This window comes from Carcharhinus amblyrhynchos, chromosome 13, assembly GCF_965287045.1.
Source record: "Carcharhinus amblyrhynchos chromosome 13, sCarAmb.v2.hapA, whole genome shotgun sequence".
In the NCBI taxonomy this organism is placed as follows: Eukaryota; Metazoa; Chordata; class Chondrichthyes; order Carcharhiniformes; family Carcharhinidae; genus Carcharhinus; species Carcharhinus amblyrhynchos.
Window position 1 is genome coordinate 48,127,215 of NC_137336.1, and position 71,884 is coordinate 48,199,098.

The 71,884-nt window shown below is 42.9% G+C and overlaps 1 protein-coding gene across 1 annotated transcript; it reads left to right on the forward strand.

Annotated features, from left to right (window-relative positions):
* Positions 1–7,233: 7,233 nt before the first annotated feature.
* pcyox1l (prenylcysteine oxidase 1 like) lies at positions 7,234–53,903 on the forward strand. Its single transcript, XM_080201656.1, has 6 exons — positions 7,234–7,439; positions 9,361–9,567; positions 16,984–17,158; positions 20,225–20,436; positions 45,073–45,213; positions 50,238–53,903. Exons 1-6 carry the CDS (start codon positions 7,352–7,354, stop codon positions 50,894–50,896), a joined length of 1,482 nt encoding a protein of 493 aa, XP_080057782.1. The 5' UTR covers positions 7,234–7,351; the 3' UTR covers positions 50,897–53,903.
* The last annotated feature ends 17,981 nt before the right edge of the window (positions 53,904–71,884 follow it).

Here is a 71,884-nt window from a genome sequence, read left to right on the forward strand (position 1 = left end):
GGCCCTGTTCGTGAAAAAAATCTCCCACTCACCTGACGAAGGAGCAGCACTCTGAAAGTTACTGGATTTTGCTACCAAATAAACCTGTTGGACTTTAACCTGGTGTTGTAAGACTCCTTACTGTGTTTACCCCAGTCCAACGCATCTCCACATCATGACTCCGCAGTATTTCAGGATTTGATTTTATTCTCGGGTTTATATGGCAAGCTACACTGCAATCAAGCGGCAGTTGTATCATACCACTTTACACATCATAACCGTGATATCCAAACTTTTAAATCAAGCTGTTTTTATTCTTAAACTGAGTTCCAGATTAAAACCCCTGCATTTTAGAAAAATAACAGGCACCAAATCAAAATCAGAGTAAGTACAATACATACTAGTTAATTGATTAGAAATGTTTTGGTTTGATTTTTTTAACTGGCTAGATTTTAAGCTTTGCAGTGTTTTTATATTTGGCAAACCTTGAACAATAAATGGCACATGAAATTCCAACAGCAGTACATAATTTTAACCAATTACAGAATACTAAACTATCAGATGTTTGTAAATCACTATATTCTGTGGACCTTAATATTGCATTTCACTGACTTAATATACTTTAAACTGACTCATAGACAATATATTTACCTCGTCCTTTTGTTCCTGCTTTTCTACCCTTCCACAAAATTACTTATTTTCTTCTCCTAACTTCTCAACTAACCCTCTCATAATTTCTACTTCAAGACAATGCTGGGAAAGAGTTTGATTTTCGCTCAGCAAATTGTGGCTTTTGGCAATTACCCGTAGATGAGTAATCCCAAGGATTTATAACTTTTATTACACCATTTGGAAGATATTGCTTTCAGTATCACGTCAAAACTGAGGTTTTTTGGCGAACGATGAATCATATCCTGGAAGGAGTGAAGGGAATAATTTGCCACATGGATGACATCCTAATCCATGGTTCTACAACAACTGATATCAGAATGAGAGCTGTGCTACAATACCAACAAGAACATAGAACATTACAGCGCAGAACAGGCACTTCGGCCCACGATGTTGCGCCGACCAGTTAAAAAAGCAATGACCCTCTAACCTAAACCAAACCCTTACCATCCATAAACCTATCCACGGATCTCTTAAACGCCCCCAAACTAGGCGCATTTACAACTGCAGCAGGCAGGGCATTCCAATCCCTCACCACCCTCTGGGTAAAGAACCTACCCCTGACATCCGTCCTATAACTACCACCCCTTAATTTAAAGCTATGCCCCCTCGTGCTAGCTTTCTCCATCCGAGGAAAAAGGCTATCACTGTCCACCCTATCTAAACCTCTAATCATCTTATATGTTTCAATAAGGTCCCCTCGTAGCCGCCTTCTTTCTAACGAAAACAACCTCAAATCCCTCAGTCTCTCCTCATAGGACCTCCCCTCCATACCAGGCAACATCCTGGTAAACCTCCTCTGCACCCTCTCCAAAGCCTCCACATCCTTCCTATAATGTGGGGACCAGAACTGCACACAATACTCCAAGTGCGGCCGCAAGAAGAAGGATTTACCCTCAATAGCAAACACAAGAGGTAATAACTGGCGAGTAAATTGCCAGGGCATATTGTACATGCAGCAGTGGTGTTAGAATCGTAGAATCATAGATCCCCTACAGTGCAGAAGGAGGCCATTCGGCCCATCAAGTCTGCACCAACCACAATGCCACCCAGGCCCTATTCCTATAACCTCACACATTTACCCCGCTAATCCTCCCAGCGTGAGTTTAGAGTGGCCAATCAACCTAACCTGCACATCTTTGGACTGTGGGAGGAAACTGGAGCACCTGGAGGAAACCGCACACACATGGGGAGAATGTGCAAACTCCACACAGACAGTGACCCGTGGCTGGAATTGAACCAAGGTCCCTGGCGCTGTGCAGCTCCTCAGAAAACTGGAACAATCAAAGCACTTCCACCTCCTTGAGATGTCATGGAGTCCAACGATGGGGATGGTAAATCAAGTGGGGAAGTTCTCACCCAATTTAGCAAATGTGAATGAACCATTAGGTCTGCTGCTAAAAAGAGACCAGGCTTGATCAGGGAAGACGTTGAACAGATATTGTTTGAAAGCATCAAGGAAATGTTAACAACACCTGCTATATTGGCCCATTATGATCCAGAACTGCCTATGATTGTTGCCGCAAAAGCATCATTGACTGGTTTGGAGTCCAAGACTCAGAGGGATGATAAAAGTAGAATGGTTTCCTACACAGCTCATTCTTTGACTGAAACAGACTAAAGATATGCATGGAAATGAAACCATTGAAGATCAGAAGGATCTTGGGGTCAGAGTTCATAGAACGCTCAAAGCAGCAGCACAGGTTGAAGCTGGATTAAGAAGGCATATGGTGTACTGGCCTTCATCAATCAAGGAATTAGTTTAGGAGTTGAGAGATAATGTTGCAGCTATATAGGACCCTGGTCAGACCCACTTGGAGTACTGTGCTCAGTTCTGGTCGCCTCATTACAGGAAGGATGTGGAAGCCATAGAAAGGATGCAGAGGAGATTTACAAGGATGTTGCCTGGATTGGGGACATACCTTATGAGGATAGGCTGAATGAGCTTGGTCTTTTCTCCTTGGAAAGACAAAGGACGAGAGGTGACCTGATAGAGGTGTATAAGATGTTGAGAGGTATTGATTGAGTGGATAGTCAGAAGCTTTTTCCCAGGACCGAAATGGTTGCCACAAGAGGACACACATTTAAGGTGCTGGGGAGTAGGTACAGAGGAGATTCGGGGCAAGTTTTTCACTCAGAGGGTGGTGGGTGTGTGGAATCGGCTGCCAGCAACGATGGTGGAGGCAGATTAGATAGGGTCTTGTTAACTTTTAGATAAGTACATGGAACTTAGTAAGATAGAGGGTTATCGGTAAGTCTAATAATCTCGAAGGTAGGGACATGTTCAGCACAACTTTGTGGGCTGAAGGGCCTGTATTGTGCTGCAGTTTTTCTATGTTTCTATGTTTCATATTCATATATGCTGCTATTTGGACTTGTAAGAAGTTTGCAGAATGAGTCCGATGTCTTCATATCATAATTGAGGCTGACCACACATCGTTGGCTACTCTATTGAACGCAAAATAATTAGCAAAGTTGCCACCAAGTGCGCAAAGATTTTGTTTGAGGTTGATTAAAATTTGATGCTACAACTGAGTGAATGCAAGGGAAGAAACAAACTTCAATGGATGTTTGTCACGCAGCAAGGCCAGAACAAGGTGTGGCTGGATGGCCAATGGTGACGTCAAAGAATCGCAGAATCCCTACAATGCAGAAGGAGGCCGTTCAGCCCATCAAGTCTGTAGTGACAACAATCACACCCACGTCCTATCCTCTTAATCTCACAAATCCCCCTGGCACTAAGGGACAATTTAGCATGGCCAATCCACATATCCTACACAACAGCAACAACAAGAATGGTTTGAGAGCATGCTGGAAATTTTTGTCAAATTGTCTTAAGCTCAGCTGCAGGTCAGAGAAGGCTGAAAGAAGTTGTGAACTGACGTGGGAGATGTGACCTGAAATTTCCTGTGTTGATCAAATAGGGATGGTTGTTTGGGCAGGTGCCAGATAGACCAGCACCACCATTTATTCCCAACTTATTTCTTATATGGTGAGATTACATCACTCACATGCAATTTGGTATAAACATTTGGGACTTGCTTATGAGTAACTCCATTGCATATAATTGAACATTGCGATCAGTTTCCAGTGATGTCATTGACTGAATGTCAGAGAATATTCTGGAACAATATGCAAAGTTTAGGATAAAAGAAGTACATTGAGTCTTTGTCCTTAACAGAAGGACAAAGACTCAATCACAAGGTGTGCCCTGAAGACAGCTTCAGAGAAGGACAAAGGACCATGAGGAGGATTCATACCCAAGGGCAGAGCAGCCAGTTCACTCAAACAGGTAATATTTGTTTTCAGTCAGGAAGTTTAAAGTTAAATGAGTTATAGTTAAGGTTGAAGTTAAACTAATTGGGTAAGTTTAAGTAAGTGTTTCAACTAATGTTGCGTATTTGTACCTGAAATGTTAAATAAAGAGAAGGCAGCCCAATGTACTGCTCGATGACAGACCAGGTGGCAGTATGGGCCTCATTGTAGTGGGTTTCGACATTGGTCTCGGGCCTCTGCACTGGCGTCATGAGCCATGACCGCAGCCAGTAGCCCTTGTCCCCCATGCACCATCCCGGCAGCTCTGCCTCGTCCTCAAAGAGCTTGGGGATATCCGAGCTGTGCAGGAAATAGCTATCATGCTCCCCAGCTGCAGTGCACACCTGCATGATATTTATCTGGTGGTCACACACAATCTGAATGTTAAGGGAGTGGAAGTTCCTCCTGTAGATGAGTGGCACCCTTCGATCGTATGGGGGCTGACGTACATGTCATCTACAGCCCCCTGCACGTGGGGTGGTGAAGCCTGCAGCCCTGGCTTCCTCTTGGGCCTGGCCCACGTCAAAGTTGATGTATTTGCCTGCCTGGATGTGTAGGGCATCCGTTATCTCCTAGTTGCATTTGTGCACAGAGGACTGGGACATGCCACAGAGACTTCTGCTGGAGATCTGGAAAAACCCAGTGGCACAGAGGTTGAAGGCCGCCATGACCTTAATAGTGACTGGGAGTGGGTATCCTCTTGTCTCACAAGGTTCTGGATCCGCAAAAAGCTGGCACAGGTGCAGCACTGTCTCCTTGTTGAGACACAGTCTGTGGCTGCAATCCATCGAAGGACATTTAGAGCCTGTAGAGGTGGCGTCTCTGTCTCCAATGTCCTCTGGCCCTTCCATCGACCCAACCTCTGTCCACCTGCTGTAGCCTAAAGCCTGGCTTGTCCTTGCCACAGGCTAACATCTCATTTCTCCGTCATAGCAGCTATGAAGATAATTGCCAGCTCTACTGGCTCCAATGCAAAATCTGGGGAGGGGGAGAGAGAGAGAGAGAGAAAGGGACAGTGCGTTAGGACAGTGCATCCGAGCCTCTCTCTCCCTCTCAGCAACCTGTGCTTTCATAAGTCTGGATGTTGGCATCCTGACACCATCCCTGGTGTCATGCACCACCTCAGTGGACTGCCAACTGTTGCCACAACATTGCCATGGTGGGCACAGAGAGCATTTGGGTAGCTGTGATGGGGTCCCCATTGGGAACTCCTGAAGCATAGATATCAGAGCACCCACCTGGACATCTAGTGCACTGGTTTCCAGGAATGGCTTGCAGTTCAGACAGACAGTGGGGAAGCACTCTTGTGACTAGCATGAGATGGGTTCCCATCAAAGGCCGCACCGCAGAGTCCATGCAGAGTGAGGAGCTGTGGTGACAGCTGCCAAGCTCCCTTGACTGGGGCAATAGTTGCCAGACCTGGTTCTTGTCACTGTTAGTGGGGCCTAGGATGGAATGTTAGCAGTCAGCCACAGAGCCTGTACAACTGACTGACAGCAGGGTAACAAGAGTGACATTGGTGGGGTAGGGACTCAACCTCATATTCAACCCCTTGGCATGCAACACAGGCTCCAAGCCAGCAGTGGCTCCTGACAGGAGGATCTCCATACCTGCACTAGTGCCGCCCCCCCCACCCCATGTCACAACAGTGGCTTAGACCTCCCCTCCCCATCCCCCAGGCACCCCAGGGGTTGGCGTTCAGTGGTTCTCACCTCCTCACTCTCCTTTCGAACTGCTGTGCCCGAACCACACTTTTATAGAGCAGTGGTGATTTGGGCTGGCATGATGTCACAACAGAGAGATAGGAAACATCTGGGAGGAGGGGGACAATTGCTTGTCGAACTCACTAATGATATTGAAATCCAGTCAAATTCAGGCTAATGAGTTTCACAGCCATTTATGGGAATAAATCATAGAATCTATAGAAACCCAACAGTGCAGAAGGAGGCCATTTGGCCTATCGAGTCTGCATTGACCACAATCCCACCCAAGTCCTATCTCAATAACTCCATACCCCTATGCATTTGCCCTAGTGAATCCCCCTGACATCAAAGGGCAATTTAGCATGGCCAAACCACCTAACCAGCACATCTTTGGAGTGTGGGAGGAAACCGGAGCACCCGGAGGAAACCCACATAGACACGGAGAGAACGTGCAAACTCTGCACATCACCCAAGCTGGGAATCAAACCCGGGTCCCTGGCGCTGTGAGGCAGCAGTGCTAACTGCTGTGCCACCATGCCAGCCCAAATGCGTACATGCCATTAAGCAGGGGCTGGGATGATAGCAAATTGTTTTGCACAGGGCTCAATTCAGATTTTCAGCCTCTCACACTATTTCCCCAGCGTGCTGCACTGATCGCCAGGCACATAGTGCGTGTGGTCTTACCACCTCAATCTTTCTCCTCTTCAGTTTGCCACAGTTAAAATTGCTTTCCCTGTGCTTTTTGTTAATTTTTGAAATGTAAGAGTTCTTTAAATGTTTGCATTGCTTATTCTGACATATTTCAAAACCTAATTTCCTGATTTTCCTCATGGTTATGCTTTTCAGATTTAAATTCTTGTCTCAGACTTATATTTGTTGATAGGGACTCGAGCCCCTGTTTGAGGCCCATTGTGCAAATTTGGTTTGGCCTGAAGTCAAACCCTTCCTTGTCTTCATCGAGAGGGAGAGCACACTCAGCTGCAGCTATCATGAAGGAAGTCCTCTAACCTTGTGATCTGCAATTGAAGGGTTTTCAAGGGAGAGTTGTCCCATGGACGTTGTATTTAGTCTTGTTGTGCGAATGTGTAAATAAATGCATGAGGGATTCCCTAAGACCTGAACCTATTAAAAATGTTTTCTTGGTTTATTTGTGGCAGATCCCCAAAACTGAAAGTGGGCGACGGTTACCATGTGAAAGTTATTGAGTGTTGTAAGTGCAAATGGCTGAGTACCTTTGCAATGCATTGGAAAATGAATGACTCAGGACGACCAAGCCTGGATTTCCTGCCCAGGCCTCTCTCAGCGAGTCCCGTGTCTTTTGTCAATGGTGCGGGGTTCTGCAAATCCTGGCGAAGGCAGCCAGTGAGCCGGCGGACCGGACCGGGTACGCCCGAGCTAAAGGAACACCGATAAATTCTGGTGCAACCCGGCGAGGTGATTCCCTTCGCCTTTTCTGGGTGAAGCGGAGGGGTGACCGGCGGGAGCCCCAGCCCAATGGGAGTTTGTTGTTGGGAGTTTGCGATCCGGTTACCAGGCTTTGCGATCCCGGTTCCAGGTTTTGCGAGGGGCCGCCTGCAGAGGCTGATACTGTATCAATGTCAGTTTCGCAGCCTGAGCGATCTCTGCACTGCCGCCACCGACTTCGGACACTTCACATCGGCCACTGAATTTGGACTTTGTGCGCGATGGCCGGTGCTGTCCTGGTCTTCGCGTTATTAATCAGCTTTGCTGTCACCCAATGCCACCAGGAAGAAGCGCCCCCGAAAAAAATAGGTGAGGTTTGCCTTTGGGAAGCGCTGTTCCTGCCTTTGGGAAGCTGGAACATGTTTCAGGCTGCAAATTGTTCCAGCTTAGATTGGTGATATTTTAACGTTCAGCTACACTGAGAGCGATAACTGATACGAGACCTGATCTCTACATAATGTCCAACTAATGTCCCACTGGCAAGAAATATGCATTTTCATTGATCCTAGAAAGAAAACAGGGTCCTATTATTTGCAAAATCGATATATTACAGATGTGGAAAATGGATAGATAGACTGATTCACTGCACCTAAATTGGATTGGCTTGACATACCATATCGTCATATTTTTAAGAATAAAACTGGCAAATATGTTATTTCAAAGTTTTTGATTTACTGCTGTTTTGAAAGCTTGATGTAATTTGAATGAGCTTGTGAATCTCAAGACCTGACTTGCGACTGTGACACTGTTGGGGTTTTATGTTTTGATTCCTGCTACAGTCAGACGATTATTAAAATTGCGTTATTGTCTTTGCCTCATACAGAAGAACAATCAAAGATTCGCAGAGAAATTTCTAAGTGAGATTTTGAGACTAAACAAAAGGTTTGAAAGACTTTTTAAGATAATAAGTTGCATCGGAGGCGAGTTTATTTGGATTTGGCTGATGCTGGCCTGGTAATTGTTCAAATGTTTTTTTTTCGTTTTTTTTCACTCTGACTTTGTCACTTTTAAGAATAATGCTCAGAGTGGACCAGGCAGACCTGAATCCATCTCCGTGCTTGCTTCTAATAACAACTTCAAATCCCAGTTGAATCCAATTCGTAGTCCCCCCACAAGGAAGACAAACAAGATCCAAGCTAAGCGTTACACCCCATCCTGGGCTCGATCTGACACTTGATCCAAGCCAAAAGACCGAGAAGTGATTGTACAGATGTTGGATAAATTCCTGGTTGGGTTTTGATTTTAGATTTACTTTGACTCATCCAAGTGCAGTGTGAAGCCAATTCTGTTTGCAACCTTAAGTTCACTGGAAGTGTGTAAATTTGGTGCATCTCCAAGTCTTTCTTTCTCTCTCCCTGCCCTTATTTTGGGTTTCTTCAGTGTTCTGGTGATCAACTACAATTGTTGAAGAGTTGGTAAAATAGTGTTATGCATTTGTATTTATTCTTAGTGACTTCACTAAGTTGTATTAAGGTATCTACTGGAAGTGACTGTCTTGAGGGTGGCATGCTGGCATAGCAGCTAGCACTGCTGTCTACACCACCAGAAACCCTGGTTCAATTTCAGCCTGGGTAACTGTGGAGTTTGCACATTCTTCCCGTGTCTATGTGGGTTTCTTCCAGTTGCTCCGGTTTCCTCCCACAGTCCAATGATGTGCAGGTTAGATGGATTGGCCATGCTAAAGTGGCCCTTAGTGTCCCAGATGGATTAGCTATGCTAAATATATGGGGTTATGGGGAAAGAATGGAGGAAAGGGCGTGGGTAGGGTCAGAGAGAGTCAGTACAGACTCAATGAGCTGAATGGCCTCCTTCTCCACTGTAGGAATGCTATGATCCCATAAGTTACTAGCACAGGGAAAGAGGCAGAGCAGAAGCTGCCATTTGATTAAAGCTCTGTTGTTTTTAACTCTCCATGCTTCCCAGCAACATTCTCCAATGTACAACATTTTAGTAATGCTAAAATGTCAAATGAGTTTTAGGTAATCCTGTGAGTATATAAACAGAAAACCCAAAATGTGTAAAGGCCACTCCTTGCTGAATATGCTGTGACACTTTGCAACGTTTAATTATCAAACTACTTCTTTATGAGGATTGTTGTTATTTTGATGCTGGTCTGATGTGCTAATGATTTGGATTCAGTACATTTCTAAATGTACTGCCAAAACCAAAGTGAGTATTTTGGTACAGTGCACTGGAATCTCTTTTATTGACTTTTTTTAATCTTCCACAGCTATAATAGGTGCAGGAATTGGAGGATCTTCGGCTGCCTATTTCCTCAGACGGGAGTTTGGTCACAATGTTAAAATTGATGTCTATGAGAAGGGCACAGTTGGAGGTCGGCTAGCTACGGTTACTGTAAATGGTCAGCAGTATGAGATTGGTGGCTCAGTCATTCACCCACTCAACCTTCACATGCAAGACTTTGTCAAACATTTAGGTAACATTATGTTTAATCATTCAATTTCCAAAGTTTTCAGTAAGTTTTTTTTAAAAAATGTTTTAATAATAAGTGGCAAAACTGAGAACTGCACAAACCTGAATTCAGTATGAAATAGTTTTCTTTCGGAGGTATGATAATACTGTAACATGATAATGAAATACGTAGCCACTCACCTCACTGTGTTGTCAATACTTCCAGGTTAGGTTTAGTTAGATTATGTTCCGAGAGTTTTTTTCCAGGAATGCTGTTTTGCCAAGCCCAGGGGAGTATTCACTACTTATGTGCAGTAGGCTGACACAGACTGCTTCATTATTAAAAGGGGGTGAATAGTATGTAGTTATCAGTAGGCAGTCCCACCGCTAAATTTATGATGGAGGGAAAGTTTATGATGAAGCAGCTGAAGAGGGTTAGCTGGAGCAAACTGTCTTAAGGATTCTTGAGGTGATGTCTTGAGCTTGCAATAGATGGTTTCTGATGAGCATAAGAATCTTTCTGGGTGTCAGGTATGACACTCAGTGACTTTTATTGTGAGGCTCCTTATTAGCTGCTTAACAAGTGCTGGTGCAATGTTGAGGTTCATTGATGTGTTATTCTCTCCTCTCTCCTGAGATGACCTTCCCCATAAGAACATAAGTAATAGGAGCAGGAGTAGATTATTGGCCTATCAAGCCTTTTCTGCCATTTGATAAGGTCATAGCTGATCTGATTGTGGCCTCAAGTCTACTTCCCTGCCTTATTCCTATAACCTTGATGAAAAATCTGTCTAATTCACCCTTGATATTCAATAACCCACCTTCCACTGTCCTCTGGGGTGGAGATTTCTAAAGATCTCTGAGGGAAAAATTTCTCCTAATCTTAAATGAGGTTTGCTTTATTTTGAAACCGTGCCCCTAAGTTTTAGATTTCATCACAGCGTGGGGGAGAGAATGACATCTTCTAAGCAACCATCCTGTCAAGCCCCATCAGAATCTTTCATATGTTTCAATAAGACTATCTTTCTAATAAACTTCAATGAGTCAAAATCTAACCTGCTCAATCTTTCCTCATACGATAGCCTGTTCCTGCCAGAAATCAAGCTTGTGAAGCTTTTTTGAACTGTTTCCAATGCAAGCATATCCCTTCTTTAAATAAAGAAATCAAAATAGTACCCAGTACTCCAGATGTGGTCAGAGGGGTGCCCTGAACAGTTGTGGGTAAGACTTCCCTACTTTTGTACTTCATCCCCCTGCAATAAAGGCCAGTATTTCAATTGTGTTCCTGGACACTTGCATGCTAATATTTATTGATTCATGGGAAGAAGTCTTACAACACCAGGTTAAAGTCCAATAGGTTTATTTGGAATCACAAGCTTTTGGAGCGCTGCTCCTTTGTCAGGTGAGCAGAGGTTCACCTAGGACAGCACAGTGGTTAGCACTGCTATGTCACAGCGCCAGGGACCCAGGTTCAGTTCCCAGCTTGGGTCACTGTCTGCGAGGAGTTTGCATATTCTCCACGTGTCTGCGTGGGTTTCCTCCGGGTGCTCTGGTTTCCTCCCATAGTCTGAAAGATGTGCTGGTTCAGTGCGTTGACCTGAACAGGCGCCGGAGGATTTCACAGTAACTTCATTGCATTGTTAATGTATGTCTTTCTTGTGACTAATAGATAAACTTTAAACACTTGATGAAGGAGCAGTTCTCTGAAATCTCATGGTTCCAAATCTCTGAAATCTCATGGTTTGTGTTGGACTTTAACCTGATGTTGTGAGAATTCTTTCTGTGCCCACCCCAGTCCAACGCCGGTATCTCCACACCTTGAGATTCATGTACAAGGACACCTGTCTGAAATGTAGAATTCTGCAATCAGTCTCAATTTAAATAACCTGCTTCTCTGTTTTTCTTATCAAAGTGGGAAGACTTATGTTTTCCTACATTATACTCCACCTGCCAAATTTTTGCCATTTCATTTAACATGTCTGCATCCCTTTACAGGCCTCTTATGTCCTCCTCACAACTTGCTTTCCAGCCTACCTTAATATTGTCAGCAAATTTGGCTTCAGTACACTAGATCCCTTTATCCATTGCGGCCCCAGCATTGAACCTGATTATGGTTTTCCAAGTTGAAAATGATCAGTTTATCCCTGCTCTTTGCTTCTTGTTAGCCAGCTAATCCATTATGCACACTGCAAACCGTGAGCTTTTGTATAGTAACTTTTTATGTGACACCTTATTCAATATATTGGAAATCAAATCCATTACATCTACTGGTTCCCCTTTTCCGCACCATTGGTAGTATTCTCAAAAAATTCAAATAATTTGTCAAACACTATTTCCCTTTCAGAAATCCATGATTTTCCAAATGCCCTGCAAGTACCTCCTTAGTTACAGATTTTAACATTTCCAAATGACAGCTGTTCGGCTAACTGGCCCATAGTCTCCTACTTACAGTCATCGTCTTATCTTGAATTGAGGTATTATATTTGTTGTTTTCCAGTCTTTTGGGACTCTTCCTGAATCCAGGGAATTCTGGAAAACAACCAATGCAATCACTATCTCTACAGTCACTTCTTTTAAGACCTCAGGATGCAGGTCATTGGTTCCTGGAGGATTGTCAGCCTTTAATCCCATTAGTTTCCTCAGTACTTTGGGGCAGCACAGTGGCACAGCAGTGCTCCATTCCCGGGTCTGGGCTCAATTCCTGGCTTGGCTTACTGTCTGTGTGGAGTTGGCACGTGTCTGCGTGGGTTTCCCCTGATGCTCCGGTTTCTTCCCACGGTCCAAAAGACATACTGGTTAGGTGCATTGGCCATGCTACATTCTCCCTCAGTGTACCTGAATAGGCACCGGAGTATGGCGACCAGGGGATTTTTACAATAACTTCCCTGCAGTGTTAATGTAAACCTATGTGTGATACTTACAAATAAACATTTCCCCCTTGTGTGGTGATTGTTTTAAGTTCCTCTCTTAATTTTTCCCCTTGATTTTTCTGCTATTATTAGGATGCTTTTTATGTCTTCTACTCTGAATATAGATACAAAATACTTGTTCAAAGCCTCTGCCATGTTATTCCCCATTACTAATTCCCCAGGTCCATCCTGGAAGGGACCAATGTTTCCATGAGCTACTCTTTTTCTTTTTATATTCTTGTAGAAGTTTGTACAGATTTGTTTTTATATTTCTTGCTAGATTACTCTTGGATTCCAATTTCTTCCTTTCTTTTGATCACCCTTTACTGCTTGGGAAAACATTCCCAATCTTCTGACCTACCACTACTCTTTTCTGTCAATTTCATATGATCCTTAACTTCATTGGCCTTGGATAGTGCATCTTTCTTTCTCAGTGAGATATATCATTTTTGAGAGCTATGAAATTCTCCTTCAATATCTGCCATTACTTATCTACCGTCTTACCTTTTTTCTGTTGTCTACTGTAGTCCGCTCTGTCTCCATACCTTTTGTAATTGCCTGTTTTTAAATTTTAAGACATCAGCTTCAGAACTTCCAACTTTTTCATATTTAAACTGAATGTGAAGTTCAATGATGTTATAGTCCCCAAATAATTTATTTTCAAACTTATTCAGACGTCAGAGTCTTCTAAGTACTAAACTGAATGAAAATACAAATTCTATTGGTAAGAGTGTTTTAACCCACCCTGCCAACCAGAGTGCCCACAGGCCTCAGAGGATAATCATTTTGCAACAGAGATCTTCAAAGCATCTTTTCTTATTGTGTCAGTTTCACAAGCATTTCAAGACTTGCAGATGGCTCATTGGTTCCAAACATGGTGGGATACTGGGAGACTGAGTGTTGGAAATGCATGGGCATAATGGATGATTTAACAGAATGGGCATAGGAGGGGATATCAGAGGGCACGGGAGTAAGAGGGGACATGAAGTTTGAGCAGAGGGATGAAGGCTAGGGGAACTGACAACCATGGAGATGGCATCCGATAACCCAGAGAACCAAGGTGGTCCTTCCTGGCAGCCTACCTTGCCATCCATGTGCTTCTGTGGTACCTCAGGCCTGACCAGGGAGGTGGCAGACCAAAACATTCCCGCCCACATCTCGCAGAGAGAAAAATACCATAGGAGTGGGAGGATATGACAGATCAGTGACTCCCATGCTGAGCTTGTTTGCAAAAGGAAGTAATGCACTGGAGATAAATGTGCAGTTCATTCCCGGTCACTCTTGTATAACTGATTTTCTTACCCATATCACAGCTGCACTTCCCCCTTCCAAAATACTCCCTTTGTTTTTTTCTATAGTTCGCCCAGCTCCTCCTGACTTCGCTGCTGGTGGTCCTCCAGCTTTGTTCTGTTATATCAGTTCTCTTTAACTTATGGATGAAGTAGCACATTGGATTCATATATATCTGCAACCCCATACCACTTCTGATTTTCTGATTTTAACTATATGGCTGCAAAGAGGACAAGTGAAATCCAGATGTTTACTGGGAGAGGGGGATGGAAGACAGACCAGATGTTTGCTACTGTGTTACCAACTGGTTTAGAATGGCACTGATGAAGCAATTAACTGGAGAGAAAATTGAGAACAAACTTTGAGAGAAAGGGTAAAGAAGAGGAAAAAAAAGCATGTAGTCAGCGGTAAGCTACTACCTGCAGAGAGAGAAAGTGAGTTTTATTTCAGATCGATGATCTTTTGTCAGAACTGGGAAAGCTTCCTAGTTGTTTTTGGGCAAGTGCAGTGGGGGGGGAAAGGGGGCAGAGTTTCCAATCATTTACATTTTCATTTTTTGTTGTATTGTTACTCTGATCTTTTTGTTCTCGGTTTCATAGGGCAGCATGGTGGCAGAGTGATTAGCACTGCTGCCTCACAGTGCCAGGGACCCGTGTTCAATTCCTGGTTCGAGTCCTGTCTGTGTGGAATCTGCACATACTCCCCGTGTCTGTGTGGGTTTCCTCCAGGTGCTCCGGTTTCCTCCCACAGTCCGAAAGATGTGCATTGGCCATGCTGAATTCTCTTTCAGTATACCAGAGCGGGCGCTGGACTGTGACAACTAAGGGACTTTCACAATAACTTCATTGCAGTGTTAATGTAAGACTACTTGTGACACTAATAAATAAACTCATATGCTAATCCAATGTAGTTTGAGGAACAGCACCAGGAACTGTGCAGATTGTAATAATTTCAGTCGACAGCCACCACTCTCATTTGTTTCATATAGCAATGGTTCTGCTGCTAATGTTCCTTTTGACCTCTAAAGAAACAAAAGGACAACTCCATTACCAGTCCTTCTCATTTTACACCTTTTAATCTCACTTGCCTCCCATCCTCATTCCTGCCTGCCAGCAGATGACACATCTTCACTTGTGTTCAATCCTTCACTCCCCACTTTCCCATGCCTCTGCATTTGATTAAAAACTAGTACATCTTTAATATTTTCTGGTTCAAATGAATGGGCCCTGACCTGAAACCTTAACAATACAACCAAAGAACGTGTGTGCTGCAGAACAATGGTGAACTGTCTTATGTTAGTCTCTGGGAGAAACAATTATGATTAGCATATGAGCCCCCTTTGCTTTTTACACTTGTTCATAGAACGAAATCCTACAGTGCAGTAAGAGGCCATTCAGCCCATTGAGCCTACACCAACAACAATCCCACTCAAGCCCTTGTCCCACGTACTAACTCTGCTAATTGCCCTGACACTAAGGGGCAACGTGACTTGGCCTATCAACCTAATTTGTACTTTTTTTTGAGTGTGGGAGGAAGCTAGAGCACCCAGAAGAAATTCACGCAGACATGGAGAGGACATACAAACTCCAACACAGACAGCTACCTGAGGCTGGAATCAAACCCAGGTCCCTGGTGCTGCGAGGCAGCAGTTCTAACCATTGTGCCACAATGCCATGTGACTACAAATTGCTTCTAAATGCCTAGCATTGTAACTTACTTTTCTTGCTTTGTAAGAAAAATTAAATTAAAATATCTGAAAACATACAGCAATTGGCTTTAAAGACAAGTTAAAGCCTTCACGTTTGCAACAGACTAATAGCCTGTGTTTTATATGGTAAAAAGCACTTGTCCTTATAATTACAAATATGTATATTTATAAATGCAATTTTCAGCCTTATCTTTCCAATTTTAATTGATGCTTTAACTGAGTAAAGAAGTAGGAGAGTTGTTGCTATTCGCTCCCCACTTTCCCAAGTTGATAGAACTGGGATTAGGTTTGGAATTGTCTCTGTTAATTACTCTGTGGTTAACTTGGGTGAAAGAGCTCAATGTCATCTCTCTAAATGTCTACTAAACACAGCCAGTGGTAAAAAAGCTGGTATAAAAAGACTTCCTGACATGTTCATTTGTCTCTATTTAAGGCTTAAAATAGTGAGCTATGAACCTTGTATTCCAAATCTATATCAAAGTCAGAATAAAATATGTTGGGCTACATGAAACTGCACTATTTATATTTGCATATTTAATGCAACGATTAAAACTTGCAACAGGGGTATAAGAACTCGGGAACTACATCTGAACAAATGATTTGTCTATATAGTGATGTGTGTGTGTGTATATAAAGGACAATGTACTAGACGAGCAATTTGCATTCGCATAGGAAGTGGGTTTTTTATTGGTAACAATGGGACAAAGAAACTCATTTGAAATTTAGATTTCAGTTCTGTATGGTGCTGTTTTACATCCACTGAATAGCAAAGTCCTTCATTTGTAAGTGTTTTTAAGATAAAGCTGCAATATTAGTTTGTTGTATAAATTGTTCTTTATAATATTCAAATGACACAGTACGCTTTTTAGATCCTTACAGAAGATACTTTGTTGAGATCAAGTGATAACCCTGGAAGATATCTTTAAGGATTTTAGGTGATGGAGACACTACTTTTCTTTGACTAACCAATAAAAGTTGTCAGCAAAGTTAGTTAAATGCATTTTACTCCTCCTCCTCCCCCCCTAAAAGTGCAACAATTACTTTGGTTTTTTTCCTCCATTAATTTCTCACCCTCTCATTATTTCTTCTGGAAACTTTAACTCCTTGTCTGTATTTGATTTTTTTTATAGGTGCCAGGTCCTATCAATTTATTACAAAAGCGGCCTAGACATTGAGCCTTTCACCAGGCCCCATCCTGCCTTAATTGGATTTCCTGCACTTAAATTCCAACAGGGCACTGAATAGACACCAGATATCCTAGCTGATCCACCCCTACTCCCAACCCTAATCTATGATGCTGAAGCCAATAATAAAACCTCTGCCATTTGTCTTAGATTAAACTTTGAGCCTCGTGATTCAGTTACTCATTATCTTAATCATCTGAGCCATTAGGAAACCCTTTTATCATGAGATGTATATTGCCGGAAATCCACATGTATCTTCTTAGGAGGTTGATTTTTAAAAAACATTGAAGTTGCTATCACTTGAATGATTCGTTGTTTCTTAGACTTTCCCCTCTCTCCATCTCTCCCAGGTCTGAAGCACAGAAAAGGTGTTCCAGAGAAAATTGCCCTCTTCAATGGGGAACAGTTTGTATTTGAAGAGACGGACTGGTACCTTCAAGATCTCTTTAAAGTGTGGTGGCGGTATGGCTTTAGTTTGCTGCGTCTGCAGATGTGGGTGGAGGAGATAGTAGAGAAATTCATGAGGTACTGCCCACTGCAATTCATATATTGTTGTTTGTGTGACGTTATTCAGAAGCCTACACAGATCATGAGTGAAGGGACAACCTGAAAACTCCAATTCATTAGTTGAGGGGCACTCTGAAATATAATGCTCCAATTGTTACTGTAAAATTTATCCAGTTATATTTATTGCTTCTTTCATGATTTCAGGATATCCCAAACTTTTGCAACCTAGAGGTTATTGTAATGTGGGAAACTCAGTGGCCACTTGTTGTACAACAATACTCTACAAACAATAGTGAAATAAATGTCCCTATCATTTGTTTCAGGTATTCGTTGAGAAATACATGTTAACAAACATATCAGATCCTTTTTGGATCTTTCATATCCATCTTGGCGGGGTGGGTGGGTGGTTAGTGGCTGATGGCAGCTCAGATAGTGAAAGATTCCGTAAATACTGCATTAAAGTGCAACCAGGATTATGTGCCCAAAGCTCTGGAAAAGCACTTTCACTTCATATCCTTTTGAGTTTAGGCTAAGGCTGTAGGTGACAGCCCAAACTACTTTAAATGCAGGGATGTGGTCAAACCATATTTACAGCAGAATATTGCTCTGGATCAGTGTGGAATCTGTTATATAAAATGTTTCTGTTTTGGAATATAACTTCATTCTGTTTCCTTGTCTGATTCGCAATGTTTGTTCCAGAGCCTTGGAGTCTATAGTAAGTGAGAACATGGTTCACGCATTTGACCCCCAATAGGCACAGGCTCTGACAGCAAGTACAACCCCAATGGTATTTTGTTCGTTGTAGCTCATGGAATCTAAAGTTAATTATATAATGCTGTCCGTCAGATCAGCTGGCTTCCACCAGTGTTCATACTTGTAAACCTGTTGGTATGATACCTTAGCAGCACATTGATCAGGGAATTGAGACTTTTCTGTTTTTCATATGAATACCATTAATTTTCATTCTGTTCTAGTAATTCTTGGCTTTGTAACTGCCAAGATATAGTGAGTAAGAAGTCTCACAATACCAGATTAAAGTCTAACTTTAACCTGGTGTTGTGAGACTTCTTACTGTGTTTACCCCAGTCCAATGCCAGCATCTTCACATCATGAGATTTAGTGATCCAGGGCAGTTTATTTGTAAGCCTACCATGTTTTTCTCAAAAATCCACAGTTGTTCTAGTGATTTCTCATCGTAAGTTTGATAGCAATCCTCTAGAATGTCTAGGTCCCAAGTCCAAGCCTTTTTGGGAAAGTTTTCTGTATTGCCTCCTGCTGGTGGAGCCTTCATGTAAAGAGGGACTGAGAATGCTGTTCCGTAGGTTGCAAGTTTCCACTGCTAGGCCCTTAGATGACACCTGTTGTACCATAAACATTGGCACACATAATCTAGCCAGACATACGTGGCTGGTTAAAAACATGTAGTGCGCCTGGATGCCCAGGGTTGGCAGAAGGACTAAATATAGTTTGACAGAGAGGCTTTACAAAGTTTCCTTTATAATAGGGCAGCATAGGGTACACAGATTGCTCCATCCCCCTTTTTGTGACAGGCCTGCTACCATGAGTGTTCCAGGAGTCTTTGGTTGCATGGAGGGTAATGACATGCAGCCATGCAAACCCCACTCCCGTAAGAACATAAGAAATAGGAGCAGGAGTAGGCCATCCAGCCCTTCGAGCCTGCCCCGCCATTCAATAAGATCATGGCTGATCTGTTGTAGCTCAGTTCCACTTTCCCGCCCTCTCCCCATAACCCTTAATCCCCTCTCTTATCAAGAACCCATCAACCCGCTTCTTAAAAATATTTAGCGAGGCAGCCTCCACCACTTCAACGGGCAGAGAATTCCAGAGATTCACCACCCTTTGAGTGAAGAAGTTCCTCCTCAACTCCGTTCTAAACCGCCTCCCCTTTATCTTGAGGCTGTGCCCCCTAGTCCTACTGTCTTTTTTGAGCGGGAAGAGTCTCTCCACCTCTATCCTATCCATCCCATTCATCATCTTATACGTCTCAATGAGATCTCCCCTCATTCTTCTAAACTCTAACGAGTACAAGCCTAGTTTATTCAGCCTCTCCTCATAGCTCAATCCCCTCAACTCCGGTATCAGCCTAGTAAACCTCCTCTGCACTCCCTCCAGGGCCAAAATATCCTTGCGCAGGTGCGGCGCGCAAAACTGCACACAGTACTCCAGCTGCGGCCTCACCAATGCCCTATACAGCTGCAGCAAGACCTCCCTACTTTTATATTCAATCCCCCTCGCTATGAAGGCCAGTAGCCAGCAATAAAGTAACCAAAGTGGTTGTGATTCCAGCAGGACTGCAAGGCTTGTGCTCCTGTGAATTTTCTAATCTGTTGTTACTTTTATAATTAAGAAAACTCTTCCTGAACATATTTGAGATGTTCTTGTTGATGCCTTACAACAGTTGACTTTTAAAGTGCAGTTTAAGATAGCCCATTGTTCTGTTGCACAGAGCTACAATCTACAACTTGGTGAGAGCCCAATCTTTCCTATGTTTTGAGGGACATGCCAACTGAAGACTAGAGACTTTCGCAGAGTGATGAAAGAGAAATTTAAGATACCCATAGAATTGTCAAATCTGTGAAGTCAGTGTTGTGAAATGATAGTTGTTTCTTGCAGTAAACATGCATGTGATTGGGGAAGCAACCTTTGTATCTCATTGGGGCTAATTTTCCCCTCCTTCGTCTATCTTCCTTTCTCCCATTACCCTTGCTGTCCTGAAAACAATTGATGTTGGTTGTATCACACAAACGGCCATTGTGTTCATCTATAAACAGATAGTTTGAGTTGGTAGGAGATAGCACAATTGAGCTCAGTACTGTTTAGTCACTTGATATCAAAGCTGCTTCTACTCAATTGGCAAAGGGAAAGCAAGTCAATAGCATCTACTGAAATAATTGTCAGTCCATTTTTAAAATACTGGGCATCTCTCGATAGTTGATGAATGAAACTTAGAGTGAAATGTTTAAAATGTTTTTACGTTAGTACCATTACTGCCTGCCGATCAGTGAGTCTCAGTTTTCTCAAGATGTAAGAAATGTTTAACCCTATGTTGTCATTGTGGGGCAGGATCTACAAGTACCAGTCCCATGGCTACGCGTTCAGTACAGTGGAAGAAATGTTGCAGTCATTGGGTGGGGAGCGTTTCATTAACATGACACAGCGATCTGTGGCAGAGACTCTGCAAGAATTGGGAATCTCACAACGCTTCATTGATGAAATAGTCACTGCCATTATGAGGGCGAACTACGGTCAGTCAGTAAACATTCCTGCATTTGTTGGTATGTACCTCTTCAATCTTTTACGTGGTTAATCAACATATAGTAATTTAGCAACAATACATATAAAACATTCATATTTACAGGGGAATAAACGCTGGGCATAGTTGTCATTTAAAGAATTGCTACTGGCTGGACTAATTTTAATTATCTGGTTGCATGATAAATCAATCGCTATTGCACTTTAGATTTCTTACTAAGAAAGACCTGCGTCCATTTCACAATCAGGCTTCCGTCAAAGGTGTTTACTCTGGTACGAATGTATGATGGGATTTGTGAAATGCTGTAGCCTGTATTGCTGGAGAAGATATTGATAACACGATTTTTATTGGTTGCATAGTGCCAAAAACTTCCTTGTACCTTGTCTGTTTTATAATACGTTTGTTTGCGTCTAAGATTTGGACTTAGGCCTGCAACAATCAGCTGCAATATTACTCTCCATTTAAAGAGTACATTTCTTTGTAAATAGAGATTGACGCAGCTAGATGCAATCTATGCTTCTCCTTTTTTGAGATAAGCGCTTGCTTCCTGAGATGGTCACAGAAATTTCTGCCAGAAAGATAATTGCTGGAACTCTTCCACCTCGCCCACCACAGAATCGGCGTGGACGAGGGTCCGACAACGAAAATCTCCATTGACCTCGGGTGGGAATTTCTGGTCTTGCCTGAGGGAGGCTGTAAAATCCTGCCCAATATTAGCAGGTCTTGCTGTGTTCAGCATGATTTTAAGTTTGTAGTGCAATTCTTCAACTTCTGTCTTTGCAGTTCATTTCTCCTTTTTACAGATTAAATTGAAAGGTAGAGAACGGTGAAATGTAGAGCCCTCCCCCCTTCCAAAGACACGCATTATAGCGTTCCATCAGCAGGTTTGAGTCCAGCCCATGGCTGAATCCATGTGCCTGTTGCATTGCTTTCATTTTATATGTACGATGTAGATTATTCTCTTCACCAAAGGGCAGGATTCTCTGATCTTGGCAAAAGTGGAGAATTTGGCACTGAGCCAAAACTCCATTCCCTGCAGTGGCACCGGAGAATCCATACTGTGGAGCTTTTTGGTGAAAAGGATAAAGGTACACATCTGGATGGCTGTGATGTTGCTGCTCAGGAACGCTTTTAAGACCGTTATCATTTGTGTAATGCAGACTCCAGACATGCCAAGCAAGTTTATAATGTAAAAATACTTTGAATCTTAGAATTGCCTAAAAGTAATTAAGGCTACCGTATTATCACTGTTGCATCTTTGTACACATGAACCATAATTTGCCCCAGTGCTGCTAAAAGTTGTATATCCTGTGGCATGCTGAGTTCATGTTATTGTACTGTTGATTCAGCTCACTTGAGGCAATTGCCACGTGTAAGGTATATTTTTAAGAAGCGATACCTTTGGAAATAAACGGCACCACTTTCTGCTGAGAAAGCCTCTTGAGGAAGCCCGTCCCAAGTTTCAGCCAGTAATGTCATACAAATGACTTCTATTGAATGGTCAGAGCCTCATTGCGTCCTCTCTTCCTTTTCCTGCTTTTTATGGCTGACCCCACTCCCACTGTGCTTGCTGACTGCCTGGTGGAACTAGGATTGGAAATGCTGGGAAAGGTGCTGCTTTCCATCACTTCATGCTGCTCCACAGATTGCAAATTTGCCAGGTTTAGATTTTTTTTGCTCTTTTGCCCTTGCCTAACTTTAATGTGGATTTAATAATTTGGATAAACTGTGAACAACTGTTTGCTTGAGTTTGTGTCTTTTTTTATGCCCTGTTTGTGAACACAAACTGATGAAGGAACTTGAGAGTCCAAAAGCTAGCGCTGCCAAATAAACCAGTTGCACTTTAACCTGGTGAGACTTCTTACTGTGTGGAATATTGAACAGGCATGTTTGCTATATAAATTAATGGTCCCTACTTATTTCTGATTTGATTTACTTCAGGAACAGTACACAAGCAGATGTCTGAAAGTGTTTGATCTTGAGCAATTGCAGTGGCTAGAGAGGAGGAGTGGTCTTATGTACTCGTGGATTTTTATTTTGTGAACTGCATGCATTTCCTGTAGTAATATTTTAAACAGAGAAGGAACTCGTGAGCGTGTTTGCTTCTGCCTTGGATGTGCCGTCCCTTCCAGTTTTTCTCAGTACTTTTTCATTGTTTTTGAACCCCTTGCTACAACTGTGGGGCACCTCTCCCAGATTTTTGGTTCTGCCACCTGCATTGGAACAAATGCAGGATGGAAAGGGTCAATGCTGGCTGACCTTGTGCCTAGCCAGCCTTTGTTTGCCCAGTAATATATATGTCAGTAAACTGAGAATCTAAAAGCAGATGTTTTATGGCCTGCCTGTCTGGCTGTCTCGGGGTCAAGTGTGGGTCACACTGAGCTGTCAATCAAGCTTATCTAGTACTTCATTGGTGCTAACTAATCAGATTTGAATGAATGTGATTTAGCTCCCTTTAATGTTCTTGAGAAGTAGGATTTTTTTTTACATAACAGACATTTACAACTGGTGATTTTCCCCTCTTCCCATCCTGGTGTTCTCAGGCTATAGTGCATACCCTGTGGTTAACAGGGCAATCAGATAACCTACCCCACCACACCACCACCACCACCACACCACCCCCCCCCCCCCCCCTCCCCAAACAGCTTTTTCTAATGTGGCGGAGAACCAGTTGCCAAACGATGCTTAACAGCAGCACCCACACAGCTTTTGTTCAACTCTTTTAACTGATGCTCCACAGGGAAGTAAAAGAGGAAAAAGACGTGTGTGCTTTGTGGTGTTGAATCTTTCTTCCCATTGAGCATTCTACCATAACATAAGAAAAATAAGAAATAGGAGCAGGAGTAGGCCATCTAGCCCTTCGAGCCTGCCCTGCCATTCAATAAGATCATGGCTGATCTGTCGTGTCTCAGTTCCACATTCCCGCCCTCTCCCCATAACCCTTAATCCCCTCTCTTATCAAAAACCCATCAACCTGCGTCTTAAAAATATTTAGCGAGGCAGCCTCCACCACTTCAACGGGCAGAGAATTCCAGAGATTCACCACCCTTTGAGTGAAGAAGTTCCTCCTCAACTCCATTCTAAACCGCCCCCCCTTTACCTTGAGACTGTGCCCCCTAGTCCTACTGTCCTTTCTGAGCGGGAAGAGTCTCTCCACCTCTATCCTATCCATCCCATTCATCATCTTATATGTCTCAATGAGATCTCCCCTCATTCTTCTAAACTCTAACGAGTACAAGCCTAGTTTATTCAGCCTCTCCTCCTCAACCCCCTCAACTCCGGCATCAGCCTAGTAAACCTCCTCTACACTCCCTCCAAGGCCAAAATATCCTTGCGTAAGTGCGGCGACCAAAACTGCACACAGTACTCCAGCTGCGGCCTCACCAGTGCCCTATACAGCTGCAGCAAGACCTCCCTACTTTTTTATTCAATCCCCCTCGCTATGAAGGCCAGCATCCCATTCGCCTTCCTGACCACCTGCTGCACCTGCAAGCTGGGTTTTTGCGACTCATGCACAAGGACCCCGAGGTCCCTCTGCACCGTCGCCTGCTGCAGTTTTTCGCCACGTAAGTAATAATCCTTCCTACCATTATTCCTACCAAAGTGGACCACCTCTCACTTGCCAACATTAAATTCCATTTGCCAGTTCCTGGCCCATTTGCCCAGCCTATCTAGATCCTTCTGCAGACTCTCCACACCCTCCGCGCAATTTGCCGTTCCACCAATCTTGGTGTCATCAGCAAATTTCGACACCATACACTCGGTTCCCTCCTCCAGATCATCTATATAAATGGTAAATAGCTGAGGCCCCAGCACCGACCCCTGGGGCACTCCACTAGTCACCAACCGCCAATCCGAATAGCACCCATCAACCCCCACTCTCTGCCTCCTATTTGACAGCCAATCCTCTATCCACGCTAACACCCTACCCCCAACTCCGTGCCCCTTTACCTTCTGCAATAACCTCTTGTGAGGTACCTTGTCAAACGCCTTCTGAAAATCAAGAAAGACCACATCCACCGGCTCTCCTCTATCCACCACCCTAGGCACATCCTCATAGAACTCCAATAAATTTGTCAGACACGACTTCCCCTTAACGAAACCGTGCTGCGTCTGCTCTATCAAGCAATTCCCCTCAAGATGCCTCGCTATTTCTTCCTTGATGACGGATTCTAACATTTTACCTACAACAGACGTTAAACTAACCGGCCTATAATTCCCTGCCTTTTGCCTGCCACCCTTCTTAAACAACGGCGTAACATTAGCCGTTTTCCAATCTTCCGGCACTTCCCCGGAATCCAGCGACGTTTGGAAAATAACCACCAAGGCATCCACTATCACCTCCGCTGTTTCTTTCAGAACCCTTGGATGCATTCCATCCGGTCCTGGGGACTTGTCCACAATCAGTCCCTCCAGTCTGTCGAGCACCGCCTCTCTAGTAACAATAATGTCATTTGAGACCCTCCTGTCCTACCATTCTTTCCATCGCTAACACCCGGCAAATTATTCACGTCCTCCTCCGTGAAGACCGAAACAAAAAAGTTATTCAAGGCCTCAGCCATTTCCCCAGCCCCTACCACTAAGTCCCCCCTCTCATCCTCTAAGGGTCCAACGTTCACCCTAGCCAGCATCTTCCTTTTTATATATTTATAAAAACTCTTGCTATCCTTTTTTATATTAAGCGCTAGACCAGCTTCATAGTTTCTTCTACGCTTCTTTATCAACTTCTTTGTCAATCTTTGTTGACATTTAAACCTCTCCCAATCCTCTTCTCGCCCACTACCCTTAGCTACTCTAAACGCCTCCGCTTTTAATTTAACACTTACCTTCACCTCCTTCGTTATCCACGGCTTATTACCTCTCCTCCTACGGTCCTTTTTAACCATTGGAATAAATTTCTGTTGAGCACCAAGAAAGATCTCCTTAAAGATCCTCCACTGCTCCTCAGCAGACCTACCTTCCAACACGCTCCCCCAGTCAACATTCGCCAATTCTTCTCTCATCCTTCCGTACTCTCCTCTGTTCAAACAAAGGACGCGTGTCCGGGAACCCACTTTCTCCTCCTCCATCTGCACCAGAAACTCCACCATACAATGATCACTCTCCCCAAGAGGATCCTTCACCGCAAGGTCCCTAATTCTACCCGCCTCGTTACATAACACCAGATCCAAGATAGCTCGCTCCCTCGTCGGCTCCAACACACACTGTTCAAGGAAACTATCCCGGCAGCATTCCAAGAACTCCTCCTCGAGCCCACCGCGTCCAACATGGGTCGACCAATCAATATGTAGATTGAAATCCCCCATAATTATCACCTTTCCATTCCTGCACGCCGCACTTGCGCGTTAACAGCCCGCCCCACCTCCAGATCATTATTCGGGGGCCTATAGACGACACCCACCAGCGTCTTCCTCCCTTTGCTGTTCCTAATCTCCACCCACAATGATTCCACTTTCTGCTGTTTGGTTCCTATATCATCCCTTGCTACCACCCTGATGCTATCCTTAATCAGCAGAGCTACGCCCCCCCCTTTTCCCTCCTGCCTATCCTTCCTAAACACTTGATACCCCTGGACATTCAGCTCCCAGTCCCTGTCACCTTGCAGCCAATTCTCTGTAATGGCTACCAGATCATATCCATTTGTGCTGATCTGCGCCACCAGCTCATCCACTTTATTCCGAATGCTTTGTGCATTTAGATAAAGTGCCTTCATCCCAGCCTTCACCTGGACCCTATTTGCTGGAACGCCACCAACCATACTCACGCCCCCTACTCCCTTTATTATTGGGACATCCTCGGCCTCTTCCCTTACCTGTACCATCTCCTTAACTTTAGACCCCGTAATGTCACCTTCCCTCGCACTCGCGCGCACACACACACACACACACACACACACACACACACACACACACACACACACACACACACACACACACACACACACACACACACACTACAGTCCTATTTACACGATTCGCCAGGACTCTGGTCCCAGCACGGTTCAGACCAACCCCATCCCATCCAAACAGGTCCCAACTACCCCAATACTGATGCCAATGCCCCATAAATTCAAACCCATTCCTCCCACACATTCACTTCCTTAATCTTATCAACCTTATGCCCATCTGCACTCGGTTCGGGCAGTAGTCCAGAGATAACCACCTTGTCGGTTCTACTTTTTAATTCCATTCCCAGTTTTTCATACTCCCTCCCCAGATCCTCAGTTTGCATTTTGCCTACGTCGTTGGCACCCACATGTACTACAACGACCGGATTCTCACCCTCCCACTCCAGGTTCCTCTGCAGCCCAGATGTGACACCCTGGACCCGAGCACCAGGCAGACAACACACCCTTCTGTGCACTTTGTCATTGTGACAAAGGACAGTGTCAATACCCTTAAACGACTGCATTCCTTTTCACCTTCTCTTTGCCTATATCCTGCGTCTGCATCACTGTACCGTGTGCAGTTTGCTCACCAACCTCACCTCCCTCGTTCTTGTCCACACTGGAAGCAAGAACCTCAAACCTGTTATGCAGATTGAGAGGCTGAGGCCTCCGGTCCCCACCCTCCTTCCTCCGGTCCCCACCGCCCTCCTTCCGCTCAGCAGCCCCCTCTTGTTCCTGACCCTTAGAGTTAGCCAGTCTAGGGGGGGTGGATGTCACTTGCACCTCATTGACAATGGCACCCTCTCTTCCCCTGATGAGCCTCAGTGTCTGAAGCTCAGAGGCCAGCTCATCTATCTTGAGCTGGAGCTCCTCCAGCAACCTGCACTTACTGCAGACATGGTCACTGGGAAGGACCCTGGGGTCCACCAGCTCCCACATCATACAGAAACAGCACATCACATGCCCCTCCATTATTCACTGTAGTAGTATTGAAAATTTCCACACAAACTTACCTGGCCCTTTTTCTCCCCAGCCCTTTGATCCTAAGCCCTAATAGCTCACTCTGCTTCCCTCTCACTCCGCTGCCTGCTCCGACGCTGCCCGCTGTCTACACCAGGCCTCCTTTTAAACCTGGCACTGTTTTAAAGCCTGCTCACCCACAAATCCCTGCTATCCAGTCCCTTAGAATTCTTAAAGCGGTAAATACAAAAAGCCCGCAAAAATGCTTTTAAATGATTTAAACAGTTCTACAAGGTAAGTTCTTACTACAAAAGTGCTTTAAACTTATTTAAACAGGTTTTTAACAGGTAATTTCTTATCTGACTCTCTGCTCCCTCACTCGTTTGCACACCCAGTGGAAGTGACTGCTGGGGCTACACGGTAGCAGGGTGGAAGTCTTGTCACACAATGGTGGTGTCCCTACCTCTGGACCAGAAGCTCCAGATTCTAGTCCAACTCCAGGACTTGTTGGTCATGAAAGAGTGTTCATAGTGCAGTTCAACTGGCTGATAATCAGCTCAGGAATACTTCTACCACTTCCCCCATTGTTCCCCAAAGGAAAAAAAGACTGTGAAGTTACGCTTAAAAAAGAACTGGAGCAGGAAACTGCGTTCAAAAGAGAAATTAATCGATCTTATAGTGATGCATTCTGTTGCGGTACTAACATGCTGAAATATAATGCTTTTTCCTTTGTTTACCCTTTCCATGAATAGGAGCAGGGAAGGTCTGTTCAGGGAGAGGAAAATCATAATGAAACTGCCAAATCCAAATTTGTTTGAAAGCTGCTTTTAATTAATTGAAAGATGTGTTTTGTTCTCTTCCACTGTATTTCCTCGGAAACATTTTCTTGTCCTTTGCTTGGATATTATTTGTAGAGGAATGCACACTTTACCTGTAGAGGACTTTACTCCCGGTTTTACAAAATATGAAGACACATTGGGATGGAATGCTCTGACCTTCCCCATGGCTGGGATTCTCCAGTCCTGCTGCGGTGATGGAGTTTTGGCTGAGTGCCAAATTCTCCGTTCTCACTGGCAGCAGTGATGGGCCGTGAATGGGATTGGAGAATTCCGATCCTGTTGTATCGACTACAGGTAGCCTTAAAGCAGCAAACACTTTGTTGCTTCAGATCTTTATTTTCTCCTAGGCTATGAGAATATTGCTATTATTTATAAATATGATGACGGGCTGAATCAAGACAATTTTTTCTGTGAGTTCAAAGCAGGTTTCAAGTGGAACAGATATTATTGGAAATGTGCAGGATGGACAATGTTAGAAAAGTGCGTCAGTTCTATCAGCTTCTACTGAAATTATAACTTAAATGTTCAGTCATGAGCCAAAGGATTTATACTTAATAGTTAAGCTCTTCTCTTTAAATGGCAGCTTTGATAGCATGTGTAATTATTTCAGATTTGCGACAAAAGCTTATGTTTATCCAGCAACTCGTTAAAGTAGTAAAAATCACATGATACTGTCTGGGGCTGTTATCAAAAGAAAAATTGATACCGAGCTATGTCACAATTATGTGACAATTGCGTAGACTTGGATGAAAGAAGGGGAGAACTGGCAGTTTTGTATTCCAGGATTTAGATACAAGATAGAAAGGATGACAAAAGAGTTGGGGGTGTTGCTTTACTGATCAGGGAAAATATCACAGCTGTACAGAAGGAGGACATCTTTGTGGACATCATGCAATGAAGCCATTTGGGTAGAACTCAGGAACGGTGCACTCACGCTGTTGGTGTTGTATTACAGGCCTCCTAACAGCCAGCATGAAATGGAGGAACTGATCTGTCAGCAAATTATGGGAAAATGTAAAAACAGAAGAGTTGTTGTGATGGGTGATTTTAACTTGTCCAACATTGACTGGGATTCCTTTAGTGCCAAGGGCTTGGATGGGGCAAGATTTTTTTAGTGTCTCCAAGAGTGCTTCTTGAGGCAATATGTAGATAGCCTAACTCGGGAAGGGGCTGTCCTAGGCCTGGTTCTGGGAAATGAGCCTGGGTAGCTGATTGATGTCTCAGTGGGGGATCATTTTGGGAACAGTGATCACAATTCTGTAAGTTTCAAAACACTTGTAGAAAAGGATAGAAATTGTCCCAGAGTGAAAGTACTAAACTGGGGGAAGGATAACTATGACAGCATTAGTTAGGAGCTAGGTAAAGTAGACTGGGGGCAGCTGTCTGAGGGTAAACCAACATCCAATATGTGGGAGTCTTTTAAAGTCAGTTGTTAACAATTCAGGACAAGTATGTCTCTGTAAAAATGAAGAATAAAGATGGCAAGATTAGGGAACCCTGGATGACAAGAGATTGTGCGTTTTAGTGAAAAAGAAGAAAGAGGCATATATAATTTCAGGAAATTAAAAACGGATAAGATAAAAATGGATGAGGAATACAAAGATAGCAGGAAGGAGATTAAATAGGGACTTAGGAGGGCAAAAAGGGGCCATGAAATGTCCTTGGCAGGCAGGATTAAGGAGAATCCCTAGGCTTTTGATGCACATATAAGGAGGAAGGTAGCTAAGGAAAGGTAGAGCCATTCAAGTTCAGTGGAGGGAATTTGTGTGTGGAGCCAGATGAGGTGAGTGAGGTCCTTAACAAGTACTTTGCAGCAATATTCAGAAAATGGAAAGATGTGGTGGATGGTGAGTGTAGAAAGGAGGATGTTGACATTCTAGGACAAGTTGAGATAAAAAGAGAGGAGGTACTACAGGTTTTGAAAAGTATTAAGGTGGTCAAGTTCCCAGGGCCAGAAAGGGTCAATCCCAAAATACTGAGAGAGGTGAGGGAAGAAATTGTTGAGGCCTTGACCAAAATCTTTGTATCCTCTTTAGTCATGGGCAAGGTACCAGACGATTGGAGAGTAGCTAACGTTGTTTCTCTATTTAAGAAGGGCAGAAGAGACAATCCAGACAATTACAGGCCTGTGAGCCTTCAACAGTGGTGGGGAAATAATTGGAGCAGATTCTTAGGGACATGATGTACTCGTACCTGGAAGAGAATAGGTTTATTAGCGATAGGCAGCATGGTTTTGTGAAGGGGAGGTCATGTCTCACTAACTTGATTGAGTTTTTTGAGGAAGTGACAAGTAAAATTGACCAGGGCAGGACAGTGGATGTTGTAAACATGGACTTTAGTAAAGCCTTCAATAAGGTTCCTCGTGGGAGGCTGATACAGAAGGTGAAGCTATATGGGATCTGAGGTGAGCTGGTAAGTTGGATACAAAACTGGCTTGGGCATAGAAAGCAGAGGCTAGCAGTGGAAGGGTACTTTTCTAACTGGAGGTTTGTGACAAGTGGTGTTCCACAAGGATCAGTGCTGAGGCCTCTGATGTTTGTAATTATATATAAATGATTTGTAAGAAAATATAAGTAGCCTGATTAGTAAATTTGCAGATGATACAAAAATCTGGGGAGTAGCGGATATAGTGAGGAGGATTGTTAGAGAACACAGCAGGATAAAAATTGGCTGGAGACCTGGGCCGAAAGATGGCAAATGGAATTTAACCTGGACAAATGTGAGATCTACTGCAGAAGGAAAGTATACAGCAAATGGTAGAACACTTAGAAATGTTAGCATACAGAAGGGTCTAGATGTGCAGATCCACAGTTCCCTGAAGGTGGCAACTCAGGCGGAAAAGAAGGTGTGTGGCATGCTGGTCTTCAGTCAGGGCATTGAATATAGGAATTGGAAAATCATATTGCAGCTATATAAGACTTTGGTAAGTCCCAATTTCGAGTATTGTACAATTCTGGTGGCCACACTACTGGATAGATGTTGATGCATTGCACAAAGTGCAGAAGAGATTTAGCAGGATATTGCCTGGTTTGGAGGATGTGAATGGTAAAGAAAGGTTGAACAAACTTGGATTGTTTTCATTGGAGGATCAGAGGATGAGAGGGGACCTGATAGGGGTTTACAAGATTATGACAGGCTTGGAAAGAGTGGATAGCCTGAGTCTTTTTCCCACGGTTGAAAGATCAATTACTCGGGCATAGGTTGAGTGAGAAGTGGAAAGTTTAAAAGAGATATAGGGGGCAAGTTTTTCAGAGAGGTTGGTGAATACCTGGAACTTGCTTCCAGAGGAGGTGATGGAAGCAGATTCTATAAATAATGTTCAAGAAGCACCTGGATAGATATGGGAATAGAGGGATATGGATCACTTAGAGGCAAGAAAATACCAGGTTACAGAGTCATCTGTGTTGGCACAGACTTGGTGGGCCGAAGGGTCTGTTCCTGTGCTGTACTGTTCTTTGTATTGGCTGCCCCTCAGTTTGGGGATGATGTCTGCTCAGGGTTACAGATTTCTGCTGTGAGTCTTCAGACTGATTCTCGGTCCACAGATCTCTGGGTACATGAGACAGGATGTTCCCCAAGGCTGTGGTATTCAGGGTGCAATGTTTTTTTAATTCTCTGCCCCATTATTAAAATGTTTAGACGCAAAGAGTGACGCAGCTTCATGGACAAATTGTTGCCATTCTGATTGGTAGCAATTTCTTCCCAGTCATTAATATCAATGTAACTGCGATTCAAGGAGAGTTTCAGAATATCCATGAAGCATTTTCTTTGTCTTTCCCTGGAATGCTGGCCATTTCAATTGAGAAAACCTGGCCTGATGGGGGAGATGCTTTTCGGTCTTCCAGACAGTGTCCAGTTCATCAGAGTTGACGTTGAAGAGGTTTTGTCTGAATGCTTGTGAAGCTGGCTTCAAAAAGGACACGAGCTTTTTTTGATGGTCCTCCCTTGAATCAGGAGGCTGTGATGTAGGCATCATCGATGGAATTTCCTCAGCACTTATTCATGTCACTGATACACAGTCCAGGTCTCATTGCAGTATAGAAATGTGGTGGTGACAACTGCTCCATACACTGAAACCACAGTGATTTGCGAAGGGCTTTGTTCGCTCCTGTAGTTTTGTATCAAGAAGCTGGGCTGGAGCAGCTCATCTGATGTTGGATCTTTTCGCAAACAGTAGTTTTTTTGAGAAGGGTGTCTGCCAAACTATGGGAAATATTCACCTTACTGCAGAATCTGTCCTTCAACATGTACAAGTGGTGGACTACTTAGCTGAAGGGTTTTATGTGGCAACATTCAAGGCCAGGCCAAGTTTCTTGTACACAGAATTGAACAGCTAAGGAAGAGAGAAGATGCAGTTACATTGTTCAGTGCATTCCACAGACCACCAACTACTGGGAACAATGTAGAGGAACAAAATGGCAAGGAACGTACAGAGAGGTGAAATAATTATACAGTAATTATAATGGGGGACTTTAATTAACTGAATGTGGACTGATATTGTAATAGTATAAATGTCAGAAATGGGGCAAGAATTCCTACAGTGTATTCGGGAAACTTCTTCAGTATGTTCCCAGGCCAACAAGAAGAGAGGCCATACTAGACCTGGTTCTTGCGAATGAATTGCCCAGATGGATGAATTGAACATTTAGGGGACAGTGATCCTTGATGTTGATTTGATTATTGTTACATTTATTAGTATACAGTGAGAAGTATTATTCCTTCGCTTATACAGACAAAGCATACTGCACATAGGGAAGGAAAGGAGAGAATGCAGAATATAGTGCTACAGTCGTAGCTAGGCTGTAGAGAAAGATCACTTTAATGCAAAGTACGTCCATTCAAAAGCCTGACAACAGCAGGGAAGAAGCTGTTCTTGAATTGGTTGGTACGTGACCTCAGACTTTTGTATCCTTTCCCGACAGAAGGCGGAAGAGATTATGTCGAGGGTACGTGAGGTCCTTAATTATGCTGGCTGCTTTGCCGAGGCAGTAGCAAGTATAGACAATGTCAACAGTGTCTGTGCAGCATCAATGGGTGGGAAGCTGGTTTGAGGTTAGAAAAGCAAGATTGGGTTGGAAAATAAAGATTGCAAATCTCCAAAGAACTTACCACTTGAAGGAATGAGATTCTCACAGTTTAATTTTGTTAAGTTTTGGTGTTAGATTATTTAATTTGATTTATTATTGTCACATGTATTAGTATATAGTGCAAAGTATTGTTTCTTGCGCACTATACAGACAAAACATACCATACACAGGGAAGGAAAGAAGACAATGCAGAATGTGGTGTTGCAGTCATAGGTATGGTGTAGAGAAAGATCAACTTAATGTGAAGTTGGCAGCAGAGAAGAAGCTGTTTTTGAGTTGGTTGGTATGTGATCTCAGACTTTTGTATCTTTTTCCCGACAGAAGGTGGAAGAGGTTATGACCGGGATGCGTGGGGTCCTTTATTATGCTGGCTGCTTTTCCGAGGCAGCAATGATACAAAGTATCATAAGGTTTAGGTTGGCTAAGAAAAACAGTAAGAATAATTAATTGAGATAAGAATGGATCTGACCCAGATAAATTAGAATCAACAGGTTGGCAGACAATGGGCTGCCTTTAAGGAAGGGATAGTTTGGGCACAGTCAAGATATATTTCCATAAAGGCAGAATGTAAAGCAAACAAATCCAGTGCTCTCTGGATGACAACAGAAGTGAAGATGAAGAAGAAAAGGATGTGATTCTACAGATGCCTGATGGACAACCCAACAACTGAGAACCAGGAATAGGGAAGTTACTGAAAGGAATTTAAAAAAAGAGAAGCAAAGAGAGAATATGAGAAGAAATTGGCAATTGACGTAGCATAGAATCCAAAAGCCTTCTAGAGGCACATAAATAGCAAAACGGTGGCAAAAGGCAGAGAAGGTCCGATTTGGGACTTATGTCCTCGGGCGAGTATTTGCTAGTTTGGTTAGGGAGGATTTAAACTAGAATGTCGAGGGATCAGAACTTAAGCAGGGTGACAGGGAAAGAGAACCAAGGACAGTAATAAAAGTAAGAACAGTAAAATGCAAAAACGGTAGGCAGGGTAATCAAGGGCCACAAGACAGAGAAAAATTAGAATGATTAAAAATAGGCTAGCCTTTTTGTCAAAGACTTTGTACCTTAAGGCACAAAGCATTCAGAATTAGGTAGACGAACTGATGGCGCAAATCAAGATAAATTAATATGATCTTGTAGCCATGACATAGAGGTGGTTAAAAGGAAATCAAAACTGGGATATTTGACCCTTCGGAAAGACAAAAGGGAAGGAAACGGCAGTGGGATAGCGCTCTTAATAAGAGTTGAAATGCGGTCATTTGTAAGAGGCGATTTAGGCTCAGATGATGTAGAGTCCATTTGGATGGAGGTAAAAAAACAGCAAGGGAAAGAAGACATTGCTAGGAGGAATGTAGAGACCACCAAAAAGTAGCCACACTGTAGGAGACAATGTAAATCGGCAAATAATAGGAGCATGTAAAATGCCTTGAGCAATAATTATGGTGACTTTAATCTTCATGTTGATTGGGTTAATCAAGTTTGAAAGAGTGGCTATGACAACAAATTCATAGAATACATTAGGGCTAGTTTCATAGAGCAATATGTCATGGAGCCAACCAGGCTATCTTGGATCTGGTAATGGTACGGTGGCACTAAGCATAGATAAGGGTCACGGGTGGAGGGGGGACTCGTAATGTTAAAATAGCGGCGCGGGCTTGTTGGGTCGAAGGGCCTGTTTCCCGGGCTGTTTTGTTCTTTGTTTAATAAATGACCTCAGAGTAAAAGAACCCCTCAGAAGTAATGACCGTTAACATGGTAGAATTTAATATTCATTTTGACATTGAGAAACATGGGTCAGAAACAACAGTATTTAATTTAAATAAAGAGATTCGCAATGAAATGAGGACATAGTTAGCTAAAGTAGAGTAAAGGTAAATTCACCATAGTCCCAGATGACCATAGGCTGCTCTCCCCTTTGAGAGCAGAGCTGACTGATGGTGCTTTAACCTGAGGATCACTACACCACATGCAAGGGACATGGTTGACAAGGCTCAACCAGTATGGGAACTGAACCATGCTGTTGGTGTCACTCTGCATCATAAACCAGTCATCCAGCCAACTGAACTAGCCCGCCCCAAGCAGCGTGGCAGATGTTTGTGAGGTGATTCACGACTTACAGTAAAGATCCATTCCAGTAAAGAAGAAGAGTTCTAAGAAAGGGATAAACCAATCATGGCTAACAAAGGTAGTTAAGGAGAATGGTAAGTTGAAATAAAAAGAATATAAGGAGGCAAAGTCAGTGATAGCCCTGAAGATTGGGATAAACCCAGAATCCAACAAAGGATGACTAAAAGGTAATAGAGAGAAGATAAACCGTCTGGGCAAACTAGCGAGGAATATAAAAATGGACAGGACCTTCTTTAAATATATGAAAAGGCACACTCAGTCCACTCAGCTGATAAAGGAGCAGCTCTCCAACAGCTCATGATTCCAAATAAACCTGTTGGACTTTAACTTGATGTTGTGAGAGTTCTTACTCTGCCCACCCCAGTCCAATGCCAGCATCTCCACCTTACATAAAAAAGAAGAGAGAAGTCAGAGTAAGCATAGATTCCTTAGAAAATGAAACTGGGGAGATAGTTGTAGGCGAACAACAAAATGACAGAGGAGCTGACCAGATATTTTGCATCAATCCTTATGGTGGTAGATACTTTGAACATTTGAGGGATCAATTAAGTGCCATCACCATCACTAGAGAAGTTATCTCATAAAAGGCTAAGTCATAAGGTAAGAGCCTGAGGGATTGGAGGTAGTATATTGGCATTATTAAGGAATTGGCTAATGTGCAGGAAACAGCAAGTCACAAGAGTTTATTTTTCAGGTTGGCAACCTGTAATCAGTGGGATTCTGTAGGGGCCAGTTTTGGGATCGCAATTGTTTACAATATATATAATTGACTTGGAGGAAGAAAACAAATGTACTGTGGCCAAATTTGTAGACAACACAAGAATAGGTGGAAAGGCAAGTTGTGAGAGTGATACAGTTTACAAAGAGATAATGATTGGTTAAGTAAGTGGGTTAAAAGTTGGCAAATGGGGTATAATGTGGGAAAATGTGAAGTTCGTTTTGGAAGGGAGAAAAAAAGAACAGATTATTATTTAAATGGAGAAAAACTGCAGAAAGCTGTAACACAAAGGCTCTTAGGGATACTTGCGCACAAAACATAGAAAGCTAGCACACAGATGCAGCAGATAATCAGGAAGACTAATGGAATGTTGTCCCTTATTTCCAAAGGTTTGGAGTATAAGAGTAGGGAAGCCTTGTTGCCCCTGTAAGACAAATTGAGAGTGTGTTTAGTGTAGTATATGATATCCTAGGCTTTACCAATAGGGACATAAGAGTACAAAAGCAAGGAAGTTACACTAAACTTGTATAAAACACTGGTTTGGCCTCAGCTGAAATATTGCATTCTATCCTGGGTACCACACTTTAGGAGGGATATGAACACTTTAGAGAGGGTGCAGAAAATATTAACCAGAATGGTTCCATAGAATCCCTGCTACTCATCAGGAAATGTGGAGATGCCAGTGTTAGACTGGGGTAAACACAATAAGAAGTCTCACAACACCAGGTTAAAGTCCAACAGATTTATTTGGCTACCAAATAAACCTGTTGGACTTTAACCTGGTTTGGTGAGTCTTCTTACTCAGAAGGAGACCATTTGGTCCATCAAATTTGCACCGACTCTCTTCCAGAGTCAAATTATTTTTCTGTCTGCTCCCTTTCCCCTCTGATTCCCCTATTGATCAAAAACCTAACTCCAACTTGAATACATTTAATGGCGCTGTCTCCAGTGCACTTTGGGGAAGAGAATTCTGAAAGGTCTAAAACTACACTGTTTTCTGGGAGGAATTTCACAGCCATGTAAGTAGGAGACATAGGAGGGCCTTTGTCAGGATTTTCCCTATGATGGACATGTGGGAAATACCTCAACAGTTTCCACAACTTGACTTATCTCCCTTCTTGATGGATACTGTTGTTGCATTCCTCAATTTGGGGGCAAACTCTTTTTCTCCCCAAATCTATAGATGAGTGAGTGAAGTCCTGTGAGACAGATGTTAAGGAAGTGTTTTTCGCTTCTCAATGATTTTATATGTTAATGGAGTTCCAATGCATTTATTGACTTTTGCATTGCTTAAAAAATATATATTTTGTCCAGACTTTCTATTTTGCACTCGTCAGGACAATTGTTAGAATACCAATGTCCTGCTGAGTCTAAGACAAAAAACTTCAACAAAATTCTTTTCAGCAATGCTCAAGTTCTAACATTGGCTTTTGTAGGAATTAAGCAGACAATGATTACTATTAATAATTACACACATGCTGAGGATCACATTTTACAGTATAAAATTGGAGAACTCAACATGTCACAGGCTTTAAGCTTAGATTTAACAGCTGGCCAAGCCTTGTCGAATTCTGAACACTTTTTATACATTTATTTCACTTATCTACTTGAAAATCTGCATGTTTGAAAATATTTCTTCATCGAATTAACTGAACTTCCTTTAACAAGAATAATGTGACACAATCGCTGATTTTGCATATTTATGATAGATTCCTTCTCGAGGCTAAAGCTAACAAAGCTGGTTCTCTTGCTCGGCCTCTTATCAGCAAATTCTGTCCCTGGTTGTTCAGTGTCTGTACAGAAACATATCAGCTGAAGCTCTCTGACTCAAATTTCTTATAAACTGTCCTAGCAGAATGTTACTTAACTGGCGAAAATGTGAAAAGAAATTAAGAATTTAGTTTCCTTACAGGCTAATGTCTCTTATTAACTGAGATGTATCTTTATGAATGACAAGTTCGTCATTTCAGGCACGTGTTTTACCACTGATATAATCTGGGTTCATACTGAACAGTCTCAATGGTTCTATGCTGTCAGAACATGTTTCAGTTTAAATTACAAATTGCTCTTGATGTTAAAAAAAAACAAAGTGTTCGCAATTAATCAAACTATTCCCAGGTCACATTAGCTTCTGCAGTGACAAAGTGAGGGAAAAAAAACTCACTTATGAGCAACATCATCAGGCAATGAGGCTGGACGGGAGATTAGATTCACAATGTAAATGGTTTTTATTTCCCATTTCTTCATTAATAACATTTACTAAGAGAAGCCCTGTCACAAGTGACAGAACCTCAGTGTTCCCATCTGGATATCCAGGTGTTATTCACTCTTTACCTCAAGCTCCTTTCCAACAGATAATGCTGCATACAAAAGGACAGCACGGTGGGGACCGTGGTTAGCACTGCTGTCTCTCAACGCCAGGGCCCCTGTCAATTCCGGCCTCAAGTGACTGTGGAGTTTGCACGTTCTCCCTGTCTCTGTGTGGATTTTCTCTGGGTGCTGTGGTTTAGATTCATAAAATCCCTGCAGTGCAGAAGGAGACCATTCAGCCCATCAAACCTGTATCAACCATAATCCTACCCAGGCCCTATTCCTGTAACCTCACATATTTACCCTGCTAATCCCCCTGACACTAGTGTCAATTTAGCATGGCCAATCAACCTAACCCACACACCTTTGGACTGTGGGAGGAAACTGGAGCATCCAGAGGAAACCCACACAGACAGGAGAATGTGCAAATTCCACACAGACAGTGATAAGAGGCTGGAATTGAACCAGGATCCCAGGCACTATGAGGCAGCTGTGCTAACCATTATGCCACCGTGCTGTCTTGCAGTTTCTTCCCACAGTCCAAAGATGTGCGGGTTAGGTTGATTGGCCATGCTATATTGCCCCTTGGTGTCAGGGAGATTAGCAGTGTGAATGCGTGAGGTTGCAGAGATAGGGCCTAGGTGGTGTTGTGCCTGCTGCACAGTCTGTTTTAACACTTATACGATAGACAAAGGATTGTGAGTAGACTTCTTATTGGTACAACCAATATTTATTTAAAACACACAATCAATAATCACCCACCCAATCAACAATAAGTTATCTTACAGAAAATATTGAAGTTCAAGTCCAATATGAGACTTTGACTTAACTTTGCGTGACTGGCAAGCACCCAAGCAGCTATTATCTGTGCGCTGGTCTTGGTAGTCCTCTGGCTCTTTGGTCTGGTCTGGCACTCTGGCTTTGGCCTTCCTTCCTTCTTGGGTGTGGTAGCTCTCCTCGTGCTGGTCGTTGGTGACCATCGCCAGCATTGTTGTAGCTCGTTCGTGGGCTCAGAGAGAGAGATTCTTGGTTGCGCAGCACCCTTTACATCCCATTGGGTTTCTTGCCCCTTTTGGCCATTGCCAATCAATTGATCAGAACTTGATTGATCGATATAGTCCAATCAGGTGCTGCTACACCAATCTCTGGATCTGTCTCCAAAGGCCATGTCTATGGCTGCTGGGGGCCCTCCCAAATAAGGGGTTACGGTGCCCCAGGTCTGCTAAACAACCCAGTTTGATCAGAAAGTTCCTCTTGTCCTGGAGATGACCCATATCCTGTGTATTCAGTCATCTGAGTTGCAGCCTGTTTATCTCTTGTCTTTTAGGTGGCAGCCTTTTTTTTTTAGTTCTTGCCCAGTTGTCCCAAAGTGCTTTACAAATCACCATTTTATATGGCCCGTTTGGCCGCAGTGGGATTGTTGTCAGCGTAGGCTTGATGGGCTGAATGGCCTCTTTCTGCACTGTCCTGATTCTATGATCTATAAAAAGATTCCGAGTACAATTCCTTCCAATCGTATTGCAAGTCACGGACAAAGTTGATCCTTTGGAAATTCAATCTTGATTGGCTGACCAAGCTGAACTGAATGCTTTATCATTAACTGGCTAGTGCTTTGCATGGTTATCGGCTGATAGTAGAAGGAGCTGTATCCTGATGAGCATTTTACCGTCAATAGTAGTTGCCCAACTGGGAGATCTGGCAGGGCAGGGTGTGGTTTGGTTTGAAGAAGAGGATTCGGTACATTGAAGCACCAAGTCTGCAGATTTCTCCCAGCAGCCCAATTCTGCAGCATCTGAATAAATTTTCCTTGCAGACATCATCTGAATTTAGAGAAGTAATTTGGTTTCAGTTGGTGAATTAGTTCCATTTGACTTTCCAGTGTTTTACAAGTAATAATTTCTATATGAAGATAAATTGCAGTAATATATTTATTATGGCCAGCGCAAGATGGAGCCTTGCCTTCAATCATCTTGTAAGGAGATGACTGTAAGGAGTATTATATTTATTGATCTGTACATTAGTTATTTTTGTATATTTTTTCTGTCAGTGAAATAGATATTCCCACATGAATTGTTTTCCGTGTTAGCAAGAGAGAATTTCAGTTTTATTACATGTTCTTGCTGCAGAGATAACATTACATGCAAAAGTCAGCACAGGAACTGATTGTATTTATATACTGTTTTTAATGTACTGAAATAGGATTCAGCCAACATTTTCCCTGGCAGCTCTGTGGAGCTTTCTTACCAAGAAAAATGCTGCAGCTTTAATTGCTAGATTAAGGCTCAAGTGAGCAATGAAAAGGAACTGGGAGCTTTTTAAATGTCTCCTTTTAATCGCCACTGAACACTGAGGCCTAAACTTAGAATCACAATGGTAGTTGTCAGAGGAAATAAAATGGAATCACTGAGGCATGAAATTGGTCTGAGGGATTTAGCAAGCAAATTAGAATATGAGATGTCGTGTCCAAGAAAAAATGCATTTTCCATTTTTCACGAAGTTTATGCTGTATCTTCCCACTAGTTAAAAGTTGTTGATGACTGGTGAGTAAGCACCGACCACTGTCCTCTCTAGTGCTGTTTGTCTTGTATTGCGCCATCATAACACTGTTCTTGTCTCATTTTCACACATTGCATCTTACAGTAGAGCTTATTGGATAATGGATATAAAGGGATATGGGCCAAATGCAGGCAATTGGGACTAACTTAACGGTTTTTAAAAAAAGCGAGGCATGGATAAGTTGGGTCGAAGGGCCTGTTTCCGTGTTGTAAACCTCTATGATTCTGTGATAAGGAGCTGCAACCATGATGGATATTTCTATTCCCCACTCCCCTTTAGACCGCTCCCTAGACTAAGTAGCAGGGCTCAGTGAGATCAACCCACTCCACATAAACTAGGGCAACTTCCTCAGGCATTTTGCCTTTCTTCTGCAGAAGGCTATCAGGGGGAGCTACTCCATTTTGCAATATCCGCCCATATCTCCTGATCCCGAGTTCTCTCATAAATGCTTTTTCAGAATTACGTTCTCAAACTTGATTCAAAAATAAGTGAGGGTTTAAAATATTTATCTGTATAAATGAGCTATGCCGGGTGTTAGCGATGGAAAGGTGGTAGGACTGGAGGGTCTTAATGACATTACTGTTACTAGAGAGGTGGTGCGCGACAGACTGGAGGGGCTGATTGTGGACAAGTCCCCAGGACTGGATGGAATGCATCCGAGGGTTCTGAAAGAAATGGCGGAGGTTATAGTGGATGCCTTGGTGGTTATTTTCCAGACGTCGCTGGATTCCGGGGAAGTGCCGGAAGATTGGAAAACGGCTAATGTTACGCCGTTGTTTAAGAAGGGTGCCAGGCAAAAGGCGGGGAATTATAGGCCGGTTAGTTTAACGTCTGTGGTAGGTAAAATGTTAGAATCCGTCATTAAGGAGGAAATTGCGAGGCATCTTGAAGGGAATTGCTTGATAGGGCAGACGCAACACGGTTTCATTAAAGGGAAGTCGTGTCTGACAAATTTACTGGAGTTCTATGAGGATGTGTCTAGGGCGGTGGATAGAGGAGAGCCGGTGGATGTGGTCTTTCTGGATTTTCAGAAGGCGTTTGATAAGGTACCTCACAAGAGGTTACTGCAGAAGGTCAGAGGACATGGAGTTGGGGGTAGGGTGTTAGCGTGGATAGAGGATTGGTTGTCAAATAGGAGGCAGAGAGTGGGGGTCAATGGGTGCTATTCGGATTGGCGGTTGGTGACTAGTGGGGTGCCCCAGGGGTCGGTGCTGGGGCCTCAGCTATTTACCATTTATATAGATGATCTGGAGGAGGGAACCGAGTGTAGGGTGTCGAAATTTGCTGATGACACCAAGATTGGGGGAAAGGCAAATTGTGCGGAGGGTGTGGAGAGTCTGCAGAAGGATCTAGATAGGCTGGGCGAATGGGCCAGGAAATGGCAAATGGAATTTAATGTTGGCAAGTGTGAGGAGGTCCACTTTGGTAGGAAGAATGGTAGGAAGGACTATTACTTACGTGGCGAAAAACTGCAGCAGGCGACGGTGCAGAGGGACCTCGGGGTCCTTGTGCATGAGTCGCAAAAACCCAGCCTGCAGGTGCAGCAGGTGGTCAGGAAGGCGAATGGGATGCTGGCCTTCATAGCGAGGGGGATTGAATATAAAAGTAGGGAGGTCTTGCTGCAGCTGTATAGGGCATTGGTGAGGCCAATGTGTGCAGTTTTGGGCGCCGCACCTGCGCAAGGATATTTTGGCCTTGGAGGGAGTGCAGAGGAGGTTTAATAGGCTGATACCGGAGTTGAGGGGGTTGAGCTATGAGGAGAGGCTGAATAAACTAGGCTTGTACTCGTTAGAGTTTAGAAGAATGAGGGGAGATCTCATTGAGATGTATAAGATGATGAATGGGATGGATAGGATAGAGGTGGAGAGACTCTTCCCGCTCAAAAAAGACAGTAGGACTAGGGGGCACAGCCTCAAGATAAAGGGGGGGCGGTTTAGAACGGAGTTGAGGAGGAACTTCTTCACTCAACGGGTGGTGAATATCTGGAATTCTCTGCCCGTTGAAGTGGTGGAGGCTGCCTCGCTAAATATTTTTAAGAAGCGGGTTGATGGGTTTTTGATAAGAGAGGGGATTAAGGGTTATGGGGAGAAGGCGGGAAGGTGGAACTGAGCCACGACAGATCAGCCATGATCTTATTGAATGGCGGGGCAGGCTCGAAGGGCCAGATGGCCTACTCCTGCTCCTATTTCTTATGTTCTTATGTTCTTATGTTCTTATGTTCTTATGTTCTTATGCCTCTGTTATCTCTCGTGATTCTTCATATCTTTGAGATGCTGACAAAAATCAGGTCCTGAGAAGATGGTTAGGAAAATGTAGAGTTTTCTTCTGTGTACTTCTTAACAGGTGGTTTGAGTTTGAACTAACCTGTGGAGTATCCTCCTTCAGTTGTATTTAAAGTACAACTTTCACGTTACTGACACTTCCCTGCAGTAGAACTGTGGATTTGAAGTTTTGCTGTCCTGGGTTTGCACTGGAGCAGACTGAATCATTAAGGGATAGTGAATATTGTAATAGTAAAACAGCTTAGAGTGTGTGGTTGTAAAGAAACCAAACTTATTTTTAATTGGTGCTATTGGAGTTTGATAAGGATTGTGAGGTTCCTACTGGAGGCATTGCAAGCTGCCTTTCCAGTGCTGTCAATTTAGTTCAGATTCTGAGAGACTGGTTTCCATGGTTACGCTAACCTCCCCAGAATGCCTCCATGCTGTAACTCTCTGGTCCTATGCATCCCCATTTCCTTCTGTGCTCCATTGGTGGCTGTGCTTTCAGCCTAACAGTACACCAACACCTCCCCCCCCCCACACTTAAGATTTTGCTTTAAGTCTACCTCTGCCCAAGTGTGTGATCGCTGATCTAATATCAGCTGTCAGTTTTTGCCTGATGTATCTGTAACATTCCGTGACTATATAAATTCTCTTCCAAATGAAAGAACATTAACTTCTTACGTTTTTAGTTGTGGCCATATGATCATGTAAGTATTGAAAATAATCTTTACAATTAAATGTGTCTGAGAGGGGGAAACTGAGCAAAAGGAGTGAGCCTTAAGTATAATAAAGGCTTTTTCATTTAAGATTTAATCTTAAGCGGGCTTTCAGTATCGGCAGTTCGTGTATATCATTGTTCAGTCTTTTACAGCGAGAAGTTAATGACCCCACCACCCCAGAAGTGATCTTTGAAGTGGGGAATTGTTTGTTGAGGTGGGAGGGTGTCTGATCAAGGAAACCAGGCATCAGAAAGGGGGAGTCTGCAGAGAGCCATTTCCCTGCCCTTTCCTCTGATCACCCATGCCCCCCCCCTCCACCACCTCCCTCCTCTTGCATCCCTGCTCAACCTTGCCAACAGCCATCGTACCATCCTTCCCTACTTGCTCTTCTTAAGGGCCGGTTTAGCTCAGTTGGCTGGACAGCTGGTTTGTGATGCCAACAGCGTGGATTCAATTCCCGTACCAACTGAGGTTATTCATGAAGGCCCCGCCTTCTCAACCTTGCCCCTCATCCGAGGTGCAGTGAGGTAAACCACCACCAGTCAGCTCTCCCCCCTCAAAGGTGAGAGCAGCCTCTGGTCATCTGGGGCTATACCAGTTTACCTTCTTTGACAGCAAGAAATTACAAAGATATGTAGTTAAACTGCAAAGAATGTAGCCCAGTCCATCACGCAAACCAGCCTCCCATCCATTGATTACATTTTCCGCTGTCTGAGAAGCAGCCAGCATAATTAAGGACTCCACGCATCCCGAACATTCTCTCTTCCATCTTCTTCTGTCAGGAAAAGTGTGAGGTCCTGCACCAACCGACTCAAGAACAGCTTCTTTCCTGCTGCTGTCAGACTTCTGAATATACCTACCTCGCACTAAGTTGACCTTCTCTACACCCTAGCTATGACTTTAACACTACATTCTACACTCTCTCCTTTCCTTCTCTATGAATGGTATGCTTTGTTTGTATAGCGAGCAAGAAACAATACTAATAAATGTGTTACCAGCAGTGACCACCTCTGTTGTTAGAGCCACCATTAATGGAGAACTGCTGGCCTCTGATTTGGCATTCTGAGGTTAGTTGAAAATCTTGTAAAGTTGGCATTCTGATTGTTTTCACTGACCACCTGGTAAAATTGCTTTGCCTTTCCGAAAGGTAAGTTGTAGCTGAACGGGATATTCTAATGATTTTTTTCCTCTGTGCAGGGGCAGTATCAATAGCAGGGGTCCAGGCTGGCCTCTGGGCTGTGGAAGGGGGGAATAAACTGGTTTGTTCCCAGTTACTTGATTCAGCAAAAGCCCACGTTCTCCACACCACAGTGACTTCAATTTCTCTGCAGCCATCAGGTAAGAAAGGAAGACCATATATTGCCTGCAGACAGCTTGTTTCCATCTGATTGCTAAGCAACCAATCATTAAAACCTCCAACATCCATGTGGGCCCAGCTGCAAAAGAACAGACAGCTGTTCCTATCTCATATTATCAACACCAGATCTGCTGCAAGAGGATTAAATGTGTTTTGGAACGCTGTTTAATATCATGTACAAACTACACGTGTCTGCAATTTACTGTCTAGGATGAAGTGGATGTATAAGAGGATGCAAGAGATTAACAAACATTGCCTTATATTCAGACTGGTGCAGGATTAAGGGAAAATGTACACAAAACTGATACATTGTAGAACTTCCACATTTGAACAAAACTCCATGGAGGCTGTGTCCCATGAAGAGTTAGAAATGATAATTTCAAACAATTTGTTTTCATTTATTTGACAGACTATATCTTAATTTGTTTTGAAAAAACCCAGCCACCTTGTGAGTATGTTAGTTCCACTGATAAGGGCAACACAAGGTCCAAAGGCCAAACATGAAATTCCATTGTCTCACAATTTGATGGTGTAAAACAAGAACTCATAATGGCAGAAGTTTCAATCACAGCTTCCCCCTCCCCATATTGATTAATTTAGAAAAGGAAGCTCTTAGAAAAGGATTCATGTCTATTTTAACTTCCTTGACATTGATGGCCATGAGGACCCAATTTCTGGGATTACCTCACTAGGCTTTCTTTCCTCCTTTAAGATATTCCTTAAAATGTATTTCTTTGATCAGGCTATTGGTCATCTGTCTTAGTATTTCTTCATATGGCTCAGCACCAGATGTTTGATAGTGCTCCTATGAAGTGACTTGAGATTTTTTACTTCCTAATATAACTCCCAATTAATTGAAAGTTGCTATAATTACCAATTGTTCATGCTTGATCTCTTCCAAGCAACTTAATACCTCGTAGATATTTCTCTTAGATAAGGAGGGTGGCACAGTGATTAGCACTGCTGCTTCACAGTGCCAAGGACCCAGGATCAACTACTGGCTTGGGTCACTGTTTGTGTGGAATTTGCACATTTTCCCCGTGCCTGTGTGGGTTTCCTCCGGGTGCTCCAGTTTCCTCCCAAAGTCCAAAGATGTGTGGCTTAGGTGGATTGGCCGTGCTGAATTGCTCCTTAGTATCAGGGGGATTTGCTAGGGTAAATGCATGGGGTTATGGGGAAAGAGCTTGGGTGGGATTGTGGTCAGTGCAGACTCAATGGGCTGAATGGCCTCCTTCTTTAAAAAAATGCTGTGATAGTTGAACCAGAACATATCAGAGACAGCCCATTCATTTGGAACATCTGTTGCTCCAAGATGTCAAGAGATTTGACTGAATGTTATTCAGGATGCTTAACATCTGTGCTGAAGAAGCCAAGCCAGCAATGATCCTGATAACCCCCAGAGGGGGATTAATTGTTTTAAAACCATGCAGATAGAAGGAGTTCACCTGATGGTCAGAGGGGTGGGGGAGCTAAGGAAATAAATTCATAAAGTTTCAAACAAAAAAAAACTTTTCAAGCAAAATTTGAATAACACATTTGGCTAGTTAACTACAGGTATAAAATTGTTTTTTTTTTAAGATATGAGCATCTTGTTCAGAAATAACTTGTTAACAAATGGAGACCATGAAATTTAAACTTCAAATCAGTCCTTGGCCATTATTCTTGGTTCCCTCCCAGTTTTATCTTTTAACTCCCAAACAAGTGAACACTTTGGGGCTGCAGAACCTGTCCCTCAATCACTGTCTGGTATCTCATCCAAGTGCCTGTCCATCAGAGAGGAGTCTTTGATATGTCAGATGACAGCTGCTTGACTCCAAGAAGCGTCGCAGTTGGCATCTCCCTTGGTTTCATCCAGTGCACCCCACACATTCATTGGCTGCTGAGAACGAAGTGGGAACTCCCTAACAGCACATAAGGTGTACCTACACCATAGGGACTGCAGTGGTGAAGGCAGCTCACCACCACCTTTTCGAGGGCAATTAGGGATGGGCAAGAAATGCCAGCCTAGCCAGCGATGCCCACATCCCATGAATGAATAAAGAAAGATACATTGAGGCCATTTAATTGACAGATATCATTCCCTCCAACTCATCATAGACAAGTGATCAAATCTTAGATGGATCTTCTTGGTCTATGTGGATCATTCATTCACTGGAGAAGCTCAGTGAAGTCACCAGGAGAGCTAACGAATGATTGATTGACAACCTTCCATCTGCCAGTGATGAAGGGAATGCAGCCTACTCTGGGGAGGTCAGATGAGATCATCTGCTGTACATCTTTTGATGGTTGAACAGGTCAATTCTGGAAAGAATTAGCAAATTAAAGGAGGTTGTGCAGCAACATGACTCATAGTACAGCCACCCAGATAATTTCAAAGCACAATACTGCTGACTGGAGGGTCATAGTCCACACTTCTTGTTCGTAGAAGTTTTTTTTTAACTCAGCCATGCTATTGGGGAAAATGTTCATTGGGTGTCTGCTGTTCTCCATTGAGCGAAAGGTCAGAATAATTATAAACACCTAACACTGCCTAACAATGCTCACTCTCCCTCCAGCCTCAGTCACAGATTGTACGTGGTATCGGCTGAAAGTCTCTGTCCTTGTTCACGGCTGGGATTCTCTGATGCCGCTGAAAGTGACTGGAGTTTAGGTTGGAATGCCAAATTCTCAATACTCACTTGCAGAGGAGCTGGCACGGACGAGATCGGAGAATTCCACGCACAGTGATAGAGGACTAAAGAGAAGGAGGGGATGGAAACTGTATATTGACAATGATCTAAAAGCAGGTTGAGTGGCTGACTTTAGGCCTTTCAATGGATTTGTGAGATTCAGAGATCAAGTCAAATAACTGACAGAAAAGAGCAGAAATACTACCCACATGAACATGATTATTTTCACAAGCCTTACGCTGTAACCTCTTCAGTCTGGAACTCCAAAATCCAGAAATGCCCATTGCCCTGCAATTTGTTTCCGCAAACCTAGCAACTCATAAACTCGTCACCCGGGGCGCTGCTACCAATACCGTGCTACAGTTGGTTTCTGTAGTAACTAAGGAACATTTACTTGCTCCCAGATTCTACCAAGAAAGTAAGGTTATGATGTTCCACTCGATGGCTGTACTAGAAACACAGAAACATGAAAGGAGAAACCATTAGGCCCTTCAAGGCTGCTCAGCTATTCATTTTGAACATGGCTGATTATCAAATTCAATATCCCACCTTCCCCCCATATTCTTTGATCCCTTTAGCCCCAAGAGCTATATTTAATTTCTTCTTGAAATCGTACAGTGTTTTGGTCTCAACTATTTTCTGTGGTAGTGAATTCCACAGATTCAGTACTGTCTGGGTGAATTATACTTACAAAAAAAAATAGTTTGTTTGGTTCAGTTGGGAAGGTTATGAATTTTGGAGCTCTCCTGCAAAGTATAGTGATTATCTTCATGGCATAATCATCTTGTATTGCTTGGAAGAATTTAGTTGCCAAGAAATTAAGGCAGTGGTGAATCAAAATAGTAGAGGATAAGAGGGCAGCAGTTTTTCAGACAGTCATTGGCATATTTCCCCAGCAGCATCTTGAGGATGAACAGATTCCTGAGGCACTGACAGTCTCATAAAAGTTTAATGATCTCTTCATCTGTAGAGCCTGGTGCAGATTTTTTTTTTTGGTTATGCTGTTTTGTGATAGATTGGAGGTTCTGTCCTTTTATCATATCCTTATCTTCCTCCTATTATAACACAAGGGTTGAGGGTATGCCAGTTGGAAATTTTGTACTGTGAAGTACTTTGGTAACATTCAGGAAGCATTGTTTGGATATTGATTTGATATGCTGTTGTCGCATGTATTATTATACAGTGAAAAGTATTGTTTCTTGCACGCTATACAGATAAAGCATACTGTTCATAGAGAAGGAAAGGAGACAGTGTTACAGCCATAGCTGGGGTGTAGTGAAAGCTCAACTTAATGCGAGGTAGATCCATTCAAAAGTTTGATGGCAGCAGAGAAGAAGCTGTTCTTGATATGTCAAACAACAATTTGTTAGTGCTTTTTCATCACTGTTTTATGTCTCAAGTGCATATTTCACAAAATCACAGTGCAGAGGGAAGCCATTTGACCCATCAAGTCTGCATCAACTCTCCGAAAGAGCATCTTAGCCAGGTCCAACCCAGCCCTATTCTCATAGGCCCACACTTTATCCCGCCAATTCCCCTAATATTTGGACACAAAGGGGCAATTTAGCATGGCTAACCCATCCACCTAACCTGCACATGTTTGGACTGTGTAAGGAAACTGGAGAACCTGGAGGAAACCCACACAGGCACAGGGAGAATGCGCAAACTCCACACAAATTGGTACCCAAGGCTGGAATGGAACCCAGGTCTCTGGTGCTGTGAGGCAACAGTGCTGCCCACCTGTATCCAGTTTTCAGACATGTGGCTAGGCATTCTAGCATTATTCCATAATCCAGAAAATTCCAAATCCAGAAATACCTTGTGCTGAGTTCCTGCCAGTCAGCAGTACTTTGGCACACTGATAATCTCAATGCAGTATTGTGAGCAAGCATTCCAGACTTGAGAGCTTACAGTGTATTTTAAAGACCGGTTATTGTAAAATATATTGGCTTTATTTAACATGCCGGAATGGTTTTCATAGACTGGTACTGTTTCTAAGACTTTTCCCTTCGTATCCAGAGGTGTTATCTAAAGTCCTATCTTTCACAATAATAGAGTCACAGGGACCTTCTCACGCACCTTTTAAACAACTGGCTGAAAAGCAGTGGTATTCTTGTAAGAACCCAAGAGGCTATCATCTGAGCCAGGAAATGTGAAGGGTACCCCAAAATAGAGAAAGTTGCGTTCTCTGCTGTAAACTGAAACGTCTGTGCAGAGAGTCTGCATGTTCTCCCAGTGTCTGCTTGTGTTTCCTCTGGGTGCTCCGGTTTCCTCCCACACTCTGAAAGAATATGTATGTATTTCCATAAATAATTTTTAAAATTTTCTTTCTCCAGGAGATAAAGCCCATTACCAAGTGAGGTATGAAAATGAAGATGAAGGTGGTTATGATTTCTATGACATTGTAGTCGTTGCTACTCCTTTACATCAGGAAACTACGAACATCACCTTCAGTGGCCTGACACCCCCAGTCACAGATTTTCCTGGCCGCTACCAGCATATGATTGTTTCCATAGTACATGGTTACCTCAATTCCTCATATTTTGGGTTCCCGGATCCCAAGCTCTTTCCATTTGCAGCAATTGTAACAACAGACAGTCCGAAGCTTTTTATGTTTAGCACAGCCAGTATCTGCCCAGTGAACGTCACCAGTAATTATAGAAGAAAGCAACCACAGGAGGCTGCAGTGTGGAAGGTCTTCTCCCCATCCCCCCTCACCAAAGAACAGCTGAAGACGCTCTTTCGTTCATACTATTCTGTCCAAGTCACCGATTGGCTGGCGTATCCTCAGTACACCTCAGTGAAAGGAATCCCTCCCATCATTCTTCACGACAACCTGTACTACCTGAACGGTATAGAATGGACAGCAAGTAGTATGGAAATGAGTGCCATTGCTGCCAAAAACATAGCTCTGTTAGGGTATAATCGGTGGCATCAGCAACTCGATAAGATTGATCGGAAAGATTTGATGCATAAAATCAAAACTGAACTGTGATTGAGCAAGAGCACCAACAGTCTAAACGCTGAATGAAACAGAAGGATCGTATACTGTACTTGAATTTGAACTCTGAATGCAACATTATTTTAAAATATTGAATTAAATGGACCCTGTTGCTGACTGGTAACCTGTTAACAATGATTTATTTTAAAGTTGTGAAATATTCAAGTTTGTTTTTCAAAAGTTACACTGTCTCAAATGCTGTTTTGTGATTTGAAAATGGGAGGTCACAAGTTTATTGTTTTGGGGAGATTAGAAGGACCTTTTGATTAATTATCATGGTAAGAGGTCAAAACAAAAATTGCTGGGAATACTCATCTCACCAGAAGCAGCGGTGGGGTGTTAATTTTTTTTATATATAGTATTCTTTCATATGATGTCTAATGGCAAGGCCAGATTTTATTGCTTGCCCTAATTGTCTTGGAAAAGGTGGTGGTAAACTGGAGGGACTTCCAAGATTTTGAGCTTGTGATAGTGAAGGAGCAGTGGCGTATGTCCAAGTCAGGGTGCTGTGTTGCTTGGAGGGGAACTTTCAGATAGTGGTGTACCCATGCATCCGTTGCCCTTGTCCTTCTAGGTGGCAGAGGTTGTGTGTTAGGAAGGTGATGTGGGAACGAGCCTTGGTGAGTTGCTGCTGTGCATCTTGTAAATGGTGCACACTGCCGCCACTGTGGTGGTGGAGGGAGTGTCTGTTTAAATTGGTTAATGGGGTGCAGATCAGGAAGACTGCTTTGTTTGGTGTCAAGCTTAGAGTGTTATTGGAGCCACGCTTATGGAATATTCCACCCTACTTCTTGACTTATACCTTGTGAACAGGATTTGGAGAATCAGGAGGTGAGTTATTTGCCTCAGAACTCCCAGCCTCTGCACAGATCCTTCTCCTGCAGTTGCTGCCTAATTTGCTGAGAATGTCAGCATTTTCTGTTCTTGTTTGTTTACCAGCATCTGCAGTTTTTTTGCTTCTGTATCATGAATGGGATTACCTACCTCAGGAAAAAAATCATATTTCTTAGCTATCCCCTTGAACTCTACTTTGTTGCCATTGTTAATCAGTGTGGAGAGAGTGAAAGAAGAATCTTTTCGTTCAATCTACAAACAGCCAGAGAACAAGGTGATTGATCAAAAAAAAAGCAACAAGAAGGAAAGCTTTTTTTGAGTGTGCGGTGGAGACACAGGCTTTCAAAAGAGAATCAGATAAACTAAAATTTTCTGGGCTATGGGGAACTGGTGGGGAGTGGGAGTAGGTGAGTTGTTCTTTCAGAGGGCTGTCAGGGACATGATGGACTAAATGACTTTCTTCTGTAAACTTTCTATGCTTTGTTGCACCACGTAGAATGACAGGGTAGATATTCTGTCCCAGGGATTGCCCCACTCCCTCTGCATCTCCCACTCCCCACTGAGGTGCAGACCCTAAGATTCCCCCAAGCACATTAATTTTACCTAAAACAATCTGAAAGACGCCAATGGAGATAAAACACATCCCTGAAAGTAAGCTAGCCTATTTCACTCTCTCTTTTGTGGCATTGGAGAGTAAAGGCAATGTCATCCGGAGAAGAAGCGTCAATTATAAAGAGACTTTAAAAAGGGGAGAAAAATCTTGACCAAAAACAGGTGGCAAATGGCCGGAATTCTCCGATCTCACATGCCCTGCCTCTGCTGTTAGTGAGAATGGAGAATTTGGCGCTCGGCGAAAACTCCATTGGCTGCAGCGAGATCGGAGAATCCTAGCCGCGGGCAAGGTTGGAGAATTCCTGTCAATATTGTTTGAAGGACTTGTGTCACTGTTGCAAGGCACATGAGGAAATGGTGCAGTCATTTCTGTTTGGACAGTTTATCAATATGAAGATGCCTCTTCAAGGGTGCTGACAAGAGCATTTTACTTTGAAATGCAGTCAGTGTGTCTTTCCACCAGTGCAGTCAATTAAATCTCCAGACATTTGTAACTTAACCACATTGTTTGGCTCTGCTGAGATCCTAAAACCATACCTCCTGTGCGATAACACTTTGCACAGTGTTTCTTCAACTCAAAGTGTCAGCTAATAATTACTGTTCAAACTGAGAACAAATGTATGCGAAATGAGTAAAATGACAACTGTACAGCAATTGTAGATTTTTTTTCTGTCAGACTCGATGGGCTGAATGGCCTCTTTCTGTACTGTAGGGTTTCTATGATTGCAAATGGCATTGCTTAATCAGATATGATTTTCCAGTATATTTCTGTAAAATGTAAATAACCTGAGCCTTGAACCAACTTTCTGGGGATGGTGGATGCTTTATTTAAAATCCAGCGGTGAGAGAGAATATTAAACATTGCCGACATGGTTTGTTTCTGAGAGGTTCTGCACCATAGTCTGTGGACTTGAGGCACACAGAGTAAGGTAGTCCCAGACTGGGGATGTAATGTGCCATTCTGATATTGACAAAGTATTTAAACCATGACGCAGCTTTCACAAAAGTGCTACTATTGTTCAGCAAAGTGACTAGTGGCAGGATCGTTAGTATCGGAAGAAGACCTCCACCACACAATGCAATTTATGTTTTAATAAATACTTAGTGATTTTTTTTTTACTGCCATCATGTGTTAATGAATTGCCAATATAATTCTGTGGTGTATTGTAATAAATACCATTTTTTTTTCCTGAGAGAATATTGGAAATATTTTCTGACCATCAAAATAGATGGTTTGCTGCATAGAAGAAAAACTGAGATTGATGTCAGGGTTCTGTCTGTTTTATGTACCACAGAGTATTAATGAATGAAACCAACATAACTAAGGAGAACATCCCAAAGGTTTCTTTTTTAATTTTTTGCAAACTCTATTTAGAACGATGGAATATTTCTTCCCGCCTCCGTGTGCGCTTTGTCCTTTTCACCATTGTGTGACAAGTCTCTGAATGTCCAAAGACTGGAATGGATTTTCTATGGGGAAATGGGGATTTGTCTTTCAATACTTTGCCTCTTGTATTCTAAGAGTGTGATTCAAATAAAGCTTACTGATTGTGAATGATGTTGTTGCCAAAGTAATTAATTCATTTCAGTGAATGTGCGACGTGAACTGAATATTTTATTTGATATTTTTATTGAATGGTGGTGTTTATGTTTTACATCTGGGCACACACATCTTTTTTTAAAAAATTTAAATGCATTGCTTAGATATGAATGTGCACAAAGTATGCAAATGTACTTTTGTGAATGTTCAATCTAAGGCATTGTTTAAAATTTATTCATTTAATTAGTCCTATTTCAGTAGGTAATGAAGACTCTGATAAACTACTATTCCAAAGGGAAAGGGTTTCAATTTGTAAACTAAGTATGTTTTTATTGTTGGTTGATTTTCTGCCTCCATTGCCATTTGCTTTTCAAGAAGGTTAGAATGACACATTATTTTGAACCATTGGGATCCAGGTATTAATCCTCCCAAAGGCCTTGCAATGAATTTGCCTCTGGGCTTAGTCTGGGCACTCATATCCTTTAGGTTGGTACTCCCAGATATTTGTGGAGGAGGAGAGGGGTTAGGGTGGGGATAGGGTTTGCTGCTGCTGCCATTAAAGGATGAATGGTGATGAGGTCTGGTGGGCAAAGTCACTCAGTCCTCTTAATTTGTCCACTTCTTCTGATGTGGTTAATTTGAACCGTCAGTTCTCACTACTATGTTGTGGTCGGCATTGAAACATTCATTGCATTACACTGTGTGTGTGGGTGTGTGGTGGGGAGGGCTGGGGGTCACTGGATTTTTCATTGGGAGGGAGGTCCTCGGAATCAAAAAGATTGGCCTAGGATATAAGCTCAAGTCTGTAATACAACTTGAATCCGTGACCTTGAAGACTGTTACCATTCAACCAAGCTGAGCCAAATTGGACAAAATTAACACGTGGGTGTGATAAATCTCGTGATGTGGAAACCTGGTGTTGTCAGACTTCTTACTATGGTAAATGTAACAGACGTGTGAAGTGCAGCAGGACAGATAAATGGGTTACACAGGTACTTGATAATGGTATTGAAATATCTCAGTTAAAGTTGCCAATTCCTGTTGAAGGTATTCCTGGAGGTGTAATGGTGTGAAATTCAATAATGTGATCTTCAACCATGTAAGATTTATTCAGTGTTTGCAAATGTTAATTACCTCAACCTCATTTGAGTGCTTCATTATCACTAAGGGTCTTGAGTCCTGGACAGCAATGCTCAGAAAAGCAACCCACAATCCTGGGAGATTCCTGGGCAATTCAGAAGGGTTGCCAATTTTAGGTGAAGCAGAGAAAAAAGTAGGAATAAACAAGCTTAATCAATGCAGTGTAGAAATCAATAAATGTTGAATTATGTACATAACACTAAAATACAGTGTCAGAGGAGATAGACTACACTGTGAATCAGCGTTCTGTTCTGGTTGCTAAGAAGCATCCAAAACATTTAAAAGCGATGGTTATTGTCCAGTCTCAGGGGTGTGAGTTGTGAAGAAAATCTCGTCAATTTTTGCAGACTGGTAAGAAGGTGGCTTGAAGGATAATATTTAAAAGTGGATGGGTTTGTTCTGGGAATGGAAAATGAGGCCCCAGGATATGACTTTAAATACGGGTGCAGAAGTGGAGGACATAGGTTCAAACTAGTAAACGGCCTTTTCAGAACTGACAGAATTTTCTGAACAAAGTGTGTGAGGTAAACTCCCAGATGGAATAGTGAAGGAAAAGCCTGGGCTATTTGAAAACAAAGGTTGCTACAGAACATTGGAACATTTCTGCTTGGGTGAATTAAGATGGGTCAAATGGATACCGTTCTCATTTGTAATTAATGATTGTGACACTGATCAGCTCTGACATGCTGCCTCTTTTTTAACTAATTTATGGGACATGAACATCGCTGGCTGGCCAGCATTTATTGCCCATTTCTAGTTGCCCTTGAGAAAGTAGTGGTGAGCTGCCTTCTTGTGGGTTTACCTACAATGCCATTTAGAAACAGAAACATAGAAAAACTACAGCACAATGCAGGCCCTTCAGCCCACAAAGTTGTGCCGAACATTTCCCTACCTTAGTAAGATAGAGGGTTGTAGGTAAGCCTAGTAATCTCTAAGTTCCATGTACTTATCTAAAAGTCTCTTAAAAGACCCAATCAAATCTGCCTCCACCACTGTTGTGGCAGCCCATTCCACACATCCACCACCACTCTGAGTGAAAAACTTTCCCCTGAACCTCCTCTGTACCTACTCCCCAGCACCTTAAACCTGTGTTCTCTTGTGGCAACCATTTCAGTCCTGGGAAAAGGCCTCTGACTATCCACTCGATCAATATCTCTCAACATCTTATACACCTCTATCAGGTCACCTCTCATCCTTCATCTCCCAAAGGAGAAAAGGCTGAGCTCCCTCAACCTATCCTAATAACGCATGCTCCCCAATCCAGGCAACATCCTTGTAAATCTCCTTTGCACCCTTTCTATGGCTTCCACATCCTTCCTGTAATGAGGCGACCAGAACTGAGCACAGTACTCCAAGTGGGTCTGACCAGGGTCCTATATAGCTGCAACATTATCTCTCAACTCCTAAACTAATTCCTTCATACGCCTTCTTAATCCAGCTTCAACCTGCGCAGCTGCTTTGAGCGTCCTATGAACTCGGACTCCAAGATCCTTCTGACCTTCCATATTGCAAAGAGTCCTACCATTAATATTATATTCTGCCGTCCTATTTGACCTGCCAAAATGAACCACTTCACACTTATCTGGGTTGAACTCCATCTGCCACTTCTCTGCCCAGTCTTGCATCCTATCAATGTCTCGCTGCAACTTCTAACATCGCTCCACATTATCCACAACACCTCCAACCAAAGAATTTGGGAGAGAATTCCAGGATTTTGATCCAGTGACAAAGGAACAGCTGGGATTAGAAAAGGATATATCTTTCCAATGGGCTGATGTTGTAGAGGAGGGTATGAGATCTAGACGTCAGCTGGAAAATGTTGTTTCAGATTGAAATAGCCTTTCCGATTCCTCAGATTGTGGGATGCCAGATGAAAGATTGACTCTTTGTAACAAAGTCCTGAGTAATCTGTTTCTACAAAGGCTTTTATCAGGAGCTAATGGACTGTTCTTCATGAGAGGGACCATCCTCTGATACACATTTAGCAGCTTCTCCACTCACCCTGGTTACCAGTGACTAGTAGGGGAGCAGAACTCGAGGAATCATAAAGATCCTTAAATCTTTTCAACTGAAAATCCTTTAGTCTTTCAAGATGCTGTCCATGCACTTTCAACTTGGTTGCCAGTGATCTCTCCAGACGGCTGTACGAAGATCTGCAGTATTTCTGCTGTCAGAGATAGCAGTAGAGGCGGGGACAATTTGTCTTTTTAAAAAGCATTTAGACAATTACATTGGTAAGATGGGTACAGAGGGATATGGGCCAAACGCAGACAATTGGGACTAGCTTAGTGATTAAAAAAAGAAGACAAGTTGGACAGAAGGACCTGTTTCCGTGCTGTAAACCTCTATCACACTATGGTTTCATTTAGTGTTTATGCGTTGAATTTATTTGCTTGTTGGATCTCTCCTGAAGGGAAGGTTTGCAGTTACTACTTACTCGCGGACAGGCTTGCTGGTACTTAACAAGAGAGTGTGCTTCACTCCCAGCCGCTTGTCACACATCTTGGAAAAGGCCAAACAGAATCTTGATGCTTCACCAGCACCCTTCACGGAGAAACCAGCTGAAGTGATCTTTAGGTTTTCTCTGCAGCTAGGGAAGCACTTCTTAAAGCTCCTTTCTTTCACTAGGCTACATTTTTGAAGCTGCTCCTTTTCCACTAGGTGCTAGAGTTAGCAAATAAGTTCTTCTAGATTTCATACCCTCAGCTACAGCATTAGATGTCGGCTGGAAAATGTTGTGTCAGTTCAGATTGAATTAGCCCTTCAAATAAGAACTTGTGAAGAATACCCTTTGCATGAGGAAGAGTTACTGTTAGCAAAGGTACCAGGGACCTTCAAGGGGTTATTGTTCAATCATATTTTCTGCTGTCTCCTAGTGTGTAGCTGCTGGAAGAAAAGAATCAGTTATATTAACATAGAATCCTACAGTGCAGAAAGAGGCCATTTGGCCCATCTAGTCTGCACCAACCACAATCCCATCCAGGCCCTATCTCCATATACTTATCCACTAATCCCTTTAGCCTATGCATCCCAGGACACTAAGGGGCAATGTAGAATGGCCAATCAACCTTGCCCACATATCTTTGGACTATAGGAGGAAGCCAGAGCACCCAGAGGAAACCCATGCAGACACAGGGAGAATCTGCAAACTCCACACAGACAGTGACCCGAGCCAGGATTCGAACCCAGGTCCCTGGAGCTGTGAAGCAGCAGTGCTACCTTGCCACCAGTACTTAAATGTGCTTCAGCAGTGTTCTTTCTTAATTAACTATTTGATGATTTCTTTCTGAGGAAAGTGGTAAGTGGCAAAGTGGTTAAAAAATCCATAGGATCACTACAATGCAAAAGGAGGCTATTTGGCCCATCGAGTTTGCGCTCACTCTCTGAAAGAGCATCTTACCCAGGCCCACCCTCTGTTAACTTCAGTCATTTCAGCCCCTCTTCCTGCTCAAACCTTTAACCACAGAAATCTCTTAAAAGATGCTGGTCGTGCCCTTGCTCCACTGCCATGCTGATTTTTGTGGACTTCCACTGTTTTTTGGCCCTGTTGCTGATTGAAATTCCACCTTTATCTTGCCAACAAAGGAGAGGGACATGTTGACTGGTAGTGTCTCAGAGGGATGTGTTGACCCGTTAGAAAAAAAATCTCAATTACAAGGGAGGAAGTGTTAGGTTTTTTAGGAAACATTAAGACAGACAAATCCCCAGGGCCTGATGGCTTCTATCCTAGACTGCTCAGGGAGACAAGAGATGAAATTGCTGGGCCTCTAACAGAAATCTTTGTCTCTTCATTGGATACAGGTGAGGTACCAGAGGATTGGAGGATAGCAAATGTTGCCCCGTTATTTAAGAAGGGTAGCAAGGATAACCCGGGTAATTATAGGCCGGTGAGCTTGACGTCCGTGGTAGGGAAATTGTTGGAGAAGAGATAGGATATATGCACATTTAGAACTGAATAATCTCATTAGTGATAGACAGCATGGTTTTGTACAAGGGAGGTCATGCCTCACAAATTTGGTTGAGTATTTTGAGGAGGTGACAAAAACGATTGACGAGGGAAGGGCCGTGGATGTCGTCTATATGGATTTTAGTAAAGCGTTTGACAATGTCCTTCATGGCAGGCTGGTGCAAAAGGTAAAATCTCATGGGATGAAAGGTGAGCTAGCTAGATGGGTGGAGAACTGGCTTGGCCATAGAAGACAGAGGGTAGCAGTGAAGGGGTCTTTTTCCGGTTGGAGGTCTGTGACTAGTGGTGTTCTGCAGGGCTCTGTACAGGGACCTCTGCTGTTTGTGATACATATAAATGATTTGGAAGAAGATGTAGCTGGTGTGATCAGTACGTTTGCGGATGACACGAAGATTGCTAGAGTTGCGGATAGTGATGAACATTGTCAGAGAATGCAGCAGGAAAGAGAGGCCGGAAAATTGGGCAGAGAAATGGCAGATGGAATTTAATCCAGATAAATACAAAGTGGCGCATTTCGGTAGATCTAATGTAGTGGGGAGCTATACAATAAATGGCAGAACCATCAAGAGTATAGACACACAGAGGGACCTGGGTGTGCAAGTCCACAGATCCTTAAAGGTGGCAGCACAGGTGGAGAGGGTGGTGAAGAAGGCATATGGCATGCTTGCCTTTATTGGACAGGGCATAGAGTATAAAAGTTGGCATATGATGTTGCAGCTATATAGAGCGTTGGTTAGACCACATTTGGAATACTGCATCCAATTCTGGTCGCCACACTACCACAACCCCGCAACACCAGCTTTCTATCTCCCCCTGGCCCGATCACTGGACCCCCAACCATTCCCGGGTCCAACCCTGAGACCTCCCCCCTCCCAGCCTGCCCTGACCTCCAGCAACCACCTCCCCTCCTACCCCATTGATTCTCCACCCCACAGTCCTGATACTAGTTCTAAGACTAAAAAAGAGGGAGGAAAATAACAGCTTACTTCCTTTCTTAAATAACTATTCTTAAATGAAGGTCAAATCAGCAGCTCGACTTAGCCTCTTAAGATTAAAATGACCTTGGATTAAAATTGTTCAAGACTATTTTTGAAATGCTTTGAATGCTCACCAAAATCCTGTCCTCAAACTTTAGCCCAGTAGAACAGCTGACTTTCTTTTATGCAAAAGGTGACTATACTGTACTGCAGATTGCTTCTTTTATAATGTGGCTTATCTTAATCCCATGCCATTGTGTTTAACTGGTTTTCCCAGTCTATGTCCACAGTAACAAATGCTTTTCTGTAACTTCAACAGGAGTTTGTCCTCTTGTTTATTCAGCAAGAAGTCTCACAATACCAGGTTTAAGTCCAACCAGTTTATTTGAAAGTAATCCCACAAGCTTTCAGAAGCAGTGTTCCTTCGTCAGGTGTGTGGAAGTTTCCTGGTGTTGTGAGACTTCTTACTGTGTTCACTCCAGTTCAACACTGGCATCTCTACCTCCTGTTTATTCAGCAGCTTTCAACTGTGGAGCAACTTTAACAGAAACAACGTGTTACAGATTTGTTAACTTCCTGCTATGTGGTGATACCGGGTGTAATAATTTACCAAGTCCTTGGAGACGATCATTTATTTTTCAAATGAGGGACTAGATTTCGAATCCTGTTCAGACTGATGTCTTAAAATTCCCTTACTCTTGAACTAATTGTAGTTCACACATAAATTGCAAGATTTTTTTTTAAAAAGCAGAAGTCCAGTTTCTGCAGAGATAATGTTCCTATGTCTGAGCTACACCTATGATGAATGTTCTGGTATTGATCCTGGATGTGCTGAGATAGATAATCTTACTACAGTTTTGGGTGCTACAATTGGCCTCAGTGCAGTAGACCTTTTCCTTCTGATTGCTATATGGTGACACCAAGTGCATATATGTGGAGAAAGGATTGAACTCAACTGTGGTGTCCCTGCAAAAAAATAGACCGCCAAATAATGACCGATTCAGTGGGACACTAGGTGATGGCCATCCATAGATCACTTTCCTGGGAGGGAATCACTGCCTTCAGGCTAAGGATATAGGAAATTGGAACAGGAATAAGCCATTTACCTCCTCAAGCTTGCTCCACCATTCAAGCGGATCATGGCTGATTTTCTACTTCACCTCCACCTTCCCAGATGACCTCCATATCCTTTAATTCAGTTAATCCCCAAAAACATCTACTGACCTCAGTGAGCTCTTTGGAGTAGAGAACTACAAAAATTCACAATCTTTTGAGTGAAGAAATTCCTCCACGTGTCAGTCCTAAATGACTGACCTCTTATTCCAAGACTGTGATCCTCTAGATTCCCCAGCCAGGAGAAACATTTTCCTAGCATCTACCTTGTAAAGCCCTTAATAATTTCTTATGTTTCAATTAGATTGTCTCTCATCCTTTTAAACTCCACACATTATAGATCTAGTCTATTCAATCGCATTTCACAGGACAATCCCCTCACCCCAAGAACCAGTCCAGTGAACCTTTGCTGCAGTCCCTTCTGAAGCAAATACATCTTGCCTTAGGTAAAGAGACCAAAACTACAAACAGTACTATGACTTCACTAATCCCCTGTATAATTGGAAGTAAGACTTTGTTACTTGAACTCTTTGTAACAAAAGCAAACACACCATTTACTCAAGAATATCTGGCCTACATGGCCCAGCCACTGGGAAGCTACTGGAGTGATTGTTTACAAATCAGAATTTAATGGCTAGTTCAAATTCAGACTGTTTTCTTCCTCATTTGCATCTATTGAATCTTACCAAACAACGGCAAAAGATTACCTTTTTTAAGGGAATTAAGTGAATTGTTTAATTTGGAAAGAAACAGATTTTGAGCCAACTACCAAGATTGGTGTGGCAGCAAAATCTGAACATTACCAAAGATTACTTAAAATGCAAGTTGCTGACAAATTCCAAAGTTTGTTAATAAATTTACCACTCAATTTAGAGATCAGTGATACAGAAAAAAAATCCTATTTACAGTGAACATGAGGAGTAATTTTGAATATGACACGCAATCATGCAAAGCATGTCTTGCATTGGGGAAAAATAAAAAAGTATTACTACAATGAATGATGCGTGTCTTAGTGTAATCTGATTCACAGAGAGTAAAAAACACTTCTGACCAATGCAGCTTCACCTTCTTACTTGTAGAACATAGAATTCCTACAGTGCAGAAGAGACCATTCTACACCACCCAGGCCTTCTTCCCTCCTGTTAGCCCATACATTTACCATAGTTACTAAGGAGGAATGTACAATGGCTAATCCACCTAACCCACACATCTTTGGACTGTGGGAGGAAACTGGAATACCCAGAGGAAATCCACACAGACACGAGGAGAATGTATACGCTCCCTACTGACAGTCACTTGAATGTGGAATTGAACCCAGGTCCCTGGAGCTATGCTGCAGCACTAAGCACTGTGCCACCATATTTTGTCTCTTTCCACTAAACATCTAACTGACAATATGTAGTCATCTATTGTAAATATTTTAATCTACATTCTGAGCTGCGATAACTTCTTTAGAACTTTCTTTGAAGCAGTAAGAATTTCTTTTGTTTGAAATATTTTTTGGGTTATGCGTTTATTCAGTAAGTACCATTAACAGCTGCATTATTTGTAGACTGTAACAAACAAATAAAATAAGAGTATCAGTTGGGTAATGTTTTTAACAAAATTGCTAAAAATCATCTCACCAGAACAGAATTTCATTTTGCCTTGTGAATCTGGAAAAATGATATAATTTGCTATCTTATCTATGGCCACTAGGGGGAGTGAGTGAATGACTATCCCGCAGGTAACAATATATCAACCTTAAGACCTAGGTGTTTTAATGTTAAATATTTGTTTGTAAATCAGGAATGTATAAAAAAAATTAAAGAAGAAAAACAGCTGAATTTATTCATCATTCTGGCTGACATCAACTTCAAAGAACAAAGAACAGTACAGCACAGGAACAGGCCCTTTGGCCTCCAAGCTTGCGCCAATCACATTTACCTATCGAAACTAATCACTCCAATCCCTCTATTCCCCATTTGTTCATATGTCCATCAAGATAAGTCTCAAATGTGGCTAATGTAGCTGCCTCAGCCACGTCATTTGGCAGTGCATTCCAGGTCCCCACCACTCTCTGTGTAAAAAACTTCCCCTGCACATCTCCACTGAACCCTTCCCCCCCTTATCTTGAACTTGTGCCCCCTTGTAATTGTCATTTCTGCCCTGGGAAAAAGCTTCCAACTGTTCACCCTATCTATTCCTCTCATAATTTTATAAACTTCTATCAGGTTGCCCCTCAACCTCTGTCTTTCCAAGGAGAACAATTCCAGTTTATTCAATCTCTCCTCTTAGCGAATACCCTCCATGTCAGGCAACATCCTGGTAAACATTTTCTGCACTCCCTCCAAAGCCTTCATGTCCTTCTGGTAATGTGGTGACCAGAATTGGAGACAGTATTCCAAATGTGGCCTAACCAACGTTTATACAACTGTGACATAATTTGCCAACTTTTATACTCGATGCCCAGCCGATGAAGGCAAGCATGCCATATGCTTTCTTCACCACCTTTTCCACTTGTGCTGTCACTTTTAAGGAGCTGCGGACTTGTATTCCCAGATCTCTCTGTGTCTGTGTTCCTGATTGTTCTGCCATTTATTTCATAGATCCCACCTGAATTGGACCTACCAAAATGCACCACCTCACATTTGTCCAGATTAAATTCCATCTGCCATTTCTCTGCCCAATTTTCCAGTCTATGTATGTCCGGCTGTATTCTCTGACAATCTTCATCACTGTCTGCAACACTGCCAATCTTAGTATCATCCGCAAACTTGTTAATCAAATCAAGTCATTTTTATGTTATTTATACGACAAACAGCACTATTTCTGTTGTTTTCAAATTTTAAAAATTATATTTCTGCAAAAGTATCAGCATAGATATTAGTATTCACCGGTATTAGCAGTAAACTGGACAGTTACTTCCAACTCGGTGTAAGTGCTGTTAAGTACAGAAGCTAAGTCGCACTGAAGTGTATTTCGACTGAGTGCTGCCAAACAGAATACTTAATTAGGGGAAATTGGTAAGGAAGGAGTTTGGTGCAGTGGGGGAAAGAGGTGTTGTTCTGATCTTTTATAAAAAGGAGGAAGGAAACCAGAGACAGTGAGACTTCAGAGCTGTTGCCTGGAAGGATGGCACGGTGGCATAGCGGATAGCAGTGCTGCCTCACAGTGTCACGGACCTAGGCTCAATTCCCAGCTTGGGTCACTGACTGTGCAGAGTCAGCATGTTTTTTCCCGCGTCTGTGTGGGTTTCCTCTGGGCGCTTCAGTTTCCTCCCACAGTCCAAAAGACATTCAGGTTAGACACATTGGTCATGCTAAATTCTCCCTCAGTGCACCCAAACAGGTGCTGGAGTGTGGGGGTTTCACAGTAACTTCATTGCAGTGTTAATCTAAGCCTGCTTTTGACACTAATAAATAAATTAGATGAATTGGCTGGTGAACACTAAAGTTTTTTCCTTCTAAAGTGCCCGAATTTAAACTGGTATTCCAGTGATATAACTATTGTATTAAATTTATAGCATAACTAGCGAAACCCTATAGCATAACCATGCAAAATGGTTGTGTGACATTTCTAAATATGATTCACAGCCAAACTCATATGGGATTAAGGGTTCACTGCTTATGTCTTGACTCCAGCAGCAATAATCAAGAAAAATTTAATTCTCAAATAGAATAATCATAGATGATATCTGCTATCCATAATAATTTTTTTCACATAAATCTTTCCATAGACAATCTGAGGTGAAAGTATTTATGAATAGAGGAGCATAAAAACATTCAATAATTCTGTTGCTAAACTGCCAAACATTGGGAAGCATGTAGCAAAATTCAGAAGAATTAATCAATGTCAGATGCATCTTTTAAACATAAGCTTGAATCAATGAATTGTAGAATGATTACAGAACGGAAGTTGGCTTTTTGGTCTGTTAAATCCAAACTGACTTTCTGTTCAATCGCATAGCTGTAGTCCGGAATTATTTTTAGCCCTCTTTCAGGTGCTTATCCAATTCCCCTTTGAAAGCCACAGATGAGTTTCCTTCCATCCCTCCGTTAGATAATGCATTCCAGTAACCACGCATGAAAAGATTTTCCCTCAATATTCACCCTCAAAGCTTACCATGACCATCCTGGACAATCCGCCTGTCAAACAAGATCAGGAAGCGCCTATCAGGAACTGCCCCCCATTCTCAGTAAAGCTGAGACATTCAACAGAAGAAGCTGTTTTTGCAGCACAAATACATTGGCAAGGAAACAGTGGATGTGAAGAGCATAATGGTGCCAGTTGTACTCGGGGGACAAGGAATTGGCAGGCGGTCAGCACGGGCTGCCTTGAATTGTGTGCTATGGGAGGAACTCAAGCTGTGCATCAGCTGGTAGCTTATAAAGAAAATGATGAATAATTATCAATAATTAATGCTTTCTTTGCTTCTGAACTTGATTTGTTTTCAATTTTCAAGAGTAAAGCAACAACTTTTCAATTAATAACATTTATATTTTGGGAACCATAGGTTAATGAAAATATCTATAAACAGATTGGTAAACATACCTGCATGTGTATTGATATTAAGAGGGGCGAATGCATGTACATCAGTCTATACTACAGTCTAAATTCCTATATACTTTTACTGTAATGACTAATACAATGGAAATGGCACTCCCCCAGAGCTGAATTTACCCAGTGAAAAGTAGGATCAGGATTTGATGCCTAGTTTGAGTTCATTCAGTGAATCTAAGCCATGCTGCTGTAATTAGACCCCGTGCTCCAGGTTAAGGTTGCAAAATCAGCTTATCCAGCCCTCCCTCTCACCACCTCCCAATCACACCCAGTGATAGGTGCAAGTGCGAACGCAGCATAAGAACACGATAGGATGCAGGTCGAATATCCAATATCTCAAAGATTAGCAAAAGTCACCAGAAAGCAATCAGGATTGTGGATGTTACCTTAAATCCCCTTTGCTGGTGCAGCACCCTTGCTCCCAATTTCACAGCATTTCCTGCTGTCCGCTCCAGATCAACAAAGACCTTGGAAAAGGCATTAAGGGAGCCATTCCCTCCTTTCCATCTCCAGAATAATGCCAAATTCGAAACCTTTTTTTAAAATTCTCATTTTGTCTTGAAAATGCAACTCTGATCGTGAACTTGGATCAGGCTGAATTTCAGATTTGCTCCTCATCCCTAACACACTGATCCATACTTCAAATAATTTTACATCAGTAATAGCCCAATATGCATGAAGTTTGCATGTTTTCCCTGTCTGCATGGGTTTCCTTCTGGTGCTCCGGTTCCCTTCCTCACTTCAAAGCTGTGCAGGTTAGATTGATTGGCTATGCTAAATTGCACCTTAGTGTCAGGGAGATTGGCAGAGTAAATATATGGCAGGGATAGAGTCTGGGTGAGATTCTTGTCAGTGCAGGTTCAGTGGGCTGAATGGCCTCCTCCTGCACTATAGGGATTCTATAATTCTATGATTAATCCTGTGTAAAAGAATACACGTGTGAATAAACATTCAGAAAGAATCTATTTATATGAAGAATGTTGCAGCATGCTGAAGTGGCAAATGCACCCCCCCACCCCCACCTCCCCCCTCCCCCACCCCCCACCCCAACCCTACCACCGCCACTGGAATCCCCTCCCAGCTCCATTGGTTCCTAGGAGGGGGACTCAGCCTGAGCCATCAGCTGAGGTGCAGCACCATGGTGGCACAATGGTTAGCACGTTGCCTCACAGCGCCAGGGACCCGGGTTCAATTCTGACCTTGGGTGACTGTCTGTGTGGAGTTTGCACATTCTCCCCATGCTAAAGTGAGTTTCCTCTCGCTGCTCCAATTTCCTCCCACAATCCAAAGATCTGCAGGTTATGTCGATTGGCCATGCTAAATTGCCCCTTAGGGGCACCAGCAGGGTAAATATGTGGGAGAGGGGCTGGGTGAGATTGTTGTCTGGGCAGGTTCAATGGGCTGAATGGCCTCAGTACACTGAGGAAGTGGTCCAAGCCTCTGTGCAGCTTTTGACTTGGAGTTGGCCAGAACCTTAGGTTGTTGAATCACTGTCCTGGGCTGGTTTGGGGGTGAGTCAGATTGCGAAAGGAGGGGGAGAGAGGAAAAGAGAGACAGGGTGGGAAAGGAGAGAGAGAGAGAGAATTGGAAAGGAATTAACAGCAAATAGTTGAGCTGAATTTTAGGAGTGCTGCGATTGAGACACAGAAGCTGTGCTACCCATTAAGGAAAAGCAAACTCAGGCACTGTCATAAAGCTATGGGTGACTCAAGCATTGCTGTATTCTCCCTTTAAAAACAATCAAGTTGATTTTTATGTGTATGTGGCCTGTGACTGATTTTGCCTACGTTTGAGTGGCCCTTGGTAAGAAAAAGGTTCCCTGCCCCTGTTTTACTGTACCTATAAGAGTTAATAAAGGCATACAGTTAACCTGTGACCAGTTATGTCACCATGGACTGGGTTCACCCTGACACTCTGCATTTTTTAGCCGCTCACTGGATAAGCCTACAGAAACATCAGGAGAATGTACTTTCGTCATTTTAAATATAAACAGCCACGCATTTGATTCGACCTGTACGCCCATGGTGATTGACCTTTTGTATTAGACGCCCAGAATTGCAGATGTACTTCACAGTCAGTGCTGAGTTACTCTTTAAGTGATTAACAAAATCCTTCTATGTCTTGTTTGTGGTTCTCTGACAGCGTTATTTCTCAATCTGGAAGTGAAGTTACTATCTCCGCAGGGTTTGGGGAAGACTTATATGTTTGTTTCTTCCAATAGCAGTGAGTTCCTCAATAGGATCGCTGAAGATCTTTTCCAGACTTGGCCATTTCTTTTCCTTTTAAGAGATTTGGTTTCAACTTTTGAACCTGCTACCATTCCTGATTCAAGAAGGATGGATATTGTTGACAGGAAGAGTTGAAAAGAAATCCAAAAAAACACAATTTTTTAAGTAGAGGTGACAGAGAGATTTGATAAAATGTTTATTTTAACGTTCATTGTTACTTTGTGTTAGGCAATGACAGCTTGACTGCAAATAATCTCTAATAGACACCTTTCAGTTTGCAACTGCCACTCAGTTATGGGCAACTGACTGAACGATACAGCTCGGCAATCAAGGACTTAGGGTCACGGACTGCTCTATCTGTTGCTAATAGATTGCGATCCCTCAGTTTATGTTATCTAATGTATTGCCACATTTGCTGTTCCTCTGTCATATTTTGGACTGTCTTCTTGCACTGAAACATTCTATTTCACCACTATCCAGTTCTTCAGCACATCCAGGGGCTGGTTGCTAATTTTGGCTTTTTTGAGGGATCAAGATTATTTTTAAAAAAAGCCACACTTTACAGTTACTTTCCAATGCTGGTGCCAATTAAAGGGCTTATTGAGAAGTGTTAAAGGCTCGTTATTATATATACAGTGTTATTGATTCCAATGGTAGGGATCACCAAACCGGAGAAGTCAATATTGGAAGATATTCAGCAGGATGAAAATAACAACGAAAGTCACAATTCTGGGGGAGCTGTTTTACTGGGGTCAAATAATAATAGGATACAATATCTTAACATCTCATTAATGATACTTTTAGATCTGTGGGACTGCTCTGTGAAACCGCTACAAAATCTAAAAAAAAGAATAAAACCTGATGGACCATCCAACCAACCTAAGCAGTGGAAAAGGCAATAGCAAACCCAACTTTGTTGACCCTGGAAAGTCCTCCTTACTAACATCTGTGCCAAAATTGGGAGAGCTGTCTCACAGAATCATCAAGCAATAACCTGACACGGTCATACTGATGAAATTATACCTTACAAATAAAGTCCCAGACACCATCATCACCATCCCTGGATATGTCCTGTCTCACTGGCAGGACAGTCCCTGAGGAAGCAGCACAATGGTATCAGGTCAAACATAGGCAAGGGAGCCTTCTGCTTATTGGAACTTCTGATTTCAACTGAGTGGCCTCTAGCCATTTCAGAGAGCAGTTAATTTGATATGGGTCTGGGGTCACAAGTAAATCAGCCTGGTAATATTAGATTTCTTTTTCTAACGGACATTAGGGCTTTTTCCCAGTTTGGAGACAAAAATCACGAGGGGTCATGGGCTTAAGGTGAGAGGGGTGAGGTATAATTCAGATGTCAGAGGGAGGTTTTTCACACAGAGGGTTGCGGGGGCCTGGAATACACTGCTACGTAGGGTGGTGGAGGCCGGCACACTAGGGTTGTTTAAGGCTTACCTAGATAAGCACGTGAGCAGACTAGAGATGGAGGGATACAAAAGAATGTTCTAGTTAAGGATCAAGAGCCTCAGGACGTTCCTGTGAATCAATAGATTCCTATGGGCCGTCCAACATATTGTATGGCTCACCCGTCTCTTACGTTTGAGCTTCTGGGGATCTTCCGTGAATGTCTGTATAGGTTGTGTATGTTTATCGATGTCTCTTTTTTACCTCCACAGATGATTCGGTCCGCCTTATTGGCCAACAAGGGGCATACACGCGGTGGGTCATGCAAGGGCTGCTCTTGGATGTTGCTTTGAGAGTTGCCTAGTGCTTCATGTTGTACACTTAAACTGGACAAACTGACAGGCAACACGACAGCTTGATGACTATCACTGTTTGCTGTGCTGTTACAGGGACCCAGGTCGGATCTCCGGCTTGGGTTGGTGTCTGTGGGAGTTTGCACATTCTCCCCGTGCTTGCGTGGGTTTTCTCCGGGTGCTCCGGTTTCCTCCCACACCCCAAAAACGTGCTTTTAGGCTGATTGGTGTTAACAAATTATCCCTAAATTGGATCTCCCTTAATCTGGCGCACATATAATTCTCTAAATTTGCACCCCTTTATTGTGGAGTCCATGAGATGTAGACAAAAGTCGTAGGTAGAAGAAGGATTGGAATGAGGCACTCACTGAATGTTAAAATGGGTGGCGCGGGCTTGTGGGGCTGAAGGGCCTGTTTCCTGTGCTGTGCTGTTCTTTGTTCTTTGTTCAATGTCCATCACGAAGAGTGGCTCGGTAGTAGCACCACAGACCGAACTGACTAGGTCCTAAAGGATATAACTGCTAGACTGAGTCTATGGCAGGGATGAGGGAACCAACAAGAGGGAAAAACATACTTGACCTCATCTTCACTAACCTGCCTGCCACAGATACATCTGCCCATAATAGTATAAGTAGGAGTGACTATCGCACAATCCTTGTGGAGACAAAGTCCTGTCTTCACATTGAGGATATGCTCCACCATGTTGTGTGACACTACCACTGTACTAAAAGGGATAGATTTTGAGCGGATCTAGCAACTCAAGGCTGGCCATCCATGAGGTGCTGTGGAAAATCAACAGGAGCAGAATTGCACTCACCACAATCTGTAACCTCATGGCCTGGCATGTCTGCCATTAACACCAAGCCAGGGATCAACCTTGGTTCAATGAAGAATGCAGGAGGGCATGCTGAAAGCAGCACCATGCATACCTAAAATTAGAGTGTCAACCTGGTGAAGCTACAACACAGGTGCACATGTGTACTAAACAGTACAAGCTGCGAGTGACAGGGCTAAGCAATCCCACAACCAACGGATCAGATCTAAGCTCTGCAGTCCTGCCACGAATGGACAATTAAACAACTCACTGGAGGAGGACGAGGCTCCACAAATATCCCGATCCTCAATGATGGAGGAGTCCAGCACATCAGTGCAAAAGGTAAGGCTGAAGCATTCACAACAATCTTCACTCAGAAGCACCGAGTGGATGATCCATCTTCGTCTTCTCCAGTGGTATCCAGCATCACAGGTGTCAGTCTTCAGCCAATTTGATTCACGCCATGTGATAACAAGAAATAACTAAGGCACCAGATACTGCAAAGTCGATGCCTCCTGACAATATTCCACCAAAAGTACTGAAGACTTGTCTCCAGAACCTAGGCAAGATGTTTCTGTACAACTGCAACACTGATATCTGTTAGCAATGTGGAAAAGCAGGACAAATCCAACCCAGCCAGTCATCGCCTCATTCGTCTACTCTCAATTGTTAGCAAAGTGAAGAAAGGGTCATAAACAGGGCTAAGAAGCAACAACCTGATCAGAGATGCTAAGTTTGGGTTTCACCAGGACCACTCAGCTTCTGACCTCATTAGTCTTGATTCAAACATGGACAGAAGTGCTGAATTCCATAGGTGAAGTGAGTGCGAGTGCACTTGATTACAAGGTTGGAGAAACTTGTATGTTCTCACTGGAATGACGGAGATTAAGGGGTGACCTGATAGAAGTCTACAAAATTATGAGAGGCATGAACAGAGTGGATAGTCAGAAGATTTTTCCCAGGGTGGAAGAGTCAATTACTAGGAGGGACATGCTTAAGGTGTGAGGGGTAAAGTTTAAAGGAGATGTACAAGGCAGATCTTTTACACAGAGGGTGGTGGGTTCCTGGTTCCAGCTTCAGGAATCACTCAGCAAATGGTCTAGGCCCCACCATCTTCAGCTGCTTCATCAATGACCTTCCGTCATAAGGTCAGAATGGAGATGTTCACTGATACTACAGAACGTTTAGCGCCATTCATGACTCCTCAGATACTGAAGCAGTCCATGTCCAAATGCAGCAAAATATGAACAATATCCAGGCTTGAGCTGACAAGTGGCAAAAAACATTCATGGCACACAAGTGCCAGAAAATGACCATCTCCAACAAGAAAGGATCTCACATTCGGCCCTTGACATTCGATGGCATCACCATCACTGAATCCCTCACTATCAATATCCTGGAAGTTACCATTGACCAGAAACTGAACTGGGCTGAGTATGAGGTTATGCACTTTGGTAGGAA

What these genes read in the sequence shown, in the direction of transcription:
- pcyox1l (XM_080201656.1), top strand. Translation starts at nt 7,352, where the DNA reads ATGGCCGGTGCTGTCCTGGTCTTCGCGTTATTAATCAGCTTTGCTGTC. An exon ending in ATAGTAGAGAAATTCATGAG is followed by an intron (nt 17,159 to 20,224) that starts GTACTGCCCACT and finishes ATTGTGGGGCAG; the next exon opens with GATCTACAAGTACCAGTCCC. An exon ending in AATTTCTCTGCAGCCATCAG is followed by an intron (nt 45,214 to 50,237) that starts GTAAGAAAGGAA and finishes TTCTTTCTCCAG; the next exon opens with GAGATAAAGCCCATTACCAA.